The sequence below is a fragment of the Leptodactylus fuscus genome, chromosome 7 (assembly GCF_031893055.1).
Source record: "Leptodactylus fuscus isolate aLepFus1 chromosome 7, aLepFus1.hap2, whole genome shotgun sequence".
In the NCBI taxonomy this organism is placed as follows: domain Eukaryota; kingdom Metazoa; phylum Chordata; class Amphibia; order Anura; family Leptodactylidae; genus Leptodactylus; species Leptodactylus fuscus.
In genome coordinates this window covers 12,660,954-12,733,042 of record NC_134271.1, presented here as the reverse complement: position 1 = coordinate 12,733,042, position 72,089 = coordinate 12,660,954, and the positions used below count along the sequence as shown (strand labels likewise).

Here is a 72,089-nt window from a genome sequence, read left to right as displayed (position 1 = left end):
CATTCCACCACGAAATATATCAAAAGACGAGATTTTCATTATATCACGACGATGAATATTACACTGCCAGTGACGTCACGTGGTTTACAATTTTTTGACTTTGCCTTTACAACGATGGACCAAATATAAGGTTTAAAGGGACCAGAGATTTACATTCCTATAAAAGTCGCCCTCGCCGTGTGCAGTGCAAGCAGATATAGCAGAATATATACAGCACATTTATAGAGAATATTTTTTGTATATCAGTCCTACCTCCATCACGGTGATAAAATATATTTGGATAATATGGTGCCAAATAGTACGAGAAGTTCATCTAGAGTAGAGTGAGTGTGAAAAACTGAAACAGCGCCACTCCTGTCTGTAGGCTTGGTGTGGTATTGCAGCACAGCTCCTTTCACTTGAACTGCAGTACCGCAGACAGCCTATGGAGGAAAGTGGCGCTGTTTCTGGACAAAAAGTTGACCAACATATTTTACTGAGGGTTCCCCAATTGGAAAAAAACACATTCTTACATATCCTAACTCAACCAATCTGTGGTGCTGCTGGGAAAGGCTGGGCCGCATACATATCAGACACCACTACCTCAATCCTCCCGAAACAGTGACCCTAACATTACCCATTTCCTCCAAAAATTTCCATCAAAATTTTTTTGTAAATTTTCTACAAATTTACCCAATCTACGTAGCCCAATTTTCACCCAGATCAATATATTGGCGCACAATACTCAAAAAGAGACTATGATACTAAAAAATTTACAAAAAACAAAAAATTTCAGGGGCAAAGGATGAAAATTGGTCTTTGGAGAGGTGCTCTACTCCAGGTATGGGGTTCAAAAATTGGCACTATCAGGGTCCATTCATTGCTGTCTAATTGGGGTTGAGCGATTGGGATCGGAAAAGACCGGATTCCGATCGGCGATCGAGTAAATTTCACGATTGGAATTCCGATCCCGATCTTTTTAGGCGGGATCGAGGTCTCACGTTAGTTGCTTGGCTACTGGCCAATAGGGTTGAGCGATCGGGTTCGGGAAAGATTGGATCCCCATCGGCGATCAAGTAAATCTCACGATCACGATCGGCTGGAAAATAATCGAAAATCGGATTTCAAAAACGATCCTGAAATCTCCAGATCGGCTCAACCCTAGTGAACACACAGTTGCCGCAAGTTGCGGGCCAATAGGCTGTCCAACGCCCAATGCTTTCTCTGGCCATGATGGATTCTCGGAGACAAATTTGTAGGTTTGAGATTATGGCCAAATTTGGACCCCAAAGGCCTGATCCATGGCCCCATTGGATTCAGGTTTTAGTCAAAAATATCAAGGTCAACAACTAAAACCTAAAGTAGGTTCCAGAGCCGGAACCTAGACGACGTCTCCAGGAAATTTTTGTTTTTTCGCCCATGAAGTTACACGTCTTTCTGATTCATTTTTGAGTGGTTGCCGAATTCCCCAGCAGTTTCATAGATCGATGTAAAGAAAAAATTGTCGTTCCCATCGGTTGCTTTCGTTGAGCATCTCTAGACGTGGCCCCGTGGTCGTCCCACCCCCCCTATTTTTGTGCAGAAGAATAGATCCCTTTCATTAGTAAGACTAGATATGAAACGTTAGCGTGTTCTCACCACGTCTCAGTTTTTGGATTTCCATCGACACTTCCTCTCTTCCAGACAACAGAATTTTTTGGGATTTGCCCCTCGTGTCCCACATACGATACATTGTAACGTGTATATAGCCTATACATATATACAGCCTGAGTGTTGTAAATATATCTGAATGTGTCTCACGGTTCTGTAAGCAGCAACGCTTGTGATGTTCCATAATTGATGGGTGACTGCTCCGGATTGTGATGTACTAATGGCCGTAAAATCGGAATATTTTTTATTATTTTATAATTTTGAGGTTTTTTTTTTTTCGGATCAGTGGCTTAGTGATTTAGATGTGTGATGTAGCCAAGAGATTAGGTACCGTGGCATGTTCCAACAGTAGAGACTGATAGGGTTAGTAAAAAAAAAAATTAGCACAGTCGTCGGTAATTTACAAAGTCGATATGGTAATTGTCGTTAACTTTTTTTTCCTTCAAGGAGAGTGTCCCTTTACACTGGCCAGGAAAGTGTCTTATGGTCAGGCTGTCCAACATGGACTCTCATAGGTTGTCTGACGCTGGATTGGGAAATTTCGACTCGCCTTAAGGCCACTAATTAGCCCCTTTAATAGTGTCCAACTGGGACACTACCGATAGAAAATTTATAGTAATGGCCCGTAATTTCCTTTTTTTCTGTCTGGAGGGTCTGAAAGAATATCTAGAACCTCCTCAGTCTATCTAGTGTAAAACTGTAAATAGTGGAGAGGGAGGAGGGAGATGGAGCTGCAGCTGTAGCTGTGAGAGGGGAGCAGAAGTCAAGTTTTTCCTAGTGGTTACACCTTAAATTCTACCTCACTATCTCATACCTTGGTAGTCTCTTTGCCCAGCCACTAATACATCGAAAAACAGCAGCTGGTGGTTATCTCTATGCACAGAAAACAGAGCCAGTCTCCGCCCCCTTTAAGTTCAGTTGAGTCATGTGACAACAAAGCTCCTCCCAGGAAGTAAGATATAAAATTGTGCTTGAAGATGATGTAATAAAAGATAAAACAACAACGTATAAAAGATAATGGGACGTTGTTATTGTAGAATTTTTAGGCCCTTTCCTCACCGGTCTCCTACAGGATATCATCAGTATAACATTTGCAAATAACTGAAGATTTCCTTTAAAAGGAAGGTAAGTGGTCAATTTTAACTTGTACCTTCAGGACTTGACCAAGTCTAAGTTAAACCTACTTATAAGAGTATCTAAGAGACATCCCCATGTAAATAAGCTGTGTAGGATTAGAAAACATGACCCAAAAGGGCGCCACTCTTGTCTACAGGCCATATCTGGTATTGCATCTCTGTCTAATTCAAGCGATTGGGACCAAACTACCCTGTCAAACACACTTTGGCTTCTTTCTGTCTGAACAGCGCCACTCTTGTCCACAGGCCATGTTTGCTATTGCAGCAGCTCTGTCCCATTCAAGTAAATGGCATAGAGCTATCATACCAGACATACAGTGGTTACTTTCTGCCCAAAACAGCGCCACTACTGTCCACAGTCTGTTTTTGGTATTTCAGCTTAGCCCCATTCAAGTGAATTCAACTGAGCTACCATACCAGACATACAGTGGTGACTGTATGCCAGAGCAGCACCACTCTCATCCACAGTCTTTTTATGGTATTGCAGCTCAGCCCCATTCAAGTGAATTCACCTGGACTGCAAAACCAGACACACAGTCATTACTTTCGGCTTGAAACAGCGCCACTCATGTCCGCAGGCTGTGTATGGTATTGCAGTCCAGCTCCATTCAAATGAATAGGGCTGAGCTGCAATACCGGACCCAACCTGTGGATAAGAATGGCGCTGTTTCCCTAGTAGAGGCCATGTTTTTCTAATCTTATGCAGCATTTTTAACCCATTCAGTGTACTAGTATTATCCCCTATAGAGATGACATATAGATGGCGAATTCCCCACCCATAAGGGAGTTATACTCGTGTAAATGGATCGACAACGTCCGTCCTGTGTTATATTTTAATTTTTATCCTTTTTAGCTAAAATTTGCTTCCTTGCGTAGATTGTTAATTGGATGGCTAATACGTGGGCTCGCCCTAGCCTCCCCGTGTTTGTCATGTTGACATGTAGGACCTCTCCTTTGTGCCGTGTGCTGTTAACGTGTAAAACTTCTGCCTTTGAGATTTGTAGAAAGTCGCTCTGATGCTCTCAAACCGTGTCACATGTAACTTCTGTATAAATCTGGAAATTCTTTATACATGACGATATGAATATAATATAATTTGCTAAGTGTCGTACCTCGGATGTACATATTAATAAATGTTGGTATATAAAGCCTCGCGGCCCCGGCTGTCTTCATTCCGTCATATGGGCAAGGCTGGGAGGGGAAGGCATGGTATACGCTATGGTATGTGTTGGAATCACAGGTGGCGGTATAAACCATCGCGATGGAATTCATGTTTCCAGATCTCTACTCGCTGAAGGATGTCACAGACCTAATACTTCTCACAGCTGAGGGTTTGTTACGGTCTGGACTTCAGGTTACCACATTTGACTGCACTAATACATTGTAACAAACAAGTGCTTGGAAATAGCATGCCGTGGCAAATTTAGCCCCGTCCACTTTTGTATTGACTCCGCCCATTCTCATTAATTTTTCATGTGCCCGCACACAGTATAATCCTCCTACAGTCACCCGTAAATTATATGTCCCCCCTCTATCTCTCCCCCAGTTTCATATACACCCTTCCTCTGCCCCCAGTTTCATGTCCCCTCCATCTCTGCCCCCAGATTCATGTCCCCCATCTCTGCCCCCAGATTCATGTCCCCTCCATCTCTGCCCCCAGATTTATGTCCCCTCCATCTCTGCCCCCAGATTCATGTCCCCCATCTCTGCCCCCAGATTCATGTCCCCCCATCTCTGCCCCCAGATTCATGTCCCCTCCATCTCTGCCCCCAGATTTATGTCCCCTCCATCTCTGCCCCCAGATTCATGTCCCCCATCTCTGCCCCCAGATTCATGTCCCCCCATCTCTGCCCCCAGATTCATGTCCCCTCCATCTCTGCCCCCAGATTCATGTCCCCACATCTCTGCCCCGATTCATGTCCCCTCCATCTCTACCCCAGATTCATGTCCCCCCATCTCTGCCCCCAGATTCATGTCCCCCCATCTCTGCCCCCAGATTCATGTCCCCCCCATCTCTGCCCCCAGATTCATGTCCCCCCATCTCTGCCCCCCAGATTCATGTCCCCCCCATCTCTGCCCCCAGATTCATGTACCCTATCTCTGCCCTCAGATTCATGTCCCCCCATCTCTGCCCCCAGATTCATGTCCCCCCCATCTCTGCCCCCAGATTCATGTCCCCCCATCTCTGCCCCCCAGATTCATGTCCCCCCCATCTCTGCCCCCCAGATTCATGTCCCTCCATCTCTGCCCCCAGATTCATGTCCCCCCCCATCTCTGCCCCCAGATTCATGTCCCCCCCATCTCTGCCCCCAGATTCATGTCCCCCCATCTCTGCCCCCAGATTCATGTCCCCCCCATCTCTGCCCCCCAGATTCATGTCCCCCCCATCTCTGCCCCCAGATTCATGTCCTCTCCATCTCTGCCCCCAGATTCATGTCCCCTCCATCTCTGCCCCCAGATTCATGTCCCCTCCATCTCTGCCCCCAGTGTCATGCCATCCTCTCTTTCATCTGCCCCCAGTTTCATGTTCCACCTCCACATTACACTTACCTTCTCCTTGTTGCTCTCTGCGTGTCGCTCACTCTCACACTGACGCACAGTTGTAGACGTGATGTGACGTCATCACATCGTGTCTACAAGCCAGTAGGCGGCGTTCAGCGGCGAAGCAAGGAGCTGACCTGTGTCAGCTCCTTGCTTCAGCCGCGTATGTGTTCAACTCAGATCTGCGTCCTCTGGATGCAGATCTGAGTTGAAATCAGGACATACCTCCCTCCAACCAGGACCACGGGACATGTCACCCAAATCGTGAATGTCCCGCGGAAATCAGGACGGTTGGGAGGTATGGGCCAGAAGATGACCGAAAAGGTGATGGAGGGTGAGTATGAGGCCTGGTTCACATCTGGATTTGGTATTCCATTTGTGGAGTCCGCCTGAACGCATTAAAAAGTGGTGAGCAATGAAACCACACGGACCCTATAGATTGTGTGTTTTCCGTGCGGTGTCCGCACAAATCACGTGGAGAGAAAAGTACTTCTCTCTCCTCATTTTTTGGGCCGGACCCCATTACAGTTGGGTTTCTGCGAGTAGGCGCTCTTTTAAGTGTATTAAGTTTCCATTCATGAGGTCACCAAGCAGACGCCACAAACAGAAACTCGAACATAGGTGTGAACCTAGACTGGATACAACTATAGTAAGCTCCCAGCTGTGACATATGTTAGATTTATATGGTTTGCAGTCTCATGATATACTGTAAATGAGTTGACTGCTGCGAACAAAAAACCCCTACCGTATTGGTAAGTGTCAGTCATTTCAAACGTTATTAGGTTTAGTGGCCAGAGTGCAAATTGCAGGATTTTAAAATTTTATAAATAAAACGATCAAAAACCAGGTTTAGAAAATAGGCCATTTTCTAATAGCACATCCCCTTTAACTAAGTACATGGCTAGAAGGGAACGCGTCTTTACTAACTCAATCGTTATAATTCACTGTAACCTCCAGAAACCCCCATTCCGCACCCCTCGTCTGCTCCAATCATCAGACGCCTCTGTTTTTGTACTCGAATAACCTGTAGAACGAGTAAACATCTCCAGTAGCTCTGTATAAAGCTGGGGTGCTGCCATACTCCCACCGCCATGTACCCAGGTTCAGTTAAGCCCTACTCCTAGCACCCTGAATCCATGCCACCATTATACCATTAGAAGCCATGGAAAGTCATGACAGTCGTAGAAGAGTTAAGACGATGGCTCCGTAGACTGCCAGTCGTTCTGGTGTTTTTTTCCATAATGTTCTTCTGTACACTTCCAAAACCTCATTCTTCAGCGAGAGGCTTTATTGTCCAGCTGGCTTTGGGCCTGGGAAGCTGAGGTCTATTAGTGTGTTTGCAATGAAAAGAAGAACCAATGTTGGTGGCCGGCGATGCTCTACAGCAATGGTCTCCAACCTGCGGTTCTCCATCTGTTGTACAACTACTATCCCCAATGTCAGTCTATGAATGGCCACTGACCAAGGAACAAATGGAGGGCCACAAGTTGAAGACCATGGTGATACAGGTGAAGAATCTGGACATCTATTGGACAAACCAATTTAGATATCACCCTATAGCAGTGGTCTTCAATCTTCTACTATCCAGCTATTGGCCAACTACAACTTCTGAAAGGTTTCAACATCTTCTGGCCGATCCAACACATTTGTAAGCCCCACTCTGATGTAAGAGAACCAATAAAATATCCAGAAACAGAAATATTTGAGATATTAAGGATTTCATCCCCTGCACCGAGGAGACTTGGTTGACATCCAGTGAGCACCCTCTTATACTAAGGGAATTAAGTTGAGATTATTCTTGTAAGAAAATGGGTCACAATTTGTATGACATCTTCAACCTTTGAAGTCCAACTCACAAAACACTTGCCTTCACGGGCCTTCCACTTCCATATAGTTACATCATTTTTCCCATTAGGCCTCCATTTTTAGAGAAAAGGTTTTGCGGGATAGAAGTTTGTCTTGCATCAATGGTAGGATGAGAGGTGCAGAGTTGATGTAGACAAGGTTGGGACAAGCTCTCTTGGTGCCCAGGCCAAGGGTTTCAGAAGGCATGCCCTTTCCCTTGGTCCCGAAAGTTTATTATAGAGGATGGGGACTGATTCACCCATGTGCATACCTCCCAACTTTTGAAAAGTAGAAAGAGGGACAAAATGTGTGGCGCGCTGCGGCAAATTTGCCTCCGCCCACTTTTATGTTGACTCCGCCCATTCTCATTCAATTTTCACGTGCTCCCACACAGTATACTCCTCCAAAAGTCACCCGTAAATGATGTCCCCCCTCTATCTCTCCCCCAGTTTCATATACACCCTTCATCTGCCCCCAGTTTCATGTCCCCCTCCATCTCTGCCCCCAGATTCATGTCCCCTCCATCTCTGTCCCCAGATTCATGTCCTCCATCTCTGCCCCCAGATAATTGTCCCCTCCATCTCTGCCCCCAGAATCATGTTCCCTCCATCTCTGCCCCCAGATTCATGTTCCCTCCATCTCTGCCCCCAGATTCATGTCCCCCCATCTCTGCCCCCAGAATCATGTCCCCTCCTCTCTGCCCCCAGATTCATGTCCCCTCCATCTCTGCCCCCAGATTCATGTCCCCTCCATCTCTGCCCCCAGATTCATGTCCCCTCCATCTCTGCCCCCAGATTCATGTCCCCTCCATCTCTGCCCCCAGATTCATGTCCCCTCCATCTCTGCCCCCAGATTCATGTCCCTCCATCTCTGCCCCAGATTCATGTCCCCTCCATCTCTGCCCCCAGATTCATGTCCCCTCCATCTCTGCCCCCAGATTCATGTCCCCTCCATCTCTGCCCCCAGATTCATGTCCTCTCCATCTCTGCCCCCAGATTCATGTCCTCTCCATCTCTGCCCCCAGATTCATGTCCCTCCATCTCTGCCCCCAGATTCATGTCCCACATCTCTTCCCCCAGATTCATGTCCCCTCCATCTCTGCCCCCAGATTCATGTCCTCTCCATCTCTGCCCCCAGATTCATGTCCTCTCCATCTCTGCCCCCAGATTCATGTCCCTCCATCTCTGCCCCCAGATTCATGTCCCCTCCATCTCTGCCCAGTTTCATGTCCTCTGCATCTCTGCCCCCAGATTCATGTCCCTCCATCTCTGCCCCCAGATTCATGTCCCTCCATCTCTGCCCCCAGATTCATGTCCCTCCATCTCTGCCCCCAGTGTCATGCCGTCCCCCCCTTCATCTGCCCCCAGTTTTATGTTCCACCTCACTGTGTACACACATTAAAATCACCATTTCTTCGCTCCCCCACCGCTCTCTCCGCAGTCTCGCTAATACTGTTGTAGGCACGATGTGACGTCATCACATCGCGCCTACACAGCCACTAGCCGGAGCGACGTGGCAAAGCAAGGAGCCGAGCTCTGACAGCTCCTTGCTTTAGTCGCGTATGTATTCAACTCTGGATGCAGATCTGAGTTGAAATCGGGACATACCTCCCTCCAAACGGGACCGTGGGACACATCACCGAAATCGTGAATGTCCCATGGAAATCGGGACGGTTGGGAGGTATGCATGTGCCCTCCATCCCGTCTCTATAAATTTCTAACACTTTGTTCATCCCATGATTCCCTTGGCAGTCACCTACTCCGCCTACTCATCTTGACTGACCCAGCGGTAGACGTCTTGAGAATTTTTTTATTTTTTTTTACAAGTTGGAAACTATGAAAAATTCAGATACAAAAATAAACTAAATATCTGGAAACAAAATAAGGTGATTTTTTTTCTTCAGAATCAAAAACAGCTGTTTCAAAAAGTTGCAAAATTTCAAAAGAAGGTTGGTGATGTGAGCAAGATGATTCGAGCTGATTCATAGGTGTTAGGAAAAAGTGTGTATTCATGTTGCTGCCCCACCACACACACAAAACCACATTGTATCCTGTTCAGTTATCACAACGACAACTGAGTAACAGCGGGCTTCCCCACAACATTGAGAAATGGGCATGTGGGCGGTTACAGAAGTCCCCGACCTAACCAAAACTGAACTTTTTCCCTTCTGAACTTTTAAGTTAAAAGGAAAAAAAAAATAAATTTTGACCTTTTGCACTTTCTACAGTCATCCGTCCGTACTCCTACCCGAGATATCTAGAAGGACTTCTGCTGAGCCAGTAGCTTCTTCTCTCTCGACCACAAAGCAAAAAATTACAAAAACAATCCGAAAGCTGATGCATCGAATTGCATCGAATTTACAGACGTGAGAAAGTATGAGAACAGGGGCCAGAATATCATATGTGTAACCTGTGCATCTGCACATGGACCCAAAGGGTTAGGAAGGCAATCGCCACCTTAAAAATGGCTTCCTACTCTCAAATTTCATGTTTAAGAGGCCACTATACAGTGACAACCCGTGGCCTCCAAGAGATTTTCCAACCAATTTATGAATCCTTTTTATCTAGGAGCCTTCTGACTATTTCGAGAAAGTTGGCAAGTATGACTAGGACCATCTGTCGGACACTCACAAGACCCAGAACCCTCAAGGTCCTACTGAACTGAACACATGTTGGCTCAGGAATGGGACTTCGAGTAACCAGAAAATACAACTGTTTCCCATGGTGGAAGTGGCCATCACACCCCAAAAGTCTTACTTTTGTGAGACCAACACCAATTGTTTATGGTCAGCCACCCAGGAACCTGTTTAGATATTGACTTCCTGGGATCCTGGGTGGGTCATCATAAGCATTACACCTACTGATAGGTTCCAGGAGTGGCCCACCACCCAAGGCTCTCCAGATTGGCAGAGACCATGTAAAGATCAGCTGAGATTGGCTTTGTACAGTATGTTCTACATTGTCTCCAAGGTTCTACAAGAAGCAATATTGTATGTTCAGTAGTAATATTCCTCCTAAGGGTGCGTGGGAATTCACAACTTTCAGTAAATGACTAATTTCTGAGAAATAATAGACAAGTTCTTTCCTCTCCCCAGCAATTGTTTCAACAGATAGACCTGGAGGAGCAGAGATCTGGTTGCCAAAAGTAAAATTAGACAACAGTATCTCCATCCGCCCAGTTCAGGAGCTATAGTATATGCAAGGGTTCTTTGCACCCTATAACCAGACTAGATTTTGGCCCCCTGCCCTCTTACCCCTCCCCACCTTGGAGTCTGGAGCCCATTGTTTTTGCAAATCCTTCAATTCCAAAAGATCAAAATTGGAAAGATGATCCATAGTTACCTATATTGGAAGCAGACTTCAGATTTGCAGAACAAGGCCAGTATCGAGGGTAATATAGCACATGCACGCACCGTAATGCATGACCCCCTGCACATCAGATATGAGGCAACCGGGCACCTCACTGGTTTTAAATGTTATAAAATGGAGACTACGACCATATTCAGACAGCTGCAAACCATATGGATAATGAAAAACACATGTGGCTGATCTGCGCTCCGCATACCACAGCCAGGGGACGTCTGCTCTGCTGAAAGCATGGAAAAGATTTTGGGTGATGGATAGGATGTTGACATAAAAAACATAGAAGTACATGAATTCTGAAGTCAGCCATATGTGTTATAAATGGTTGTAGCATATACGTTCCATCTGAGTGTCCTGGTGGTATAGCAGATGATAGTTCGGTTGTCTTACCCTACTAGTGTCTTGGGGTCAAGCCTGAATCGTCAAAAAATAAACTTTTGTTGGTTGACCTGATGTGAATTAATCTTAGCCCATGTAGGCAGTTGTCTAGGGCACCATCAAGGGGGGCTGCCAATGGATGACTTGCCATCTGACAGCTATCATAGGGTTCGGGGTGGTGGACACATTGTCTAACCATGCCTTGGGCACCAAGGGTTTCTCCTTCCCCTAAGAAAGACAAATAACCCCGTGAACCCATACAAATAGGCGATAATTGGAGTCCATGTCACACAGATCCCAAATATGCCACTAGTATAATGCTATGTGTCTTGATTGCGCCACCGTGTACCCAATGTTACATGAGAAGATCAGCCTTGTGTTCCGTGCTATCAAAAATTCTCTCTTATATGGTGTCTCACATAAAATGGCACAATCCAGACTTGGACCCCACCATTCAATCCCTGTACACAATATGAGACCTACAGGTGGTCATAGGTGGGTAACCGTCCAGGCAACATCTAGCCAACAAACCAGTATGGCCGACATCTACCCTTCTCAGAGCTTCTCCAGAAGACCATCGTTCAGAGCTGGTGAAGACCATTCAGTACAAGAACCAACATGGAGGTGAAGGTATTGTAGATATTGTATTGACCTCCTATAAAAAGTACTTGACCTCTAAAAATTGTCAGATCCTGGAGAGCAGTAGGATAAAGGTCCAGTAATGGCTTCCACTATGTCCCTGACCTGTTTATGCCAAGTATAGTATGGCAGTAGACCCAAACATTGGCTTGGAGAAGACTTCATTGTGTGTCACAAGACCAGAAGAATCTTGTTGGGTGGAGATCAACCACAACTTTATTAATTATTCAGAACCCGGCCAGATGATAATTAAGTACATTATGCATTTCGTGGTCATATGTTCAGAAGATAAGTTCATGCTCAAGGAAAGGGTTGGGCATGATCTGGGCCCTTGGACATTTAAGGCCATGGGCCCTTTAGCTTTGACTAAAGCCATGATACCCCAATACAATGTGTTTGAGGAGCACAGAGCCCTTATTATGGTCTTTTTGCTGTAATGAGAGCTCAATCTGGCCATGGGTCTACAGCTTGAATGGCCAAATGGCCAGTTTGTCTCTAAGTATGGCTGGCCAAAGACCTATAAAGACTTCCCTAGTGTCCCATTTACAGTACACATATACACATCACATTGACAGTACATGTACAGACCACATTGATTCAAGAGACTGCCAAAGGCCATAATCAAATTTCTAATATTTTTTTTAACATTTTTGGCACAATTTTTGAAAGTCAAATGAAATTTAACCAGAGGAAATTTATATAATAGAGGCTAATCAGAAATTGGCAGGGTAAGCGGAGACTTGGAGCCCCATGGGCCTCCGAGAGCCACAGGTCTGGAAATTGTACAATATATTCTATTGATGAGCATCTCACGAGTACATAAGACGAGAACTTCGGGATGGTTCGTCAGTAGGATGGTCATGATGTACAACATTCAGAAATAGAAACGCGTGAGGTATCATTATGGTTTCTTAGAAATGTCCTGGAGTATTTATGGAAACCGATTGTCAGTCTTGAAGGGAAATCATTTCCGTTATTTAGACCCAACTGTCTCGAAATATTTTTACATTTTCTACACCCAACATTCTCCAGAAAAATACTACAGTAGTGGTTGGAGATTTGGCACTGTAGTGGATACAGCTACTTTTTTTGCTGATTTTGGCTATATTGTAGGAACGGCGGCAAAATAGGCAATTGGCCAATGGTTCTCCCAGGTCTCCATCTCTCAGTTCTTTCCATTGTGTAAGGAATCTACCAAACAGCACCACGTTTGTCCACAGGTTGTGTGTGGAATTGCAGGTCAGGATTTAAATCTACTTGATAGCTGTCTAGGAGGATCCTGCAGAAAGGACCGACTCCCCGGAGTCCCGGAAGAGTGGACAAATCTTCCGAATCAGGCAGTTGAAGTCGTTGGCATAACCCTTAAGATGAGCGACGACCAAGGACAATTCTACGCAATCGCTGACTAGTAAACTTTTTGTCTCTAGCTACAGAGCAGAGTAATGAAGAACAGCTCTGAAGCACAAACTGCTGCTCTAACAAGTCTATAGAGTAAGAGAGCAGCAGAGTCCATGGAGATTTCCATTACCAGAAGTGAATTCATAGGGGGTCATAAAAATTAGGTAAAATGTCAATGACCAATATGGAACTTTTTGCACTGCGCTAAACTGAAATATTACTTCTCAGTCCTTTATTTGGTGACCCCATGGATCAAAGTCTCCGCTCCCACATCCCATAGATTGTGCTGACCCAAAAAGTCAAGAACTAATTGGTGTTATCATCACCCAGAAGCTACAGAAGAGCAGGGTGGAGCTGGAACAATCTATCCCCGAGGTTCCTCACTTGTTAGGCTTTGATGTTGTGCCCTTTGTTCTTTCTTATAAGACTTGTAGAACTGATGTTTTTGACTTACACATGTCTCTTTTATTCTTTGAAGTCTTGGATACAATGGGCATCTTGTGTCTGATGAGTTTTTAGGTCCTGGTGATAGATGTGGTGTCATCTGATCATCGTCATGATGATTTTGTTGCTGCATAGTTGGTCTAGTATTCCAACCACTGTCCAAATGAAAGTAGAACACCATGGGGCTAGTTTCAGAAACCAAGGACTAGTCGATATAAGTAGTTGGGTAAGTGGCGACTTGGCACAATCATGGCTGACCTGGTAATACAGATCAAGGTCCATCAGGGCTAGGGACATTCTTTGCCCAGGAAAGAGTCTTCTTCCATAAAGAGTACCATAACTGTCCGCGGGATGCATTTGGTATTGTATTCAACTTTTTTAGAGTTGAGCTGCAATACCAGAACCAACCCATGGACAGGTGTGGCGCTCTTTCTTCAAGAAAGCAACCTTGTTACTCTAATCATGGTCATTGTGGGTAGATCCACCTGGTTGTCTTCTAAGATTCCATTGGAACCAGGAATTATTACTTTGGGTTTTTTGTACTCCATATGAAGTCCAACATAAACACTTTAATAATGTTTTTGCCTCAACGAAAAATTCCTCCTAATATCATGACAATTATTGAGCCATGTTTACGATGGTATGTACAACACGTCTTAGCATGCCGGAAAGAACTGGAATGCCAGGGCGATGCCAAGACAAAGCCTAAACACCAAGAAAAGATACTCAGCACAACTTTACATTGCAGAATTTCTCCTTTATTAGGATCTTTTTGTAAGGTTTATTTTTGGAAATTTGGTCCACGACAAACATTTCATAGAAGGTAGGCGACCAAGGGCTGGATGATTCCCAGCATGCCCTGCCATCAAATTTTGTGAAACATTTAGTTTGTGGGAACGAAAACCAAAAAGTTGGAGCAAAAATTGGATGAATACTGGTGGCTGAGGGTTCTGGAGTGTAAACCTTTTTTGGCAAGGAACCTTACAACCACCCATTTAGATAGCGCAATGTCTCAAAATGCTCTTGGACTTTGGCAACCAGAGGTGTAACTCCAAATTTTTGGAAAATGTGCAACAGGGTCCACCACCTTCCAAGTGCTGATGGTGGAATCTTATCTGGTGAGGAGACTCATTCAGTAGAGAAGTTCAGGCGATGGTGATCACCACCGATGTCGAGAAGAATCAAAGACCATTGCTGGTTCAATAGACGGCCAACTAGATGTGCCCACCACCCTACCAATATCAATAGAAGTAGTGGAAACCTAGAGCAGAACTCGAAGTTCTTTCGATAACCCCTATTGATGTCAATGGAGACAAAACCTTAATACCATGACCAGCTTCTGACATTTGCTGGACCCCATGGATGTAACTTGTGAAAGTTCAATGTATTACCCCACTCCAAATAGGTCTCCAAACGTGAAAGGAGTGTTCCAGGATTCAAGAACATACAAAATATGGCTTTATACCAAAAATAGGGCCACTCTTGTCTATGGGTTGCATGTGATATTGACCCTTAAAGGGGTCCAAGCTAAACATACATAATCAATATTAGGTAAGTGGGGGTCTGATCCAAGACACCCCCACTGGTCAGTTGTTCTCTGCAGCTGATACACAGAGAATGGAGCAGGAAGTAGATGTGTAACGTATTATACTGATCTGCAGTACCACCTCTGGCCACTACACAGGAAAGGGCGCTGTCTGCTTCCTGCTCCATTCTCTGTACAGCAAGTCAATGGAGGTTCCAGATGTTGGACCCTCATCAATCTGATATTGATATATTTAGCCTGGAAACCCCCTTTAATGGAGTAGATCTATAATGCCAGGCATAATACATGGACAGGTGCGGTGCTGTGGCTACAACTCTCACCATAACCTTACAATATGGACATGCTGGGAGTTGTAGGTTCATCTCCCATCATCTCCACCTGCTTCATACGTGTGAGCATTAAATAGAGTACAGTCTATGTCAAGTAACATGTAAAAATATTGCTTTATTGTCAATGCTTTCACCTGAAATTGCAGAAACTAAGCTACCCAGTGACATGACAGAAAACCAGCCGTACAAAGCTGATTTGCATATCGCACACATATACCCGTCATCTTCCCGGCCCTGTAGAGATGTGCAAATCTGAGGAATTATTGTTAATAATACCTGTAGGCGTCCACAGAAGTGTTACATAGCAAGAAGGTAAATCGACACGCGGCATTAACATATACAACATGCAGCAAATGCTCAATAGTAGGCAAGGACTACAACTCCCAGCATCACCATGGTGGAATCTGGCTGCTGCCACAACAGCCGGAGAGTCAGTGGTTACCCTATGACGCCTACAGAGATATGTAATGTGCTATAGTGTTTAGTGTATCTGTATTATGTACAACAGGTTAATAAATAAAATTTAAAGGGGGTGTCCACTTTGTCCACTCCCAATACGTAGGCAGAGTCTGAAAACTGGTAACACCCACGTTGTATAGGTCCGAAAACCAAACCACAGAACTTTGGGACCATGACCTAGTAGCGGAAGGGTGGCATAGTGGACAGAAGGACAACTTCTTAAATCAAGATGTCTTCCTAGGGTAAGGCTATGATTGATCATGTGAATTACAACCTTGCCCTTGTTGTGGGTTTCGGAAATCTTGATGCCATCGTTGACCATTGTCCATTGACTTCAACACGTTCTCTCGAGCCCTAAGATATTTAGGAAGACCAAGTCTACCCGTCATAGTGACAAACCTCCATGAACAGTCTACTCTATCAGTGACGTGCACCCCCATATCACGTGTTGGACTAAACCTGTGATCTCCTTCATCGTAACCACAATTTGGCAAAAATTTATTAACGACATTCGAAAAGGTTTTTTTTCAGACTTGTATTTTCTGAAGATCTTCATAGGCCACTGTCGGAAAAATTTATTCAATAAGATTTAGAGCATATATATACAGAATATAACGGATTATTCCAGATAACACTTCCTTGGAAGTAGGTCAGGCTACATCTGAGGATGGACCATTGGTGTGACCCTTAGACCAATCCAGAGGATGAAGCATTGGTGTGACCCTTAGACCAATCCAGAGGATGAAGTATTGGTGTGACCCTTAGACCAATCCAGAGGATGGAGCATTGGCATAACACTCAGATCACAACAGAGGATGGACCTCTGGCGTAATCATGGGTTTACTCCAGTGGATGGACCATTGACGTGAACCTCAGATCACTCTAGTGGATGGACCCCTGGCGCCATTGCAATGGATGAACCATCGGTGTTACCCTCAGACTACTGAAGAGGACAATTGTAGTTACTTTCTAGTGTGAACCATTGGCTTCACCCTCAGAGCAGTCCAGAGGATGGACCATTGGTGAGATCCTTAGACCACTCCAGTGGATGGATCATTATTGATTTGGTCCTCAGGCTACTCCAGATGGTAGACCAATGGTGTGATCCTCAGATCACTTCAGTATATGCGCCACTAGCATGACAACTTTAGAGGATCAACCATTGGTGTTATCCTTGGACCAGTTCAGTGGATGGACCATTGGCATGATCCTTAGATCACTTCACAGGAAGAACCATTGGCATAGCCCTCAGAGCTCTTCAGAGGATGAACCATTGGTATGATCCTCAGGCCACTCCAGTGGTGTCATCTGTCATCCCCTACATTCAATCCAACAATTTGCTTGGGTAAAGCCTACTGCATATACAAATCTTTCTTCTATAAATATGGGATACTCTGTCTTATTTACAATGTACCTTGGAGCTAAATATGTTGTGGAGCTAAATCATGATTCTTGGAAGCCTATAGACTACCTAACCTAAATCCAGTGACCAAATCAGTTTCACGTGTTTGCTATCTACGACCCAAGCTTTTAGTTGCATATTTTTGTGTCCCAATTTTTTGCACATCTCAGGCCTTCATTTACCCACCCCTCACTCCCTTGTCATCACTGCATTTTGTGAATCCCATCAATACGGGCCATGAGCAGTGGAAGGGGGTCTGTCTTCATATAAACACTAGGGAGCCAACTATTTTTGGCTTGATTTGCAAATTGGCAAAATAGCAACATAGGTTCCTATCAGTGGCTCTTTATATTTTATACGTTCAGTCCCAGTTCATTTCACTTGCAAAGTTCCCCCACATGATACATTCTGAGGGCCTAATAGTTGACTAGACTCCAATTCTCATGTCCACGTCCTTTGAGTTCCTTATGTCGTCTTGCGTCGGGCCATCACCTTCTCCGAGGTCACTGGTCTGGTCTCGAGACACCAGCTGGACCATCTCCTGAGACTTTATGGTGTCTCCGTTCTGTTCCATGATGACGCCGTCTTCTGGAGAAGCTTTGTTGTTACCGTTAATCACCAACTTCTTCTTTTGGCCACATCTATGAAGAAGATGGATGTGGTCATATACTATGAGCATGATGGGACATGGACGTTCATGAGATGATTAGCTTCATAATTTATAAACTAGGGACATTTCTGTCATGAAGCCTGAAATCCTTCAGGCCCCTAAGGAAGTTCCTTGAGATAGTTGCCAGAAACAAATACAACTTTTTGATATTTTCATATTTATGTTAACCCTTGTTAGAAATGCTCTTCACCTATCTTGCAGATGGGTCATAATTGGCTTGGCGATGTGTGCATGGAAGAAGAATGGAGAGTGGATTTTCACTGGTGGTCATGGTAAAATCCAACATGCCCAATTTTTTGATGTTGGGGGAGTCAGAAGGCTTCCATGCACAATAGATTGTCACCAGATGACATCAAAATTGGAAGGTCTGCCCAAGTTTAGTCTAATGTGATGGACATCTGATAAATTTCTACCTCCTCATCTGGTGGACACATTACTATTGCTTGATGCCTAATCCAGTCCATACGTGTCCTGGTGGCCATAATATCTTCCCTTTAACCAAGGGAGTTGGTAATGGGAATATATTAGCATGGATGAGGGATTGTAGATCCTGAATGAGCTGCTCGTTCATGGGCTTAGGGTTAACAGACCTTGTACGACAAGACAGAGAATATTTAGGTCAAAATTTTAGACCAGACTAGAGTTTCTCGAGCTAACCAGAGGAGATCCTGAGGGCCCATATATACAAAGGGCCCCGATTTACAAGGGGATTCAGGTGGCCCTAACCTATCTATGGGGCTGGGTTGATATGCTGGGTCTGACAACAGATTCCCTATAAGGTGTATGGTCCCCTAAGCAATGTCTCCAGATATTTGATCTACAGAACGCTATATTAGATGACATTTGCGGGTACATTCCAGGGTCCCTGCAGACCAGTGTCCTCACCACATGAGTAGAACAGCCCTGAATTCTGAATATTGGAAGTGGGATCATAAAGACATGTAATATGAAGTGTCGCTTTTCTCGCAGTCGAAAAATGCTGAAAAATACCAATTAAAACATTCCAAGGATTGTAATGTGGCAGCGAGAGAATCCATGCGGTTTTCTGTTTAATATCTCCAAAGCTTTTCTCAGGGATTCGTCTCATGTAAAGCGAAATGAAAGACATGTGTGGAGTCTAATGGGAAACACCGGGCCCGGCATACCAGAGAGCGCTGCGCTGCCCAAATTATATGGCGTAGACTAACCTGAGGGCCGAGTGTGGAGCGGTGTGCAGATGGAGGGGCACTGCCTAAAAGGAGAGCTGCATGCTCTATGAATATCCATACTGTATGTATTTGCTCCATAGGGTGGGCGTATGTACAGTAATGTGCAAATGTTTTAGGCAGGTGCGGGGAAAAATGCTGCACAGTCAGCATGCTTCCAGAAATAGAAGGGTTAATAGTTGATTTTTGTCAATGAACACAATGAGGTCAATGGAGAAATGTTATCCCATCCGTATTTGGTGTCACCTTTGCCCTGTGCCCTCCATCAGTTCTTCTCGGTACTTACAGTTTTTGGCAGAACTCGGCAGGGAGATTGTTCCCACCGCCATCTTGGACAACTACCTATCTTCAGATAGATAGATAGATAGATAGATAGATAGATAGATAGATAGATAGGAGATAGATAGATAGATAGATAGATAGATAGATAGGAGATAGATAGATAGATAGATAGATAGATAGATAGATAGGAGATAGATAGATAGATAGATAGATAGATAGATAGATAGATAGATAGATAGGAGATAGATAGATAGATAGATAGATAGATAGATAGATAGATAGGAGATAGATAGGCGATAGATAGATAGATAGATAGATAGATGATAGATAGATAGGAGATAGATAGATAGATAGATAGATAGATAGATAGATAGATAGATAGGAGATAGATAGGCGATAGATAGATAGATAGATAGATAGATAGATAGATAGATAGATAGATAGGAGATAGATAGATAGATAGATAGATAGATAGGAGATAGATAGATAGATAGATAGATAGATAGATAGGAGATAGATAGATAGATAGATAGATAGATAGATAGATAGGAGATAGATAGATAGATAGATAGATAGATAGATAGATAGATAGGAGATAGATAGATAGATAGATAGATAGATAGATAGATGATAGATAGATAGATAGATAGATAGATAGATAGATAGATAGGAGATAGATAGGCGATAGATAGATAGATAGATAGATAGATAGATAGGAGATAGATAGGCGATAGATAGATAGATAGATAGATAGATAGGAGATAGATAGGCGATAGATAGATAGATAGATAGATAGATAGGAGATAGATAGATAGATAGATAGATAGGAGATAGATAGATAGATAGATAGATAGGAGATAGATAGATAGATAGATAGATAGATAGATAGATAGATAGATAGATAGGAGATAGATAGATAGATAGATAGATAGATAGGAGATAGATAGATAGATGATAGATAGATAGATAGATAGATAGATAGATAGATAGATAGATAGGAGATAGATAGGCGATAGATAGATAGATAGATAGATAGATAGATAGATAGATAGATAGGAGATAGATAGGCGATAGATAGATAGATAGATAGATAGATAGATAGATAGGAGATAGATAGATAGATAGATAGATAGATAGATAGATAGATAGATAGGAGATAGATAGATAGGAGATAGATAGATAGATAGATAGATAGGAGATAGATAGATAGATAGATAGATAGATAGATAGATAGGAGATAGATAGATAGATAGATAGATAGATAGATAGGAGATAGATAGGCGATAGATAGATAGATAGATAGATAGATAGATAGATGATAGATAGATAGATAGATAGATAGATAGATAGATAGATAGATAGGAGATAGATAGGCGATAGATAGATAGATAGATAGATAGATAGATAGATAGATAGATAGGAGATAGATAGATAGATAGATAGATAGATAGATAGGAGATAGATAGATAGATAGATAGATAGATAGATAGATAGATAGGAGATAGATAGATAGATAGATAGATAGATAGGAGATAGATAGATAGATAGATAGATGATAGATAGATAGATAGATAGATAGATAGATAGATAGATAGATAGGAGATAGATAGATAGATAGATAGATAGGAGATAGATAGGCGATAGATAGATAGATAGATAGATAGATAGATAGATAGATAGATAGGAGATAGATAGGCGATAGATAGATAGATAGATAGATAGGAGATAGATAGATAGATAGATAGATAGATAGATAGATAGGAGATAGATAGATAGATAGATAGATAGGAGATAGATAGATAGATAGATAGATAGGAGATAGATAGATAGATAGATAGATAGATAGATAGATAGATAGGAGATAGATAGATAGATGATAGATAGATAGATAGATAGATAGATAGATAGGAGATAGATAGGCGATAGATAGATAGATAGATAGATAGATAGATAGATAGATAGGAGATAGATAGGCGATAGATAGATAGATAGATAGATAGATAGATAGATAGGAGATAGATAGATAGATAGATAGATAGATAGATAGATAGGAGATAGATAGATAGGAGATAGATAGATAGATAGATAGATAGATAGATAGGAGATAGATAGATAGATAGATAGATAGATAGGAGATAGATAGGCGATAGATAGATAGATAGATAGATAGATAGATAGATAGGATATAGATAGGCGATAGATAGATAGATAGATAGATAGTTAGATAGGAGATAGATAAATAGATAGATAGATAGATAGGAGATAGATAGATAGATAGATAGATAGATAGATAGATAGGAGATAGATAGATAGATGATAGATAGATAGATAGATAGATAGATAGATAGGAGATAGATAGGCGATAGATAGATAGATAGATAGATAGATAGATAGGAGATAGATAGGCGATAGATAGATAGATAGATAGATAGATAGATAGGAGATAGATAGATAGATAGATAGATAGATAGATAGATAGATAGGAGATAGATAGATAGGAGATAGATAGATAGATAGATAGATAGATAGATAGATAGATAGGAGATAGATAGATAGATAGATAGATAGATAGATAGATAGATAGGAGATAGATAGGCGATAGATAGATAGATAGATAGATAGATAGATAGATAGGATATAGATAGGCGATAGATAGATAGATAGATAGATAGATAGATAGATAGTTAGATAGGAGATAGATAGATAGATAGATAGATAGATAGATAGGAGATAGATAGATAGATAGTTAGATAGATAGGAGATAGATAGATAGATAGATAGATAGATAGAAGATAGATAGATAGATAGATAGATAGGAGATAGATAGATAGATAGATAGGAGATAGATAGATAGATAGATAGATAGATAGAAGATAGATAGATAGATAGGAGATAGATAGATAGATAGATAGATAGATAGATAGGAGATAGATAGATAGATAGATAGATAGATAGATAGATAGGAGATAGATAGATAGATAGATAGATGATAGATAGATAGATAGATAGATAGATAGGAGATAGATAGATAGATAGATAGATAGATAGATAGATAGATAGGAGATAGATAGATAGATAGATAGATAGATAGATAGATAGTTAGATAGGAGATAGATAGATAGATAGATAGATAGATAGATAGGAGATAGATAGATAGATAGATAGATAGATAGATAGATAGAAGATAGATAGATAGATAGATAGATAGGAGATAGATAGATAGATAGATAGATAGATAGAAGATAGATAGATAGATAGATAGATAGATAGATAGATAGATAGAAGATAGATAGATAGATAGATAGATAGATAGATAGATAGGAGATAGATAGATAGATAGGAGATAGATAGATAGATAGATAGATAGATAGATAGATAGAAGATAGATAGATAGATAGATAGATAGATAGATAGATAGAAGATAGATAGATAGATAGATAGATAGAAGATAGATAGATAGATAGATAGATAGATAGATAGATAGGAGATAGATAGATAGATAGGAGATAGATAGATAGATAGATAGATAGATAGATAGATAGGAGATAGATAGATAGATAGATAGATAGATAGATAGATAGATAGGAGATAGATAGATAGATAGATAGATAGATAGATAGATAGATAGATAGATCTTCTGTAGATGTAGGCTTTCTCCAATCCGTCTATCTCTTCATGTCATCCCAGACAGACTGGATGATCTTGAGATCTTAAGGGCTATATTTGAGGGGGCCATATCATCACTTCCAGGACTCCTTCTCCAAAGGGCAAAGGTCACACCAAATATTGATGGGATTTTCATTTTTCGTTTCTTCATTCGCTTCATGTTGCTCATTGCCAACAGTAAACTATTAACCCTTCCATTTCTGAAAGCATTCTAAACTTAGCAGAATTTTTTTTCCCCATGCCTGCTTAAAACTTTTGCACAATACTGTATATTATGTATTTACCCCACAGGGTGTACATATCGTTACATAAGCCAGTGATATCATGTAATGGCTTCCCCAGATGTTTCCGAATCTCAGACAATTCAGGAGCAAATCTGGCCGCTCCTCCTGCAAACTCTGAAAGGAAAAGCTTTCTCATTCTCACCAGCCTCGTAAACTTCCTGCAATTCTACTTCGAGGGAATGTTTTTAATCAGGAACGAAACGCGCGGTATACAGATGCCAGATATCGGGGGGCTGAGCATGTTCTGTCCGCAGAAGCTGTATACACAGAAATCTATAGGGAGCGGACCGGCGGCTCGTGTGGAATCTGGCTTCTTACTAGTGACTAGGGTTGAGCGATCGGGATCGGGAAAGATCGGATCCTGATCGTCGATCGCGATTGGGATCGGCTGGAAAATGATCGGAAATCGGATTTTAAAATCGATCCTGAAATCTCAAGATCGGCTCAACTCTACTAGTGACTATGAGCAATGCAGATTATGGAGTTTAATAGGAAATCTGTCCCATCAAGCAAAGGGCATTAGTGCAAAATCGGGACAGGCCCCCACCTAACATGTGACATTGTTAATACTGGTTACAGGGCTATGCTCTTCTATATATTTTACATTAAGCTGCGCTACCAGGCAGAACCTATGGACGGGAGGGGCGCTGTTGCGGTTAATTTGCTAAAGGACACATTACTTACATTCTGCGGGCGTTGAGGGCAATGCAGACTGAGAAGATGAGACCCAGACACACCAGGGAGACGCAGACAATCAGCCATTCTGTAAAATGATAGAAATAATATGTTTAAGGTCTTTCATTTCATCTGGACTCGGTTTTTGATGATAGATTTTGACATCCTCGATCGAATACTACTCGCTACTCGAATGGAAAAATTTGATGCAGAACCAGCGTTGATTGGCCGAATGCTATACAGTCGGCCAATCAACGCTGGTTCTTCTCCTACCTTTAGAAGTCTTCTCCGTGCAGCGTCCCCGCGGCGTCTTCCGGCTCTGAATTCACTCTGCCAGGCACCGGACCTGGGCAGAGCCGACTGCGCATGCCCACGCTACAAGAAAATGGCCGCTTTGACTGTAAGCGGCCATTTTCTTGTAGTGCGGACATGCGCAATCGGCTCTGCCCAAGCCCGGTGCCTGGCAGAGTGAATTCAGAGCCGGAAGACGCCGCGGGGACGCTGTGCGGAGAAGACTTCTCGGAGGATCCAGCCCGACTCTCACTCGTGGACTTGGTAAGTATAATTTGATCGAACGTTGCCTACCCCTGAAACGAGCATTTTCCCCCCATAGACTATAATAGGATTCGATATTCGATTCGAGTAGTCGAATATTGCGGGGCTACTCGAAACGAATATCAAATATCGAACATTTTACTGTTCGCTCATCTCTACTACGCAGGACAAACACTAGGCGCCATCGTATTCACATGGCCGAGTTTCTCAGTCCCGTGGTGTCTATGCTCAAACCAAACCAAGTCTCCCATACAGGTGAATGGTTTCGTGATAAAAACAAAAAAATCCCACATGACTGAGAATCAGCTTGACTGTGTGAACAGAACCTAAAACAGAGGAGCTTCTGGGCTCCCCTCAGGCACTAGGGCCCGGGTGTGACGGCTACGTCTTCTGTCTCGTATGGTTATGTCCCCCTCCCACTTTACCCCTGTAGTGAAGGAGAACTACTTGTTGCTTCTTTCTATATCATTGGAACGTAATATTCATGTCTGGCAGCCGACGTGTCCTGGCGGCCATATTATCTTTGCAAATCTGCCCTTTAACGGAGGGAACGTATTAGTATGGATGAGGGATTGTAGATCCTGCATGAGCCGCCGGATGTGGTAAATGTCGCACATTACTACATGACCCTATAGCCATCTTCTTTTCTGGGCTTTTGTGCCCCCTCAGGCTCCAGGGCCTGGTTCTAGCAGCTTCCTCGGCGCCCCCTATAGCTACGGCCCTTGTTGCTGGGGTCTAGTTTCTCAAAATGAGGCACAACATGGCGGCTACCATTGAGGCTAAGGAGAACTTGTCATGTCTGAGGTTCTTCAATGCAAGACAGACTCTTCTAATGTAGATGGATCTTGAACGAAGGACGTACTTCCCCCATTAGTTTAGCATGTAGGCCCAAAAGGGTTGCAGAGACCTCCTTTATAGGGTTTTTATAAAATCAGACACAGTGCCCCCCTTGTGTATGGGCTGTATCTGGTACTGCAACTCAACCTCATAGACTTGAATATCCTTTAGGAAAACCCCTGTAATGCTCTCCATACAAATAAGAGCAAAGTCAGCCAAATCCACCAATTTCGACCATCTTATGGTGATGGAGGCCTCCGAAATCTTCCAGATGTGAATAAAAGATAGCCATGTTGTGAGCCACATTACTAGACACTGCCTAGAGCGCCTCCACCTGGCCATTCCGAAATCTGAAAAAATTGGGGGACATTTCTTGTTGGGACTATAATGGGGGTTATATCGGTTGGCATGTCTTACCTGGCACTGCTGCCCGTCTTCGACTCTTATTCTTAATGGAGTCTGAAGATTCTTCTGCTGTTCCGCCTTTGACGTCATCAGTAGAGTCCTGGTTTGTATCGATCAGATCCTCATCATGGTCCCCATAATGGATCTCTTCTGCGGAGTAAAGACACAGACTATGAGCATGTGATCCAGACCCCATCAATGCGCCCCCTACTGGAAGGAAAATCATCAAATGCCACCAATGGGGGTGACATGGTGCCACCACATTCATAGGCTAGCCTCGACCTAGCAGGTTCAGACTCTGGGGTCTATATGAGAATATGTGGATGGTATAGTGGGCAAATCCGCAAAGAAAACCCACAAAATTTCCAACGTACTGCAAAAGCCAAAGTGCTATGAACTACTAAGATCTACTCCATCACAGACGTATCTAGGGTTGGGCTCGTTCCCCGAAGTATCAGAGAAACCTTCCAGAGACGTAATTTGGCCCCGTGCAATATCTGTAACCAACCCCTCCACCTACCATGTACAATTTACTGGTATCTTCCCACGTGCCAGATCAGCTTGGAAGGGAATGTGTCCCCGAAAATGACTTATTTTTGAACCAAATTTTTATGTTAAACATATTTTTAACAATTTTTGCCATATCGCTATTTATATCTAAAAATAAAGAAATCCTGCAATTTTCACTCTAACTACTAAGCCTAATAATAGACTGATATTTGACAATTCTCTAGGGTTTTTCTTTGCAGTAGTTGCCTACTTTACATCATGGACAGGATTACAATAGAAGATACCACCTCTATAAATAACACCGTCATTACATTATTATTGACATTATTATTAACTCCCTGCACAGAGCATGTGTTGATAACTCTTCCACAGACCGCATAGACCAGACTATTGCCATGAGACTGCTGTAAAGTGTATCACTAAATGCTGTTAACAGAGCAGAGAAGAAGTTCAGGCAAAGATGGCCGCTCCATAATCATATATAGGAAATAGAATTTTAAAAATTTACATTCGGGAAATAAAAACAGATTAGAAAAAGTGATTGATTCAATTAATTGATGATAAATTTCCGTAGATACCAGGACCTGCCCTCCAAATAGCTGTGTCTCCAAGATGGTCCACACACTACCTAAGGTCTCCTCCTCTGAGGTTTCCTCCAAGTGGGGTTGTCTTCAGCTGGGCCTCATGGGTATATGAGGACCAGCTGAAGACAACCCCACTTGGAGGAGACCTCGGAGACAATCACTTTACACAAAGATCTACTGCTTAGGGGTTAAGTCATAAAAAAACATATTCAATCTTGTTTTTTAAAAAGTCTTGGCATGGGAAATGCCCTCGTAGTTCTACAAAATTCCCAAATTTTTCTAAATTTCTTAAAAAATTTCGCATTCGTTTTGGAGGCCGATACAAAAATCTGGTAGCTAGGTAATCATCAAGTCTTGGATTAGGAGCAAAATATTAGAGCACATACATAGGGCAAGAAAACAAGGCACCGTAGATCCAGTGGCTTGTGTAAGAAGCAGAGCCCAATTGGCCGGCTAGAGGACAAAGCTACACTTTGCGTGCCACGAGTGATGGCCAAGCTCACAAAGCAAACCTTGACACGGTGACAAGTGTGCAAAGCAGATCGGAGCCGGGTGTAAGTACTTACTCCACGGATGAGTCTCCTCCAGAGGATACTAAGCTAAGACAGGACAACACACCGTGAAGGAAACCTTGAGGAGGCCACCACTGCTTTTCCATTGCAATCCATAACCGAGACCAGACCTACTCTATACCGTACTCGGTTTTGGAATCTTTTACCCAAAAATGACCGTCAAATGTACCAATACTTACCTTTAAGGTTAACTCATCCTGTATAAAGAACAAAGAGAGATACTAAGATTTGCCCACCACCAATAAGACAGAAGGTCATCACCAGCAGAAGGTCACCACCACCACTAGATCTACAAACTACGGCTACTACAAATCAAGTTAATAATGCAAAGTGTTCGCCCTTTGCATTGTGTTTGATTCACACACTATATTAAACTATGGCCCATGAAGGGCGTCTTCCTACCATTCTTAGATCTTGTCGCCTGCTCAACAGATGGTTCTGCAGTCGTTCCCCTGTCTTCATCGGCTTCATTGGGGTCCGGTACTTCAATGAAACCTTCACTTTCAGTAGTGTTATCACTTCCGCTGTCTCCTAAATTGGGACTCATAGTGTCTGTCACATCTTCTGCTGGTTCAAGTTGACCATGATCGCCTGAATGTTCTGGTTGCTCGGTAGTCATCAGAGGGTCCGTCGTACTGTCCTCAACAACATCTCCTTGCTCAGATACTGGTGAACTTAAGTTTTGTCCAGGGTGAGTAGGACTCACTTTACCGGACAAGGTGTTGTCTCCTAACGTGTGGGAAGAGAGCAAGGAGATACTTACAAAGGAACAGTATTCCCTTGGGGCATTTAGGGTTTACTTTTCCTTAATGGTCAATTGTCATCTACACACATTGGGCAAAGCCGCCATATGGGCAGAATCACTTCTCACCATTACGTCTAATGGAACTATATAACGGCGGACTCTATTTATAGGTCATCTCCTTTAACATAGAATTAAGGTTCATGTCACGAGTGGCGGTACATCTAGGGGGCACTACTATCCTTGTGGAGACCACCAATTGGGACTCTTCTAGGCTGGGCAATGCTCTATGGGGCAAACAGAGATAGATGTATACAATGGCTATGTCATCCCATTTTATCTATGAGGAAGTCCCCTCTTCACTATGTTGACAGTCAAATGGTGGCCTTGTACATATGGAATGAGTAGTAGCGTGGCTAACACCACCCATGTGACTATGGAGGACGCTCGCGGTTCTATAATTGAATATTACTTGAGTTATGGTAGAATTGGTAGAAAAGCAAATACATTTGCAACATATTTTATCGAAGTTCAGTTTTTCTGATACAAAGCTCCAAACCACCAGCATTGACATGGACTTAAAGGGAGTCTGTCATCAGAACCCAGCATATAATCCTAGCCATGCAGATAGATAGGTTAGGTTCTCCTGAATCAAACACTGTTTTCCCCGTGTGATTCGATGCCTCTGTGACTGAGCTATCCCTGTTATTGTCAAGATGCAAATGAAAGCTTTGCAGCAATGGCGGCGCCCTGGGATGTTGACAAAAATGGCAATATCTTTGCAAAAGAGGCAGCGATTCACAAGGGAGCAACACCATTTGATTCAGGTGACCCTAAGCTATCTATTTGTAGGAACGGTTGATAGGCTGGGTTCTGGTGATAGACTCCCTTTAAAGGGGCATTAAAGTTTAATATCTAAGGGAACACTAGAAATAGTGTCTTCAATAGACCAATGCAATGGGACCCTGTTCTTATGATCAGGGGGGGGGGGTGTCCCAGTGATCATACAGTTATCCACAAGCTAGAAGATAACTGGTATACCCCTTTAAAGGGAAAAAAATACTGCCTGCCACTAGGGGGAGCTTTACTGTAAACAGATTTAATGTTTAGCTCAATGTGTAATATGTATACAGTAAGCTCCCCCTGGTGGTGGCTGGTGGCAGCATAAATTGTATCATTTAATGGGAGGCTGTCACCATAACAGTTCCTATTGAGCTATAAGCGCATTCAGATAGCCGGGTTCACATGTATAATACGCTTCTTCTCTGCTTCCCGATCGGATTTTCCGTTGCTGAGATGTTGGCTTTTTCCCGATATGATAATGAGCTGGTGCAATGAAGGTGCACCAAAGAGCTACCACCCTGATATGTTTGTCTAGGCCAGGCAGGTCACATGTGAATCATAGCAGGGGAGGAGTGATGGATGGAGGGACTTGGTACTGGAAAGCATAGCTCTTCGTTGCAAAGAGAACAATGGTGACACCCTTGGTGCACCAAACAGTTCATTAGCATATCAGGGAAAAGTTAATATCTCAGCAACATAAGCACTGATGAGGAAACATAAAAAGAAAGTTGTATTCACATGAAGCACCAGCTATCTGACTGCGCTTATAGTTCAACAGAGACTGTTCAGATATCAGACTCCCTTTAAAGGGAGTTTGTCAAGTGCAAAATGTCTTCCAAACCAACAAGAGAGCCACGTACGGGCCTTTACTAGGAGCAGAAAGATACCTTTGTCGCCATAACCCAATGTAGCAATACAGAGATATACATCTCTTTATGGATGTGCACATCAGATGGCTAGTGCACTGGGGGAGGAGCCTAATTGACCAAATTTGCCTACAGACAGCTGTGATTCAAGGAGTATCTGAAAATGTCAAAGGGGCGACCATGGGCACTAATTCCTGGGGAGAGCTGGAGAATTTGCAACTGTCTGTAGGTAAATCCTGTAAATCAAGCCCCGCCCCCTGTGCACTTGCAGGTTGATTTCTATACCAACAATAAGATGATTATCTCTGCATTGCTCCATCGGTTGTAGTCACGAAGGTATGCTTTTGCTCCTATTAAATGGTTCTATTATTGGTCCAGGAGGCATTTAGGACCTGACGGACTCCCTTTAACTCGATGTCCGGGCCGAATATTTGGAGCTCTGAGACACAATTTTAGACTTATGTTGAGTAAATTGTCAAACGATTGACTGACCTTCTTCGGTCGGGTCGTAGGAGGGCACGCTCTTGTTCTTGTAGTCGTACTGTTCACAGTTCTTCTCACTTGTTTCTATGGAGAGGTAAAAGAAAGAACATTAACCCCTTTAAGTAGCAATAACCGTATTCACATTGATATAAGAACCCTCCATAAGGGCCATAAGATCTGTCTAGTCCATCTGCCTCCAATACGCCAGGGGGCAACTTTCCCTTTTGATATGACTTATTGGTTGCAGACACTAGATGTAATCGTACATTCACCTGCAGCTTTATCAGCATACACTTCATGACTTAAAGGGAATGTTCATCCTAAGTTTTTGGAACCGAAATTCTGCATTTTTACTGATAGAGAGCTCCAAACGCCCTGCCCAGGCATGAAATGCAAAAACTCTGGATGCCTGCAGCTACCAATAGGGGGAGCTTTTATAGAATACTCTTTATACAGTATAATGCAAACTTATAAGCTCACCCCTAGAGGAGGCAGCAAGAATTGCAGGACCTAGTGTACATCTATGCAGGGGGATTTGGAGCTCTGTACCAGAAAAACTGAGCTCTGACCAACGTAAATGTATCAAAAAGTAAGCAACACAGAATGAAAAATAATGGAGTCTCAATTTACAGTTAGCATCCTACACTTGCATTCATGCATTTAAAGGGAAACTTGTACCACTTTCCCCAACTCTAACACTTTCCACCCTTCAGTAATCGCCCTTCCGCTGATGCCGGCACAATTGGAATTTTTTCTCTAGCCCCCACCCTTCCCGAGCAATCATTGCTGTTAGTTTCAGCACAGTTAAGCTCTCTGCTGTCTGGTGGGCGGTCCTTGACTATCTGCTCCAGCTCAGGACCGCCCACCTAGCAGTAGAGAGCATAATTGTACTGAAACTAAAGCAATGATTGCTCAGGAAGGGAGTGGGCTAGAGAAAAAATTCCAACTATTGAAGGATGCAAAGAGTTGGAGTTGGTGGAGATGGTGAAAGGCCCAATCACATTGTCAGTGTCTTCAATGTCTTCAATATTTAGCGCCATCATCATGAATCAATGGAATAAAAACTGATCCTGTCTAGCAATGTGACATCATGGAGATCATCACTGACCTGAGGCATTGTAGCAGTACACGTCATAGGGTGTGGTCAGATTACTTTGAAGAACATAGACCCCAATGTATCCGGCAGCACATATAGGATTACTATTGAGACGAGGGATGATAACTGTGCTGTTCTCTACCCAGCCATACCTACAAAGGAAACCAATAAACTCAGACTCTGATATTTTAGAAGAAAACAAGAACATTATTATTTATAATTAAAGGACATGTCCATTAGGTATGACATTACATCACTTATCCTGTATTGATTCTGTATTATACTCCAGAGCTGCACTCACTATTCTGCTGGTACAGTCACTGTGTACATACATTACATTACTTATCCTGTATTATACTGCAGAGCTGCGCTCACTATTCTGCTGGTGCAGTCACTGTGTACATACATTACATTACTTATCCTGTACTATACTCCAGAGCTGCGCTCACTATTCTGCTAGTGCAGTCACTGTGTACATACATTACATTACTTATCCTGTATTATACTCCAGAGCTGCGCTCACTATTCTGCTGGTACAGTCACTGTGTACATACATTACATTACTTATCCTGTATTATACTCCAGAGCTGCGCTCACTATTCTGCTGGTACAGTCACTGTGTACATACATTACATTACTTATCCTGTATTATACTCCAGAGCTGCGTTCACTATTCTGCTGGTGCAGTCACTGTGTACATACATTACATTACTTATCCTGTATTATACTCCAGAGCTGCGCTCACTATTCTGCTGGTGCAGTCACTGTGTACATAAATTACATTACTTATCCTGTATTATACTCCAGAGCTGCGCTCACTATTCTGCTGGTACAGTCACTGTGTACATACATTACATTACTTATCCTGTATTATACTCCAGAGCTGCGCTCACTATTCTGCTAATACAGTCACTGTGTACATAAATTACATTACTTATCCTGTACTATACTCCAGAGCTGCGCTCACTATTCTGCTAGTGCAGTCACTGTGTACATACATTACATTACTTATCCTGTATTATACTCCAGAGCTGCGCTCACTATTCTGCTGGTACAGTCACTGTGTACATACATTACATTACTTATCCTGTATTATACTCCAGAGCTGCGCTCACTATTCTGCTGGTGCAGTCACTGTGTACATACATTACATTACTTATCCTGTATTATACTCCAGAGCTGCACTCGTTATTCTGCTGGTACAGTCACTGTGTACATACATTACATTACTCATCCTGTATTATACTCCAGAGCTGCGCTCACTATTCTGCTGGTACAGTCACTGTGTACATACATTACATTACTTATCCTGTATTATAATCCAGAGCTGCGCTCACTATTCTGCTGGTTCAGTCACTGTGTACATACATTACATTACTTATCCTGTATTATACTCCAGAGCTGCGCTCACTATTCTGCTTATGGTTAGGCCTGAGTCTGACTCTACCTGCAGGTCTCAAAGCCAGCTTGATGTGCTGTTTCCACTTGTTCCTTGGTTGCGGTGAGGGCATCGAGCTCAGTACACGTCTTCTTGGCTTCGTCATACGTAAGATGGTACCTGGCAATCTTCTCCACATGGAACACGCCCTTGAATCGGCAGCTGATAACTGAAATCAGGGACAAAGATAAAGGTTTCGGTTAGTACAATGAGTCACTTGGGATGAACAGATTCATGTCGGCGGATTACTCCCCATTTATTGACAGGCTATTCTTCCCACTGGGGATACATAGTAACTGGTGTAGAATTGCAGTAACATTATAGGCCTGAGACCTTGCCACATTGTTGCAAATGTTTGCTCTTATGACTATATGCACGGTATCTACTACATCACAGAGCATGCCCACTACACTTCCCCGTAGAAATCGATAGATTGTATTGTGTACTGCAACTTTTTGACACTGCTGTTGCAGAAAGATGGCCGCCCTATGATCTCTTTTGTATGCAAACTGCACCATAAATTTCTACTGTACAAGTCATAGCAGCAGCTGCTTACTGCAAAGATCATGTTCCATATGAGTCAGTGCCGGCGCGGCAAGGAGGGGTAACCTACTGCAAACAGTCACTTCCACTACAAAAATCCTAGTGACTATGGATATCCTGATAACAGACGACAGCTACCCTGGTGAAGCCATAAATCGAGCTGTAGGTTGACCATGTTGGCTGATAGCCTAGACATATGCACTTGCTATCGAATTATGTTAGCACAAAATCCAGGCAGGAACCTCGGTATCTACCAAATGCAAACAGGCCGCGGTCACAACTGATATGGACATCAGCGTTTCCCGTAACTGAGCTTGTTACTGATAAGATTCAATACTTTTTGTATTGGGAAGGATTTTCATGGTGAGTGATGACCTATCAGTAATAACAAGGGGTAGCGCGGTGGTTCCTGAAGGTTTCCCTTTGCCATTCTCTTTAAAGCAAACCTTTCACTACCTTCAACTTTTTGCATTTTTCGTCAGACTCCGACGCAGTTGGAATTTTCTCTCTATCCCTCACCATTCCTGAGCAATCAGGGTTGTTAGTTTCAGCACCCAATAACCTAATTAGGTTGCCTACTGGCAAGTAGGCAGTTCTTGGCTGGAACAGACCACCCAACTGACAGTAGTGAGAATGATTAGCATATTTGGTATTGAAAATAAAAGCAATGATTGCTCAGGAACGGAGGGGACTAGAGAAAAAATTGGAATCAGTGGAATGGCACCAATCAAAGGATGGAAAAAGTTGGAGTGGGTGGAGGTGAACCAAGAGGAACAGCAAAGGGAAACCTTCAGGAACCACCATACTACCCCTTAACATTACTGATAGGTCATCACGTACCATGAGAACCCCCCTTGAGTCAAAAACATACAGAAACTTTTTGAATTGGAGTTGGTGGAGGTGGTAAAAGGTCCTCTTCAACATCCACAATGGCCTACAAAAGTGGTGCCCAATCTGCGTCTTACTAGACTGAGATTTTGGAAGCAGAGAGTTTGGATTGACTGGTTTTGACCCAAAGTTTCCAAAAGTTTCTGGCTCAACCCAAACCCAAAACTTTGGATATGTGTTTCTTGTATCTGCGCAGCATCCGGTGCTCCCTCGGTTCCTTCTTCTAGCCTCTGGGGATGCGTTAAAACATCATGATGACCCCATCTGCCACTTGAGATCTGAATGGTCTCCCTGGGGCATGTGAACTCATCCAGGAGGCCCAAAGAGACCCCAAAAGGATGACAGATGCCACTAGGATAGAAACTTTTGGATGGTACTCATTCTCCTTGAGGCGATCTAACTAGTAGGAAGTCTGAAGGACAAGGCTCTCTGGGAAAAAGTATGCAAATTAGCTTCTAGAACTTGTCTTTCAAGCACCACCTATAGGTGACTACCCTGTATGGCACTGTCCGTCCAGTTATTGAAGATGCCCTGTCCCCACGACTCAGGTTACAAAGCCTTTCTTACAACAGAGTCCCATGGAAAAAAAAAAGTCACAGATGGCGCAAGGACAAGAATTGTCTCCTCCGAACCCATAAAACTCCGACTTACAAAGAATCCCTGTTCTGTATATTTACAAAGACTCCGTGTCTCTAAACTTCGGATAAATCCGGATCATATAAAAGCCAAAAAGACCGAAACGAGAAGGTTTAACAAGTGTCACCGTGAAGAGTACCTACGTCAAATATTCACAATATTAATACAAGTTCTAGTGCGGGTTGTTGCGCTTCTACTTAAAGGGAAACTTCACAGAAAACAGAGCACTATGTTTAATGATGGTGACAAACGGTTTGACCACTTAGGACCATCCATTTTTGTTAAAAGGGCGACCATAAGTTAAAACCAGCGTAGGCCAATGCAGAAACAGCTGTAATCTGTGCAGGAGCCTGGAAGAAACTGTTCTGGTTCTCTGCAGCACCTCCGCAGGGCAAAAAGAGTATTACACAATTTACATGTAAGTCATGTAAGTGGCAGACCTCCAAGTAACTTCTAAACTCCTATACCAAAAGAACCTGAGCAGGACCCCCTCCCCCGAGAAGCCGCATCAATAACACCAAGGGTGCGAGGAATCAGATATTGGACTTCTGTATTTCCAGGCACAAAGCTTCCTATGTTCTTCCATCCACCGGCTCCTCGCTCCTCCAGACTTTTGCTTCTCTTGCTTTGCTCCTTCTGTCTCTACAAGGTATAATAAGGGCTTCAGTCCAGGGCAGATGCTTTGACCGCTCTTGAGTCAGACCCTGGTTACACTTGTCCTCACATCACCCAACCTGACTACGACTTCCAAGGTCCTTACATCTATATTCTTAGAGAAAAGAAATGGCTAATGCAGTCTGGTGTGTTGTCCTCTTTCAGCTTGGTTTAATTTGTTTGGCTTCTTCCTTCCCTCCCTCCTGTTTTTTTCTTTCTTCCTTCTTTACTTCCCTTCTTTCTTCCTCCCTTTCCTCTATTTCTTCCTCTTTTCTCTCTCACTCCCTTCCTTGCTATCTTCCTCCCTCCATTTTTTTCTTTCTTCCTCTCTTCCCTGTATTCCTTCCTTTTCTCTCACTCACTCTCTTCCTTCCTTTCTACATTCCTCCGTCCTCCCCTCCCTTTCTTCCTTCCTTCTTCTCACTCTCTCTACCTTCCTCCCTTGTTGCCTTCCTTCCCTCCCTCCTCTTTCTCAACTTTTCTTACTTCCTTTCTCTGTTTCTTACACCTCTCTCACCCTCAGTCCCTTCATCACTTTTCTTCCCTCACACTCGCGCCTTCTTTCCTTCCCTAGATCTTTTCCTTCTTCCTTCCTTCCTTCCTTCCTTCCTTCCTTCCTTCCTCTTTCTTTCTTTCTTTCTTTCTTTCTTTCCTTCCTCTCTTACCTCTATTCCTTCCTTCCCTCCTTCCTTCTTTCTTCCTCTCTTACCTCTATTCCTTCCTTCCTTCCTTTCTTTCTTTCTTTCTTTCTTTCTTTCTTTCTTTCTTTCTTTCTTTCTTTCTTTCTTTCTTTCTTCCTTCCTTCCTTCCTTCTTCCTCTCTTACCTCTATTCCTTCCTTCCTTCCTTCCTTCCTTCCTTCCTTCCCTCCTTCCTTCCTTCCTTCTTTCTTCCTCTCTTACCTCTATTCCTTCCTTCCTTCCTTCCTTCCTTCCTTCCCTCCCTCCTTCCTTCCTTCCTTCCTTCTTTCTTCCTCTCTTACCTCTATTCCTTCCTTCCTTCCTTTTTTCCTCTCCATTGAGTTTTGATCCTTTTTACATCTCAGTGGCCTCCTGCTCAGTACACTGCCTCTATAAACTGACTACATTGGACCACAATTGGCCAAAATTTTCACCCCCTTTCTACGAGACTCTCCATAAACATGCCATATAAGTGGCTACTAAGAAGAACTGCTGATGACCAAAAGGGCTCATGCTCGATCACGTACCCCTGTGACTTTATGTGACCCTCTCCCCCTTTATGAAAAAAGGGAACCTTAGGATCCCACCAGTGAGCAGCCACCGCCAACCTCAGGGATAACCATTGAGGAACCAGATCCTGCATGGACAACCCCTTTAAGTTTTTGAGGGTGGGTTCCTGGAGCTGATCATAGGTGGTCCGACTGCTGGGTCACATGTTCTCTATGGGGAGAGGGGCATAATCTGCTGCTGGACACCTCTAATAGTCTCTGCTGAGACCAAGAGGATCGGACATGTTGAACTCTAAGGACCAGGTTGTTGGGGAGCCCCCATATCCATGAAGTGGAGGATGAGGTGACTGTGTATGGCAATCCGAGACTAGGATTATATTAATTGGTCTTGACGCCCCCCATTAATAATAGTCCATATGCATTGGGGTTTCTCATAGTGGACGACCCCTTTAACTTGTGCAGACTGAAGCCATCGCCAAATGTGTACATTGCTGATATAATCCTTACACGAGTGCGGTGACTGGATGGGGTGTATTGGCACCTCTCACAAAGATACGGAGCCGCGCCCGCCTCGCCTGGCCTCGCCACATTAATCTCACATTGAAGCTTCTTTGTGCTTTGATGGCTATAAATCCTTTTAGTGAACCATGAAAGCAAAATAAAACTCCTTGTTGATGGTTAGTCGCTGACTAAATCGCATTAACCATGAATTAGCACTCAAGTTGCATTTAGTGCCTGGATCACAGTCGTATGCCAAGCTTTACCCACGGCCACTGACTTTTACGGCCAAATCCTTTTGCCAAACCTTGTAAGAGGAACCCTGCGGGTGAATGGAAGGAGCATTGTAAATAGGTTGAGTCGTATTTAAGGGGGGGGGGGGCTAAAAGAAAGGACAAGTTCAAGTTTGCAAACCCAGTCATCCATTCTGTAGGACCAATAGTCAGCAGCCCTGACTTCTTAGGATGTGGAGCGACTGTTTTTGAAGGGTCATGTGTTACTGATGATGATCTTGATCTTGACCAGGACATGGCTGCATTTCAGGGACTGGGATGGTAGGATGGTTGTAAGGGGGCATCCGGGGCAGCTCACTTTACACCGGTACAGCCAAGTGGCCACCATTTGGTTCATGAACTCCGACTGGTTGCATTTACCAATGTAGCAGTTACAAAAATATTGGGTCAAAATGGGTGGCAGAAGTTCCTTAGAACCTCACCCAGATTTTAAAGGGGTTTGCTCTCAGCTGCAAAGGGTCCACCTTCTAAGGCACCAGCTAAGGTTTGCTATGTTTGAGTGTTGCTCTCCCGTGGTGCGACCTTCTTGTGGTTAGGCATCACCCCACTCCCAGGAGGTCACTGCCTATTTAAGGGCTGGAGAGGGAGGAGACAGCAGAGGTCACCTTGTTGTCGGAGGGCAACATGGAGGAGACAACAACTAGCAAGACCAGGTGAGCTGAAAGAGCCGTGCGATCTGCTCAGAACAAGAAGCTCAACGATGTTTAAGATGTCAATCAAATGGGACATCTTCATAATCACCTTGACCTATGGTGTTGGGCAGTGGGTCCATCTCAACAGCCCCAAGCCCTACACAAGTTACTTACACATAATAACTGGTGTACCGTCCCATCTACAGGAAAGAGGAACCATCAGTGCAAACCCAGGGGCCCGGGGTGTCCATTCTTTGATGGTGACCCACAAGGGCGATGAAGGAGTAGAAGGAAGGAGCGTGGCCAGCCGCATGGTCACCATATTGCCATTCTGTGCCAGAAACTGGCGGCTGCACAAGGCAGAACCCCAGATTACAGGTGCACAGTCAATGGGGCAACTGGATTTAGCCCATTGCGGTGACTCATCAGAAAAAGCCATGTCGAACAAGGCGCGATGACTCAGCAGCCAATACTCAAAATGGCCATAACATAAAACATAGCGCAACACTGAGTCATCGAAAACAAGCCAAGTACACCGCGTCACACTACACACGTACAGTGCACAACAAAATGGACCATCGTAGGTGAGGACCCCGCATACCTCGCCCACCTAGGACCATATTTATGGGATGGGACGGATTCCAACCTTACAAGGCTATGGGAAAATCTTAGATTACGGGCCTTGTGCCCAAATATAGAGAATCTGCCGGGGCTATAACTCGGCGTTTTTCTCCCCCGCCTTTGCTTTCTTGTGACCGTTTGTCTTCCTCGCTTACACATCTGCTAGGAGACTGTTGCTACGCTGCGGATCCCGAGACGGAACACGCTGTCAGCTCATTAATTGTGGGTTACTTCAGCCTTTGTAAATGAAACGTTATTTTTATCCTCGCGAGTCTCCGAGGAATACAACAAACTCCTAAAATCTTCTGGTCAGCAGAGAGATGTCATCCACAATGGCGGAGGCGAAGAGACGGCCAGAAGACTTAACCCCGTCATGGTGCAGTATATAGCTGACCGCGGACAGTCCGGTGTTTGGACCAGTCATCGCTCCCGACATGTCTGTTTTTGTAAATTTTCCATAACGATTCTTTTTTCGACTCTGTCTTATGCTGTTCCTCTGTTATTCCTCCTGGAAATTCCTGAATACATTGACAGCTGGGTGTTACCAGTTGGGGGTGTGTCCTCCTGTATAGTTTGACACTGTCCAATCAGAAGCAGCAATGATAGAACTGTGCAGGGACACGCCCCTTTAACAAATAAAATGTTAACACCCAGTTGTTAATTTATTCATAATTTTTAGGAGGCCTAAAAGTATTGGCACCCCTGCAATTCTGTCAGATAATACTCGGTTTCTTCCAGAAAATGATTACAATCACAGATTCTTTGGTATTATTATCTTCATTTAATTTGTCTTCAATGGAAAACCACAAAAAGAATTGTCAAGAAGCCAAATGGATATAATTCCGCAGCAAACATAAAAAAGGGGGTGGACAAAAGTATTGACACTGTTTGAAAAATCATGTGATGCTTCTCTAATTTGTGCAATTAACAGCACCTGTTACTTACCTGAGGCACCTAACAGGTGGTGGCAATAACTAAATCACACTTGCAGCCAGTTGAAATGGATTAAAGTTGACTCCACCTCTGTTCCGTGTCCTTGTGTGCACTACATTGAGCATGGAGAAAAGAAAGAAGACCAAAGAACTGTCTGAGGACTTGAGAAGCAAAATTGTGAGGAAGCCTGAGCAATCTCAAGGCTACAAGTCCATCTCCAAAGACCTGAATGTTCCTGTGTATTCAAGAAGTGTAAAGCCCATGGCACTGTGGCTAACCTCCCTAGATGTGGACGCAAAAGAAACATTGACCAGAGATTTCAAAGCAAGATTGTGCGGATGGTGGATAAAGAACCTCGACTAACATCCAAACAAGTTCAAGCTGCCCTGCATTCTCTTTTGTGTTTTTTCATTGCAAGCTAAATAAATGAAGACAATACCAAAGAGTTTGTGCTTGCAATCATTTTCTGGAAGAACACGAGTATTATCTGACAGAATTCAGCATTCTGTAGGGTCGCAGTATAATCCCAGTGCCAGCAGAGGACAGATCTATGACCGGGATGACTCCGTCCTATAAAGCCGCCAATAACAATATCATTAAATATTAGAGGAATAATAACACTCTGGAGTCACGAGACGTAAAAATAGCGATATCGCTTCATTAGTTTCTTCCTGTTAACCCTTTAGACCCGTCCCTCACCCCCCCCGAGGAATGTTCTGTAAAATTCCACCGCCTGGTTAATGTCATTAAGATTCCAGCGGATGCCCCAGAGGACAATTACATCCATGCAGAAAAACAGGTGTGTAGCGTTTCGCTGGCAGCCGCACAGGGTTTCGCCATACCGTGCCTATAACTTGCAAAATACTGCGGCGTGACACCCTTGTGTGAGAATGGAGTTACTCTTGGCAAAATTCAAGTGGTTTCTCTTACGCAGCCCATAAATGCATCAAGTAGCTAACAGCCCGGGGCGTCCATTACCAAGGACGTGAGCGGTGAGACACAACCTTATTAAGTTATGGCCGCCATGAAGAGACAGTCTGGATTGCCACCTACTCAAAGGAGCCGAAAACAAGGCACATATACGGGAGGTGGTGGTAATTTAATGCTCGTGTGATCTATTTTTGGCCACTAGATGTCAGTATAACTGGAAGACACTTAAACTAGTATGCTTTACAGCCTGCTGAAAAATATATTTGTATAGGATATTATCATAGGAAAGTCAGGTTTATGTAAACCCATAAAGCATCCTCAATATATAGGACAATTCCCCTTCATCTTCACGAGCCTGTGACATCACGTTCGTCAGTCACATGGCCTGTTTAGTCCCATTTAAAAGAACGGGGCTGAGCTGCAATACCAAGACTAACCACAATGTCCGATACTGTGCATGGTAGAACAGCTGATCGGTGGGGTGCTGGGGTGATGGATGCCATCAATCTTATATTGATAACGTAATCTAAGGACAGGTCATCAATATCTTAGTGTTGGAAGCTTATTGTTTGTGTATACAGTTCCTATGCCAATCTATATATCTCCATGGTTACAGACTACAACCAAACTCTCTGTAGTCGGCTCTGTATTCAAGTGCCTATTATCTGGAGGGAGTGAAGTATCATATGATATTACAGGTTCAAGATGGCGTCACCTGCTGGTGCAACAGTTCCCCAGTTGCACTTCCTGTCACAATTAATGTCCAAGTCTCTACTTGATATTGATTTTGACCCAATGACCAGACCAAGGTTCCTGAGCACGTGACAGGAGGGAGTCCGATCACCGGGACCCCCAATGATGACGTGGAGCGGTAGCGCGCATGCGCGACCATGACTCCATTCCTTCCTATGTGACTGACAGAGCGCCGCTCTCCGCCATCTTTACCAGACCCTGAAGATGGTTATTTGAGGACTCCTTGAAGAAAGCAGAAGTGGTGTTTAAAGTGGTCAATGAGGAACGATAAAGAAAAGTGAAGCAAGAGCTTAAAATATAGAAAATTCGCTGAATCACGCATAAATATATACCATGCACTGTAGATATATATACAGTATATACACATATATACACATATATACACAGTGACAGTAGATATATATATACACATATATACACAGTGACAGTAGATATATATACCGTATATACACATATATATATATACAGTGACAGTAGATATATACACATATATATACAGTGACAGCTCAGTTACAGGAAGTGTTACCTGAGACTTTGGTTCGTTTACCCATAAAGCTCTTGGAGACCGGATGCCTCTTTCCTGTGGCAAAATGATTAGTTCTAACCGCACGCCGCCGCTTTAAATTAACCCTACCAGCACTAGCCCACCACTAGCCCACCAGGGGTAACCAGAAACATAAAAGATGTCAATGAGCTTTAATAAAGAAAATCCACTTAGAGATCCACTTTAATGGCCGCCTTTGGTTATAACTTTGCTCTAAAGGTGGAACATGTTAGGCCTGGGCCTAGACTCCATCTTAAGTGCCCCCGAATATCAGAGTCTAAGTAATAGTGCCCACATCCAGGGGCATAAGTTGCATGGGTGCAGAGGATGCACCAGGACCCCATACGATGTCTCTTTCCCCAGTACTGTATAGATGGGGGGCCTGCTACAGAATTTGCATTGGGGTCCACAAGCTTCACGTTAAGCTTTTGCCCCCATAGAGGGGGCAGAGGTAGAAATCACGACCAGGCCCTAGAGCCTCAGAGGGGCCCTTAGTCCTCTCTACAATATAAGAAGCCACCAGTGTTATAGGTAGGACATGGTAAGGGGGACCCTGTTACTATTTGTAATTGGGTACCAGCACCTAATACCATACTTGCCAACTTTCCAAAATCTCTGGGAGCCTGAGCAGGCCCTGCATTATTCTCGATGTCATAGGGGCACAGTATGTGGCGGCCACATTTTTTCATATCCGTGCCCTTTAAAATTGGTGGCAAGGGACTGACTCACTATCCCACCCTGGACAACTGCCATAAAATGTTGCCCAAATAGTACCCCATACACAGCGCCCCACGGGGTCTCTCAGTGTTGCCGCTATACTCCAGCCCCCCGAGATGGTCAAAAATGCAAAAATGTCCCTCCCTAGCAAAAATATACACGACACCCAAATACTTGGCCACACGATCCAGATCCCGCCCGGTCCCATGAATCAGAGGGGGTCAGTGGTAAAGTATCCGCTGGCACATCAGTCAGCACAGTCATCTATGGCTTTATGTCACTCTGTCAGTCCAGCTGGGGGGCAGAGGTTACCCGCTACAAGCACGCCACGGCCTCCGCGTTGAGGGAAGTAATCCTGTTTTTATAGGGCTAGATGTGCGCGGCGCTGGAAAAGCCAATTAAGAAAATAAAAGACAAAGGAAAAATCCACCTACAGCGGACGTGGGATGTGTCAGATCATGTTATTCGGAGTCCTGGCTCACAAATGTCGCTGTCAGGCGCTGGGTGTGGGCAGCCGACAAGAGATGTTCACAGTCAATGGCAGATAATAGACGCGGCGCGCGAAAATCTGTCAATGACGGCGGGGAGGAGGCGGCAGTCGTGAGGGCACACGAGTCTATGGACCAATACTGGCACTTTGTATCAGATGGGAATTACCAAATAGGCAACATTTTATTTTTGGAATTTTTTGTTTTTCATTGGCATCCAATTTTTTTTTTGGGGGGACAGGTCGGTCAAATCTTTCCCATTCCTAAAGCTGACTGACCCTACATTAGCTGTGAGCAGGGCGCTGCTTGAGTAGGGAGGCAAACTCCAAAAAAGCCCACCCAAAAATAGTGTACCCTGGCAGGGATAGACGCAGCAGTCGGCCATGGGTTTAGGGCTTTCATGTTGCCCAATGCCCCTCTGCCGCCATAATTCACCAGTGGCACGTGGTAGGTTGTGGGGGCACCAGCTTAAGGCTATAGTCACACAAAGGTCAAAAATGGCCGCAAAAAAACCAAAAAGTTGCATTTTTTTGTGCAAAAATCTGATTTGCCACCAAAAATTGCAACTTGTTCACCAGAAAATTAGCCCATGAGGTCTAATAAACTTGACCCAATGTGTCATACCATCACTTCTTCACCCCTTGTGTCAGATACTACAACACAACCCTATGCAGGGAAAAGGACAAAGGGGCCCCTTATGGTTCCCTCAAGTGGTCAGCAGGGGTCTCAGATGTCATATACTAGTTTAGGAGTAACCTTGAACGCTTTGTACATCGCCTGCCAATGGCAGAGAAAGCAGTTGTTGGGTCTGCTTAATTACAACAGCTCACCCGCAGGTGACAGAAGGTATTACAAGATTATTATTGAGATCTATAGCCTGCCTATGGAATACACAGATGAGTCGGGTCCTCCAGAGGGAAAGATTCTCTAGGTAGACTCTCTATGCTGAGGCTAATTCAGGACTCCCAAACAGGGGACTCCCCTCCATTCCATCCATTAAGCAGATAATCCCTTTAATTGCGACCATCACATGTAAGACCACGTTTACAAAGGAAATCTTCAATATCAACACGGAGGGTGTCCCAGATCGACTGCAAACTAGAAACAACTGGTAATATTACGTAAGGGCTTATATTTAATGGACGTTATCCTGTAATCTGTTTGTGCATGTATATAGCTATCCATGGCTTCCCGTATTACTCATCTCTTGTATAACACATGAATATTCATGAGGATTATGGGGTATGTGACTTACAGTAAATGATCTTTGGTACTTGCATGACAGCACAGATCATCCTAATGAGTTGTGTACATGAATAGAATGACAGAACTACAGTGTGGACTGACACACTTACACTGGCAGAGCTATAGGAAAGATTTATATCCTATCCAGAGGCTATGATCAGCTGTTTGACCTCCCCTACAGGTTCAGCGATGGCCGCCATCATTGTCTTATATACGGTATCTTATAACTTTATGGCGCTCTCAGCCCTTATTTGCATATAACAGGAATGGTTACTATGTAGGTGACTCATTATATAATATAATTGACCGTCTCAGTTTCAGGATCATATTTTGGGTTTTATGAATAATGGATCAGATGACGATGTTAATCATAAGAGATCCATTAATCATAATAAATATGGCGGTATTCAGCAATCCTTCGCCGGCACTTACTGAAACCACCGCCGTCATCTCTGCATGTGGTAAACCCCAGAACAGGCCACAGATACCAGTATGGTGTGCTAAAAGGTAAAAGCCATAAATAAGGGGCGAGTGACGGGTCCAAGAGGTGAAAACTACAACAGCGAAAATAACAAAGAGCGGTGTTAAATAATACTGTCAATATATTATATCAATATAACCAGCATACAGCCGTATACAGTATATAGAAATCCTAATACTACCATATAGTGCAGCGGTCTATCTAGAGTCTAGAAATATTACTGCCATATAGTGTGTCAATATATAGTCTAGAAATAATACTGCCATATATTATATCAATATAACCACCCCACAGCCTACAAATAATACTGCCATATATTATATCAATATATCCAGCATACAGTCTACATACTGTATACAGCCCTATATATACTGTACAAATCCTAATACTACCATATAGCGCAGAGGTCTATCTAGAGTCTAGAAATATTACTGCCATATAGTGTGCCAATATATATAGTCTAGAAATAATACTGCCATATAATGAATCAATATAACCAACATACAGTCTACATACTGTATATTGCCATATAATCCACAAACATATACAAATCATAATACTGCCATATAGTGCACCAATACAAAATCACAACAGAGTCTAGAAATAATACGGCCATATAATGCATCAATATGACCACCACACAGTCTACAAATAATACGGCCATATGAATCAATATAACCAACATACTGTCTAGATATAATACTGACATATAAAGCACAACTATATCTAGAACCTAGAAATAATACTGCCATTCAGTGCACCAGTATAACCACCTTGAAGTCTAGAAATAATATTGCCAAATAGTTCAACAACAGGTTCACTCTAGAGTCTATACATAATACAGACATTAGTGTCCCAATAAAACACCACACCGTCTAGCAGTAATACTGCCATATAGTGCAGCAATATTACCATTATAGAGTCTGGAAATAATAAAGCCACATAGTGTACCACTATAACACTATGCAGTATAGCAGTAATATTGCCATATAGTACACAAACATTACCATTATAGAGTCCAGAAATAATACTGCCATACAGTGCACCAATACAAGAACTCTTGGGTCAAGAAGTAATACCGCTATATCTATTAAAATGCCATCACCATACAAATAATACTGCTACATAGTTTCCAGTTACTACTAGATGGGGCAGTTAATGCTGCTAAACACTGCCCAAATAATAGAGTTAAAGGAATAGATAAGTCACAAACTCAGCTCTGCTACATCAGTTCCATGAACACCCCAGGTACAGGACTCCATTACCCCACAGATCAGCTATTATTCTCCTTCCAGACTCCTTTTATGCCTCTATAGACCTCAGTAAACACACCGCCAAGTTCTAGACCTGTCTTGGCCATGTGCTTCATCTCTGAGGGGCTGACTAGGGGGTGAGGGCCGAGTAATTGATTCCTGAAATATACCCCGGCACATTACAATAGAAGTCTGTTCCAGCCAAGCAGCCCCAAACCCTGGCCCCTAAGCTGCACCGCACTACACGCGCGCCCAGGCAGCCAACACTACACCACTGCTACATCTGAGAACACTACACCAATGGTGTATATGAGACCACTACAACACTGCTACATCTGAGAACACTACACCAATGGTGTATATGGGGATACAGGGATCCCCCCAGTGTTATCTTCTATTGTTATCCTGTCTGTGATGTAAATGGCGCAACTGCTACAAAGATAACCCCTATAGAATTGGCAAGTGTCTGGTGATTATTAGGCTTAGTGGCCAGAGTGAAAATTGACATATTCCGTTTAAGTGACTTATTAGCGTGCTGCGCCCTTCCTTGATCACAGAGCGGGCACCAGGAAGCGGAGATGTGGAGGAGATGACAGATAGGACCCAAATGGGCGACCCTAATGCCCCCCACCCTTCCCCTTTGATACTTGATCTTGGATTCATTACAAGCCCCTGAATTAGACCTTCATTCCTGACATTCCTGCCGGGACCGGTTTAGTACAACAGAAAGGGGCAGTTTCTTGGGTCTCCAGATCTTTGGGGTGACCTGGGCCCGCGGGTCCTAATGTATAATCGGTAACGGGGACCCCAACTATCCAGCGGAGCCGCAATACATGGAATATGTTCTATCAAGTGCAACAATGTAGCAGGGCTGAGTTTGTTATTTCCCCTGTTTGTGCGCTTTATTAAAGGGGTTTCCCACAGTATCAAGTTATGGGTCCGCAGGGCTAGTAAAGTGCAGCGGCACCAATATTCCTATGGTAGTGCCACGCCCAGCCCAGTACAGGGGGTTGTCATCACGCAGAAGATGGAGACCCCTGCCCTATGTTAATCCCAAGAATTGGTGACCAGTACCAAATTAGAATATACCTATATCCATAGCAATAATTGCAAAGATGTAGCAGAGCTGAGCTGTCATGTGTAGTAGGGATGAGTTTGTTTCATATAGTAGAGGTGAATTTGTCGCATGAAGTAGGGCTGAGTTTGTCGCATGCAGTAGGGCTGAGTTTGTCCTGTGTAGTAGGGCTGAGTTTGTCCTGTGTAGTAGGGCTGAGTTTGTCCTGTGTAGTAGGGCTGAGTTTGTCCTGTGTAGTAGGGCTGAGTTTGTCGCATGCAGTAGGGCTGAGTTTGTCGCATGTAGTAGGGCTGAGTTTGTCCTGTATAGTAGGGCTGAGTTTGTCCTGTGTAGTAGGGCTGAGTTTGTCGCGTGTAGTAGGGCTGAGTTTGTCGCGTGTAGTAGGGCTGAGTTTGTCGCATGTAGTAGGGCTGAGTTTGTCGCGTGTAGTAGGGCTGAGTTTGTCGCATGTATTAGATCTGAGTTTGTCGCATGTATTAGATCTGAGTTTGTCGCATGTATTAGATCTGAGTCTGTCGCATGTAGCAGAGCTGAGTTTGTCGCATGTAGTAGATCTGAGTTTGTCGCATGTATTAGATCTGAGTCTGTCGCATGTAGCAGAGCTGAGTTTGTCGCATGTATTAGATCTGAGTCTGTCGCATGTATTAGAGCTGAGTCTGTCGCATGTATTAGAGCTGAGTTTGTCGCATGTATTAGACCTGAGTTTGTCGCATTTTGTAGAACTCATCCCGATGCTTTATTGTAAATCACAATGGACAACCACTACTAGTTACCTTTAGCTCTGCTACATCTGTAACACCCACCCTGGCTGCAGATCCTCTGCACTGCTGTGAGTCTACAGCTCTGCAGCGTACAGATGTTCGGAGCACGTGCTGCGATGGCGCTGGATACACCCACTTCTAGAGAGAAAAGTTGTTCCTCTAAGTCACTGACAATGGCTGCAAGTCCCAGGCTGATAGAGTGTCAGCTCCTAGGGCAAGAGTCTCAGTCATATAGAAGACATACTGTATGGGATGTTGTAGCTAGAAGATGTCTTGACCTGCTTGGACTTGTGGTTCTACCCCAAGCATTACTCAAACACGCCTGCGCCAAATCCAGAATCCACAAGAGACTCTGCCAAGAAAATCCCAAAAAGGCGAAGGAATGAAACGGCGCGTCGTGTCCATCTCTGATCTGGACGCTGGACAGAATGGACGCTGCCTGACATGTGACTCTCGTGTCCATCACTGCGGCCACAGATAACATAGACATAAAGAGGCCATTGTCCCCACCCCGCCGGTGACATGCTTATTCTGTCAGGGAAATCCTAAACCAAGATGCATCACATACAAAAGAGCCTTTCTCCTGCGGGATGTCAAGGATCCATGGAAAGGCATAGGTAAATACAGATGTAGCAGAGCTGAATTTGTCAACTATCTTTGTATCATTTGTACACTATGCCATGTGATCGGTTTACTTGCAGTCCTATGTAAAACTTAATGGCTTGTTCAGCACTGCTACATCTCACAACCTCACTCCTGTCCCATCCAACAAATCCAGCACTGTACGTATTACAAACTCAGCTCAGAAACCAGGTTATTCTACATGCAACACATTCAGTTCTGCTACATCTAGGAGACCCAGGCCAACTATAAGATGCTAACTCAACCCTGCTACATCTTATAAAACCAATCTAATAGATTCAGCTCTGCTACACTAGAAAGCTAGCTGTAATATTGTCTATAAATACCAACACTGCTACATCTATCTAATATGTCTAACAAACTAAGCTCTGCTACATCTAACCCGATTCTGCAAAGTCAACTTGGCCAGATGTAATAAAATCAGATCTGCTGCATCTAAAAAAGTCAGATCTGTGAGTGACAAACTCAGATCTGTTGCACAGAATAAATCCAGATACATATACAAAGTCAGAGGTGACAAGTTAAGCTCTGCTACCACATCTAACAAAGGGAGGTCTAATATGTCTAACAAACTAAGCTCTGCTACATCCAATAAAGCCGGGTCTATTATGTCTAACAAACTAAACTCTGCTACATCTAATGAAGCAAGGTCTAATATGTCTAACATACTAAGCTCTGCTACATCCAATAAACCCGGGTCTATTATGTTTAACAAACTAAGCTCTGCTACATCTAAATATATCTAACTCGGCTCCACTACATCTAACAAACCCAGCTTTTCCAAATCAGATAAGCTCAGCTCTGCTACTACGTCTACTACTAAAACAAAGGAAGGTCTAAGTTATTTATAACAAACTCAGCTCGGCTATATCTAACAAAATCAGCTCTGCTACATCAGTCAGAGCCAACCCTGCTCCATCCCGCAGAGCCAGCTCAGTTACATCGCTCACACCCAATTCCTTCACATCCAGTAAATTAAATTTTCCCAAACTCAATGCAACTCTACCCAACAAACTCAGCTCAACTACATCTGACCGATCCAGCCCTGCTACATCTGCTTAGCTTTTACTCAGTGCAACGTGTTGCATTAGGCGGCGGAAACTTGGAAACCAGTGATAAAGTCACTATACGCTTACCTATCTGCGCCTGGGAAAGACTGATCCAGGAGAATAATCCGAAACAGAAAATCCAGAGCGGCTTGGTCATTTTTTTCTTCTTTTTTTTTTTTTTTTTTTGGATTCCGAAAAATCTAAAGAGTTCCCACAAGGAGCACAAAAAATTCTGCCACTGTGCAGTAAAGGACTCGTAACTTTGAAGGGCTTATTATTCTGAGTCAAAGGAACTCAAGTTGTGTCATAACTGGGAGGGAATCAAAGTCACACCCATAAAGGAGAAGAAGAAAAAAAAAAGAAGAAGTCGCCCCAGACGTCTCAGCAGCCAGGAAAACCCAAGCAAGGAGCACGAGGCTTCTGGGGAAGGGGTGTCCCTCCCTGGGATCTTGTAGGAGTTGGGAGAAGTAATCTGACACAGGAAGCCGCTGCCTATAGGCCGCCAAACCTTTAACCCCGGGAAGGGTTAATAGCAGGCATTCCTTGTTTAGTGCCCAGGACAAAGCAGAACCAGATGGCAGTGGACCAGGAAGAACTCCGCGTCTGGATCCCTCATTATTTTGAAAACTTTTCCGCACTTTTCCCTCCAAAATCTCCTCGGTAGTGAAGGCCCAGGGGTGCAGCATCCATAAAATGAGAACTAGTAGTTTCCAAACAAATCCAAACCTCTACTTTTCCACCTTAAAAAGGATCGTTCATCACCTCCACCTCTTAACATCCTTGAATAGCCCCCCCTTCACTGAATCTGGCGCAGTTGGAATTTTTTCTGTAGCCCCCACCATTCCCGAGCAATTGGTGCTGTTACTTTTAGCGCCTATGGTGCTAATGAGGCATTCTACTATCAGGTGGGCGGGCCTGAGCTGGAGCAGGTAGTCTAGGACCGCCCACCTGTTAGTAGGGTGGATGTTGCATCTAACAACAATGATTGCTCGGGAATGGTGGGAGCTAGAGAAAAAAATTCCAACTGCGCCAGAATCAGTGGGGCGGCGCTGAGAGTTGGAGTTGGTGAAGATGGTGATAAGATTTCCTTAAAATTATTTTTTTCAACTCCAAAGAATAATAGGCCCCAGTGATGCCACCATGGAAAGCAGGGGGTAGTGTTTGTATGATCGGTATACACATTTCTGGATTATTCTCTTGTTTCCTCCAAAAAGGGACGTTCCAAAGAGTTCCAGGAGGAGGCTGGGCCCCTATTTACAAGGGCCCTATGGCAGCATCATTGTCTACCTGTAGGGTACAAGTCCATGTCTCAGCGCTAGAGGTTTCACAACACACCTGTAGTTGGATAACAGAGCCCCATATAAGTGACGGGTCTGGACGGGAGTTGCGAAGGTAATGGTGAGGAAAACCCGCCTTCTTACCCCAATGGGCAATACCATTGATGCAAGCCCCACCTATATTCTACCCAAGAATGCCATTTTGGGGTCTGGTCAGTTGATAGATTATTAGCATTAATTTGTCATCAAGTTTTTAGTGTGAAAAATTCCTTAAAGTTTTTGTTTTTTTTTTACCTTTTACATGTTACTATCTATACTGTAATAAAGTACATCCTGCAATTTTCATCCTGGCCACTAAGCCTAATAATAGATTGGCAATGCTCTAGGAATTTTCTTTCATTATGAATGATTTTTTTTTTTTTTTTTAAAAAAAAAAAATCTACAATTAGAAAATAAAAACAGATTACAAAAAAATAATTTCGATCTGGTTTTAATAAAAAATAAATAAATAAATGGTGACGCATTTATTTTAAGGCCTCCTTCGTTCGGGGATATCGTGCCATGATCTTGTGATGTTTCTACTAACCTGGACTTCCTGCAGCATAGGAGATAAGAAGCGTATATCAGTCAAAGATGTCCTCAGGGTCTAATTTGCATATTGTGTAGCTGATTTGCATAAATTATGAAGAGCTAATCCATTCTCCGAGGAGGGGGGGGGGTTCATTCAGATGGATGTCACATGTGTTTATACGGGCTCGTGTACCCTGACATACATGATGAGTAGGCCTCAGACCACACGCAGGATATGGCGGCATCTGCGCTGCACTTGTCTTCCGCCTGCTGTGAGATATATCAAACATGGATCTGTAGTCTGAGCAGATACAACCCGTACGTCTCTGTTCACACCTCTGTCGTCAACTTCGCTTCTATTTGCAATTTTCCGACCCCTTTATAAATTTGACTGCAGAAAAATGTAAATCTTGACGGAGGTGTGAACAGAGCCTTACACAGTCGCAGAATCTTCTTAGATGTCAGTAATCTGTCAGAAAGCTGAAGTGTTCACAGGAGCAGAGTTTGTTACAATGTGTCAGTGCTATGCCAGTGTCATATGGATGTGATCAGGACGTGTTGTCAGCTTCTGCTGTAAACAGGGGCGGGTCCATTTACTGACAGCAAGTAAACATTTGGAAGATGGCACGAAACGGAGACGGAGAGTATAGAAGAAAACCGTAACTGCAGTGCGAAGATATTACTCTGATACAGAGCTCCAAATCCCCTGAACAGCTATATAGTAATATTATCTGTCTACCGCCCAACCCGTGTTCTCCGCTCACTCAATGACCTAACACTTCCATCCTCTATTATCAGAACCTCCCCCGCTCGTATACAAGACTTTTCCCGAGCTGCACCACTTCTCTGGAATGATCTACCCCGGACAATCAGATTAACTCCCAACTTCTACAGTTTCAAACGCAAACTAAAGACGCATCTTTTCAGACAAGCCTATCACAATTCCTAATGCACAAAATTGTCTGAACACTGTATAAGCAATGCCGCCCCTGCTACCTCTTGTGTCACCCCCTCTACCTCATACATTGTAAGCTCTTTTGAGCAGGGCCCTCAGTCCCATTGTGTGAAATGACGTTCTTTGTTATGTATGTCTGTATCTGAACCCTATAAATTGTACAGCGCTGAGGAATATGTTGGCGCTATATAAATAAAATGTATTATTATTATTATTATGGTTGTCTGGAGTCACCACTAGAGGGAGCTAAGTAGTTTACTGCATGCTATGTTATCACTGAGTTATCTGCATAATACCGCCATAGAGTGATCTAATAAAACTGCTATACAGTGTCTGAATAATATTGCCATACAGTGAGCAAATAACAGCTCAGTACATAAAGTAACCAAATAAAACTGCTATACAGTGTCTAAGTAGTACCGCCATACAGTGACCACATAACAGCTTTATATGTAAAGTAGCCTAATAACAGTGCTGTATAGTATCTAAGCAGTAATAACAGATCCATACATAAAGTAACCTAATAACAGTGCTATACAGTGTCTAAATAGTACCGCCATACAGTTACCAAATAACAGCCTCATGCATAAAGTAGCTTTAATGAAACCGCTATATAGTGTCTAAGTAGTACCGCCATGCCGTTACCAAATAATAGCTCCATACATAAAGTAACCTAATAAAAGTACTGTACAGCGTCTAAATAAAATCTTTATACAGTGACCAAATAAAAGTTCCATACATAAGGTAACCTAATAACAGTGCTGTACAGTGTCTAAGTATTACTGCCATATAGTTACATAAAGTAACCTAATAACAGTATCTAAATAATACCGCCATACAGTAAGCAGATAACAGTTCGACATATAAAGTAAGCTTATAACAGGGCTATACAGTAACTAAGTAGCACCACCATACAGTTGCCAATAATAGCGCTATATAGTGACCAAATATCAGCTCTATACATAAAGTAACCTAATAACTGTGCTGTACACTATGTAAGTAGTACTGCCATATGGTTACCAAATAACAGCCATATACATAAAGTAACATAATAACAGGGCTGTACAATGTCCACATAATACTGCCATACAGTGAGTAAAAAACTGTTCAATATAAAAAGGTACCTTATAACAGGGGTGTACAATATGTAAGAAGTACCGCCATACAATTGCCAATAATACCGCCATACAGTGAGTAAATAACTGCTCGATATAAAAAGGTACCTTATAACAGGGGTGTACAGTATGTAAGAAGTGCCGCCATACAATAGCCAATAATAGCGCTATACATTGGCCAAATAACAGTTCCATACATGAGGTCACCTAACAGGGCTGTACAGTGTGTAAATAATACCACCATACAGTGACCCAAATATCAGCTCTATACCTAATAACACTGCTGTACAAAATACTAAATAATACCGCCATACAATCAATATAACAGGGTTTTTCGGTTCATAGGCGTTGATGACCTGTCTGTAGATTCATTCATCAGGATCAGATTAGTGGGGTCCGACCCTCAGACCCCCCCACTGACTATCAGAGCTAAGACAGAGGAGCACAGCGCCAATCTCTGTATAGTGGCCAGGCCAGGTTACTGCAGCTCAGATCCCATTCAAGTTATGCTCACAAACCTCGGATTCCAGATCATCGTAAGCCCCCTCCTCTATGAAGATGTTTTGCTTCCCCCTCATTGGCCCGTATTTAGGGTGACAACTTGTTTGCGTTGCGTGACTTGATGAAACAACATTGTGCCGCACTTCAAAGCCTGTAGTATGTGAGAGATATGGATGGTCCATCGGCGTGACAATGGCGGCAGTGTTGTGAGGGATTGTCGGAGGACACCAGCACATAGACCGCTCTTTGTACTCAGCACCGATGATATGTCCATGTGTGAAGCGATACATGTACCCCACTAATCGATTCATTATTGTTATAGGGTGTGTGGCGGTGTAATGGCGCTGACTGGGCGCTATCATGTGAAAGCGGTTGTAAATATGTGCCATAACCAGGCATGGAAATCAATGTGAACTTTGGAGGAAAGGAATTTCCTACGTTCCCATCTGTCATGTCACTCTTATCCATAACAAATGCTCCTTAAAGGGAATGTCCACACTTAAATACGATGTTTTATTAACGATTCTAAATTATGTTACGTTCATTTCTTAATATATCTTCATAGCGGCTGGAGCTCCGTTTTTCTGTTACAGGGCTCCAAACTCCCTGAAAACCGTAGACATAGGATTAAATTCTAGCTACCTGCAGTCACCACTAGAGGAGCTGTGTTATAATAGAGTTCAATGTATTAACAGTCTACAGTAGGCTCATAGGCTCCCTCTAGTGGTGGCTAAAGGCAGCCAGAAAGTTTGTACAGATTGACCCATGTGGGTGTATGAAGAGCAAAGGAACCGCTTGTTACAGGGTGTGTAAACTTTTGCTCTGGTGCATCTAAAATCCCCCAAAATACGACATTAGACATTGAGTTTACTATGGGAGACTTGTTTGTGTTGCTACTAGAAGGTTCCAGCTGCGGGCATGTGGTATACAGCCTGGTAGCGGATGTTTGGAGGGTCTGATGCCAGGAATATAACCAGCCTTTTGTTTGGGCCGTTGATTACATTTCTTTCGCCGCTCTTCCTCGGGAGATGAAATCTGCTTATGGCATCCATGTCAGCGCGCGCTTTATTTAATGAGAACTTTAGCTATAACAATAATCCATGTTTAGAGTTCAGTGCGGAGAAGGGAGAGCGGGGGAGGGGCGCCCAGAAAAAGGGGGATAATTCCCAGCTGTTGTGGAGGGTGATCTGAGGGCATATGTCCTCCTGCTATTCTGCCTGGAAACTGGGTCTGGATGGAGAAGACCAGACGAGATGGAAGGGGGGGGGGGGGGGGGGTTGCTAGAATAACCCACCTAGAGACAATTTTGTGACGATAATCACTACCGGCCCCCGAGAAGATCAAAGGAACATTCTACAGAGATAGAAGAACATGGAAATATCCCAAGTGTCTATTCTAGGCAGGAACCCTGAATGTAATCCAATACTATCTCTTCTATCTATCTATCTATCTATCTATCTATCTATCTATCTATCTAATATCTATCTATCTATCTATCTATCTATCTATCTAATATCTATCTCTCCACCTCTTTGTCTTTTTTCTCACATCTGTCTTTCTTTCTCTTTCTCCATCTTTCTTCCTTCCTTCCTTCCTTCCTTCCTTCCTTCCTTCCTTTCTTTCTTTCTTTCTTTCTTTCTTTCTTTCTTTCTTCCTTCCTTCCTTCCTTTCTTTCTTCCTTTCCTTCTTTCTTTCTTCCCTTTTTCCTTCCTTCCCTCTTTCCTTCCATCCTTCCTCCCTTTCTTCCTTCCTTCCTTCCTTCCCTCTTTCCTTCCTTCCTCCCTCCCTCTCTTCCTTCCTTCCTTCTTTCTTTCTTTCTTTCTTTCTTTCTTTCTTTCTTTCTTTCTTTCTTTCTTTCTTTCCTTCCTTCCTTCCTTCCTTCCTTCCTTCCTTCTTTCTTTTCTTTCTTTCTTTCTTTCTTTCTTTCTTTCTTTCTTTCTTCCTTCATTCCCTCTTTCCTTCCTTTCTTGCTTCCTTCCTTCCTCCCTCTCTTTCTTCCTTCCTTCCCTCTTTCCTTCCTTCCTTCCTTTCTTCCTTCCTTCCTTCCCTCTTTCCTTCCTTCCTTCCTTTCTTCCTTCCTTCCTTCCCTCTTTCCTTCCTTCCTTCCTTTCTTCCCTCCTTCCTTCCTTCCTTTCTTTCTTTCTTCCTTCCTTCCTTCCTTCCTTCCTTCCTTCCTTCCTTCCTTTCTTTCTTCCTTCCTTTCCTTCTTTCTTTCTTCCCTTTTTCCTTCCTTCCCTCTTTCCTTCCATCCTTCCTCCCTTTCTTCCTTCCTTCCTTCCCTCTTTCCTTCCTTCCTACCTCCCTCTCTTCTTTCTTTCTTTCTTTCTTTCTTTCTTTCTTTCTTTCTTTCTTTCTTTCCTTCCTTCCTTCCTTTCTTTCTTTCTTTCTTTCTTTCTTCCTTCATTCCCTCTTTCCTTCCTTTCTTGCTTCCTTCCTTCCTCCCTCTCTTTCTTCCTTCCTTCCCTCTTTCCTTCCTTCCTTCCTTTCTTCCTTCCTTCCTTCCCTCTTCCCTTCCATCCTTCCTTTCTTCCTTCCTTCCTTTCTTTCTTCCTTCCATCCTCTCTTTCTTCCTTCCTTTCTTCCCTCTTTCCTTCCTTCCTTTCTTCCTTCCTTCCTTCCCTCTTTCCTTCCATCCTTCCTTTCTTCCTTCCTTTCTTTCCTCCTTCCTTCCTTCCTTCCTTCCTTTCTTTCTTCCTTCCTTCCTTCCTTCCTTCCATCCTTCCTTCCTTCCTTCCTTCCTTCCTTCCATCCTTCCTTCCTTCCTTCCTTTCTTCCTTCCTTCCTTCCTTCCTCCCTCCCTCTCTTTCTTCCTTCCTTCCTTTCCTCCTTCCTTCCTCCCTTCCTCCCTCCCTCCCTCCCTCCCTCTCTTTCTTCCTTCCTTTCCTCCTTCCTTCCTCCCTTCCTCCCTCCCTCTCTTTCTTCCTTCCTTCCTTCCTCCCTCTCTTCCTTCCTCCCTCCCTCTCTTCCTTCCTTTCTTCCTTCCTTCCTCCCTCTCTTTCTTCCTTCCTTCCCTCTTTCCTTCCTTCCTTCCCTCTTTCCTTCCTTCCTCCCTCTCTTCCTTCCTTTCTTCCTTTCTTCTTCCTTCGCTCTTTCCTTCCTTCCTTCCCTCTTTCCTTCCTCCTTCCCTCTCTTTCTTTCTTTCTTTCTTTCTTTCTTTCTTTCTTTCTTTCTTTCTTTCTTTCTTTCTTTCTTTCTTTCTTTCTTTCTTTCTTTCTTTCTTTCTCTTTCTTTCTTTCTTTCTTTCCTTCCTTCCTTCCTTCCTTCCTTCCTTCCTTCCTTCCTTCCTTCCTTTCTTTCTCTCAATCTCTCTCTCTCTCTCTCTCTCTCTCTCTCTCTCTTTCTCTCTTTCGCTCTCTCCCCCTCTCCTTACGTATCTATATACATTATTCCTTCCTATCCTCCATTGCTTTAAGTCTTTCCTTATATATAGCGGTGAGACCTTGGGGCCCCTTGGAGCCATCACTGCCGGGTGACTCCCCAACCTCTGCCCCTTGTAGCTACTACATGTGACCTCTATGAAGGTCGCCGTCTCTGGTTATTTTTTCAGCCGTATCTAATGATCCTGTAATGGGGCGATTCTGCTGCTGACTTATTACATGTGACATGACATTGAGCAGATTCTATACGTTACGACACTGGCGGTGACCACATATTGTATATAAGCTGAGGCTGATTGATGGCGGCGGTGAAGAACGGTGTCAGGAATAGTCTTTGTCGTGTGGCCCTAAATGATCGGCGGTGAAGTTTCCATTAGATTTGTTTTACTTGGAATTAAACAACGATTACTAGAACATACAGAAAGTGGTGCAGACACGGCCCGGGGCGAGACACGGCCCATTACATGTATACATGGCTCTAATTACTGCCAGGCCTCATCATGGCCGCCAACTCCTGGGCTTCAGATGCTCAGAAAAAGTTGCCCGTTATTCAGAAAATTCACTAAATTTCTGTAGAATTTTTTTTTTTTACAAAAATTTGGTGGTTGAATTGGGTCTCTAATGAGAAGGTGGACTTAAAGACTTTCTGGAGAAAATATACTTAAAGACTCTCACTAGTTGGTGGACTTATAGACTCCCAGGAGATGGTGGATTTAAAGACTTTCTGAAGATGGTGGACTTCAAGATTCTCAAGAGATGGAGGACTTAGCGACTCTCAAGATATGGTGGACTTAATGACTCTGAGGAGATGGTGGACTTAAAGCCTATCTTGACGCGGTGGACTTTAAGACTCTTAGAAGAAGGTGGACTCAAAAACATTTCAGGAGGACTTGAGGTTTCCAACCCCTGGACAGGGAACCATCTACTCAAGTAGAAGATTGCTTATAAGGAACCACAAAACTTTTAGGGCTTTCTATAAAAACAATCGTACATTATCTCACAACTTAATGGAGTTCAGTGTTTACAACACATCCAACCCCTGGACAGAACAGAGGTACGAAAGGAAAAACAAGAAGTTGCCAAGGACTGGAAACTAAGAATTTCTCAAACTGGTATAACTGGGAAGAAAAAAACGTACTAATGAGAAAAGGGAACATTCTGTCTACTGTGTCTGGAAGGGGATTTTGTTTTTTGGCTGCCACAGAAACCTTTTGTTGTTTGTGGTATAAACAAGACTATTATATGAAGGATCTAACATCATTAGAAGAAGTCCATGTCAAGAGTGAACCCACCACCCAAGGCCCAGACATAACCATACAAAGCATAGGGTGACGTATGTATCACAGTGGTGGGGACTAGTCATCTGTAACCAGTTCTGAAGGTTTCCACCATCACAGGCATCTCATAAGGTGGGATCCTTGAGAATGATGAGGTCCCAGTTGTTATCATCACCGAATTGTACCACTAGGTGTACGTGTCCTGGACCTCCCTTGGTAATCCTTCCTCGATATCTCTGTTTTCAGCTTGGCTGATAGTTCCACTGTAAGTTCCAATTAAATTCCACATCTTCGATGGGCATTTGGTATGTGGTAGGACGCAGTGCACAGTATGTCCCTGAGGTCTCTCCAAAGCAGGGAAAGTCACTGTACATGAGACATCTCTGGAGTCGGTCAGGTTGAATGGGGGAGGAGCTCCCGATGGATGGCTGAAGTATGTCAGGTCTGGTCAAATCCAGTGATTATACCAGAAATGTCTAAGAGTAAGGTTCTAGGTGATGCTACAAGTGTATAGGAGTGAGGGTCTACATGATACTGCAAAAATATAGCAGTAAGGTTCTATGTGATACTTCAAGTGTGTAAGAGTAAGGTTCTAAGTTATAGCAGGAATGTCCAGGAGAAAGGTTCTAGATTATACTAGAAGTGTGTAAAGGTAAGGTTCTAGATGCTACTAGAAGTGTGTAAAGGTAAGGTTCTAGATGCTACTAGAAGTGTGTAAAGGTAAGGTTCTAGATGCTACTAGAAGTGTGTAGGAGTAATGTTCTATATGAGTGAAGTTCTAGATTTTACTAGAATGGTCTAGGAGTAAGATTCTAGATGCTACTAGAAGTGTGTCGGAGTATTTATTTTATTACACTACAAATGTGTAGGAGTAAGGTTATAGATTACACTATAATTAGCTAGGAGTAAGGTTCTAGATGCTACTAAGAAGTATATAGAAGTAATGTTCTATGTGCTACTTCACGTGTGTAAGGGTAAGGTTCTAGGTATAGTAGAAATGTCCAGGAGTAAGGTTCTAGATTATACTAGAAGTGTGTAAGCGTAAGATTCTAGATGATACAAGTGACTATGAGTAAGGTTCTATATGATACTTAAATCATGTAAGAGTAAGGTTCTAGATTATACTAGAATGGTCTAGGAGTAAGGTTCTAGATTATACTAGAAGTGTGTAAGAGTAAGATTCTAGATGCTACTAGAAGTATATAGGAGTAAAGTGCTATATGAGTAAGGTTCTAGATGCTACTAGAAGTTTGTTTGTTTGTAGGAGTAAGATTCTAGATGATACAAGTGACTATGAGTAAGGTTCTATATGATACTTAAACAATGTAAGAGTAAGGTTCTAGATTATACTAGCATGGTCTAGGAGTAAGGTTCTAGATGCTACTAGATGTGTGTAGGCTTGTACAAGTGTGTAGGAGTAAGCTTTTAGAATATAGTACAAATGTGTACAAGTAAGGTTCTAGATTATACTACACGAGTGTAGGTGTAAGGTTCTAGGTTATAGCAAAAGTGTGCAGGAGTAAGATTCTAGATTATACTAGAATGGTCTAGGATTAAAGGGGTTGGCCACTTTCAGACCAATATTGACAAACAAATGTACAATAAAAAGATATACAATTTTCCAATATACTTTCTGTATCAATTCCTCACAGTTTTCTAGATCTCTGCTCACTGTCATTCCTTCTGTTACTTCTAGAGGATAAAGCTCTGACCATGGTCATGTGATTTACGGTCCATGGTCATGGTTATTTGTTTGTCAATATTGGTCTGAAAGTGGCCAACCCCTTTAAGGTCCTAGATGACAGTATAAGTGTGTAGGAGAGAGAGGGGAACACTGAGCAATAGGTTCTATATCACAAGTCATGACACTTCAGCTCAGAGTTATATTTGGATTTCCTTGTAATTGGAATTTCGGTGTAATACAGAATAAGAGGTCGGTGCGGTCTCCCTAGAAGTTGATAGGCCTCAGGGGTGCAGGATGGAGCGACGTTTGCTCTGACTAATGCTCTAGTTTGCGGTCTGATTGCCCCGTAATCCTCCTGGTGAGACCCCAGAGCTGTTACGTTGCGCCTGCGATGTGTAATATGTTGGATCTCACAGCTGTCTGAGACTCAGCTGCAAACACACCCAGGAACCGAATGAGCAAGTCCTGTGCCAGCTGCACTATCACCATTCATTCATGGTGACGCACGGCTTCCATAGGGAACGATGGCATCATCTTCATCATTCTCAGCTCCGTCCTCTTCAGCGATGACAAATGTAATCTCAGCTCTGAGATCTTCCCTATAACATCCATAGACATGGGGCTGATCAGGAGTCCATGGAGAGAGCGCCCGGCAATGGTTGCTCCTATTGCCTTTGCTATTGCTTAGCTGGACGCCCCTCTCCAAAGCAAATGTGGTGTCAGCAAGTACTGGGTGGGAAATGTCCCAAAAATTGGACAATGGGTACAAAAATACTGGGACAAAACCCAACCCTATAATGTTTCCTTGCAGGCCCTAAGCTCTAAATAGTCATCTTTCATATGTCGCTGTATGGTGTACAAGGATGGAGCCGAATCATCTAATAGTCAGGCTGCGCCCTGTCCGGTAACATCCAGCAGTCACCCCAGATCCAAAGGCTAATATTAGTATTTATTGTATGTTTGTACATTATGGACTATATGTATATACTAAGCACTGTATGGACTATATATATATACTAAGCACTGTATGGACTATATGTATATACTCAGCACTGTATGGAATGTATATGGTCATGTTTTAGAATCTTTTTCCATTGCACTCTCCTCCTTCTATATTCTTAATCATTGTCTTTGTATTCCACGTATTTGCTGTGTTCTGTGACATATTTGCAGGTTGGGTAACTCTGGTTTGTTCTCCATCTTGCACTTTACTTCCCAGAATACTCACCCTCTGTTTCCTCTGAACTATTCACATTTGTGCCTCCACCTCCGCCCAGTGCTTCAGAAGAACTGACATGTACTTCATATATATACCACGGACCACTGATCACTGGCTACTGACTGCCAACCACTGGCTAACAACAGTCAGAGCTCTATATCTTCTGCAAATAGATAAAACCTGCATGTTACCATTCTGTCAGTCTGCAGCCACCACTAGGGGGAGCTCAGGAGCTTTTACTGCCCTCTACATATACATGGAAGCCAGTAATACAATAGCACACAATAAGCTCCTGACCTCCCCCTAGTGGTGGCTGCAGACTGTGCAGATTATAAAAGCAGGCACAGACACCTGAGGGAGAATTGGTAATTGGTGGCTGGTCGTTGTGGTTCAGCGCACATTTGGCTCCCCCGCGCCATGTTAGTAAATAAGTCCCATAGCAGTTCTGTTGCCTCCATGACAGTTTCGTTCCAGGATAGAATATAATTTCTCTGCACATAATTAGCGGCGGCCTATAGAGAAGAGCGGTGACTCCTCCGCCGGTAATTACAGGCTGCCACCGCTGTCATGTGTCGGGGTCAGATGAGAATAATCCTCTAAAACAGGAAAGAGCGAGCTTCAGTGTTGACAAATAGGAGTAATTAGCGTCATTGGGTAATTGCAGGAGCGGCTGAGATTAGTATAGAGAGCGGCGCGGCCATAGCCAGGGGTACAGGCCTATCCTATATCTGTATACAATACGGCCAGACCCTCAGAAGTGCATTATAGGAACAACTACAGTCCGATGACTATGCGTCCTTAAAGGGAATGTATTGCCAGAATCCCCCATAGGACCCCTGACCTACACATAGATAGATGAGGCTACATAAAGGATTGAGACCCTCAGGAAATGGTAAGTAAATGAGAATCCATATACTATTGGCTAACGTCAAATGTGCGCATGCGCAGAACAAACATCTGCAGGCTTAGTAAGTGATGTTTTAATCTTTGCGCATGCGGCAATACACATGTTCGCGCATGCGCACAGAGTGTCCAAACAGATATTTGCTGGTGGAAATGCGCATGCAAGATTTGCGCATGTGCATTAGCTATTTCCTGGCACTTGATCCAATCGTAGTGAATACACTTTTACAATGGAGTATACGGCATACACGCAAAGGATCTCACCACCAAATGCAAATGCCTTCATGAGATGTTGGAGATCTGTCTTCTCATGTATTGAATAGGGAAGATATACAGATGATGTCATCACGTTATGGGAGGGGATAAAACAATCTTACAGGATTTTTATCTATATTGAATGACATCGGGATGAAATTCACATCTGATATTCATGAAACAACTAGGACTTTTTGTTTAGAGTTGCGGATAACCCTGGAACCTGGAACCAGGAACCAGAATCTCCACGGATGTTTCCAGAAAGCCTACATCTACCATTGCCCTTCTATACTGAGAAGAGGCAAACACCACTAGGGCAATATCTGGGGTGGGGACCCATCACACCCTAGGCACTGGATCTGTCAGGTATTATTGTGCCCACCTACAAGGTGGCACCCAAGGCACTCGACCTACCAGCTATTACTGCCCCCACCCATAACGTTTTATCCTAGGCACTGGACTTGTGAGCAATTACTGCCCCTACCCTCAAATGGCCAACCTAGGCACCAGACATCCCATCTACTACTGCCCAACCAACAAGATGCTGCCCTAGGCACTGTACCTCCCATCTACTACTACCCCCACCCACAAGGTGCCACCCTAGGCTCTGGAACTCCCAGCTATTATTGCCCCCACCGACAAGGTGCCACCCTAGGCATTGGACCTCCCATCTACTACTACCCCCACCCACAAGGTGCCACCCTAGGCATTGGACCTCCCCCACCCACAAGGTGCCACCCTAGGCATTGGACCTCCCAGTTATTACTGCCCCCGCCCACAAGGTGTCACCCTAGGCTCTGGAACTCCCAGCTATTACTGCCCCCACCCACAAGGGGCCACCCTAGGCTCTGGAACTCCCAGCTATTACTGCCCCCACCCACAAGGTGCCACCCTAGGCACTCGACCCCTCAACTATCTGCCAAGCTGCTGCCCTAAGCGGAGTACATCCAGTGCCTGGTGGGCCTACTTGGCATAAACTTGATGCCGTGACTGCTCTACCCATAAACCACTGTGTTCACTACAGACCTGTTGTATTAGTCCACACTATAGAAGTCTAACTCCCATCATCCTCTCTGTTCTTGGTCTAGAATTCATATATAAATCAAACCCCGGAAATCTCCGTAGCCTAACGCCTATCCGTGTAGAGTATACCGGAAATATCTATATAGATGACGCAGTGCTGTAGCCGGGGCGCAGGTCACTAGAGTTACACCATAAATTATTCAGTATGCGCAGTTCTGGCGCCAAAGACAAGGTCTATAAAGTATCCAAAATTATACGGAACGCGAGGTTAGTATAAAACGGAAGTTGATAATTTCATGTTCCATAATCTCCCGTCTCGGATGACAAGAGCAGTATCTCAATTCTGCATTGTCGTCTTAGGGCGGCCCCTGCTTGACCCCTTTCCAGGTTTTCCAGGAGACGACTGTTACGACCTTGGCAACGATTACAATATTTGCTATTGTCTCGCTGTGACCTCTGACCTGTGGCTCGCCAATCTTTGCGAAGCTACAAATCCCTAAATTTTGGGGTTTTGTTGACAGGAACCGTACAACAGTGACACAAATCGTGTAAACATGTAATTAATTGGAGAGTTCTACAGAGAATGGGGGGGGGGACGTTGCAGCTGCTGCGTCTCGAGCGCTCTGTAATAAAAGCCGAGAGATCAATGGAAATGATTTTGTCCTTTTTTTTTTCCCAGGGAAAACTTGGCAGATTTGAGACATCTCCAGAATCTTGGCAGAAATTCAAGATCTATTATTATATCTCACTTTTTTTTTTAATTCCCTTGGCCTGCCACTTCTGCGGAAGAATCTGGCAAGAAACACGCGTGAACGTTCCAGACCCCCGGAGGAGCGGCCTCTATACTGGCTTCAGAGGCACGAAACGCGGCGGGCCTGGGATCTATTAGTTATTTGCATTGTTGTAGAAGATGAACAGGCGCAGAGGAAAACAAACCTCCACCATCCCAGTTATTACTGCCCCCACCCACAAGGTGCCACCCTAGGCATTGTACCTCCCATCTACCACTACCCCCACCCACAGGGTGCCATCCTAGGCATTGGACCTCCCATCTACCACTACCCCCACCCACAAGGTGCCATCCTAGGCATTGGACCTTCTAGTTATTACTGCCCCCACCTACAAGGTGTCACCCTAGGCATTGTACCTCCCATCTACTACTACTCTCACCCACAAGGTGCCACCCTAGGCATTGTACCTCCCATCTACCACTACCCCCACCCACAAGGTGCCATCCTAGGCATTGGACCTCCTAGTTATTACTGCCCCCACCCACAAGGTGTCACCCTAGGCATTGGACCTTCTAGTTATTACTGCCCCCACCTACAAGGTGTCACCCTGGGCATTGTACCTCCCATCTACTACTACCCTCACCCACAAGGTGCCACCCTAGGCATTGTACCTCCCATCTACCACTACCCCCACCCACAAGGTGCCATCCTAGGCATTGGACCTCCTAGTTATTACTGTCCCCACCCACAAGGTGTCACCCTAGGCATTGGACCTCCCAGTTATTAGTGCCCCCACCCACAAGGGGCCACCCTAGGCATTGGACCTCCCATCTACTACTACCCCCACCCACAAGGTGTCACCCTAGGCATTGGACTTCCCATCTACTACTACCCCCACCCACAAGGTTCCACCCTAGGCATTGGACCTCCCAGTTATTAGTGCCCCCACCCACAAGGTGTCACCCTAGGCATTGGACTTCCCATCTACTACTACCCCCACCCACAAGGTGTCACCCTAGGCATTGGACTTCCCATCTACTACTACCCCCACCCACAAGGTTCCACCCTAGGCATTGGACCTCCCAGTTATTAGTGCCCCCACCCACAAGGGGCCACCCTAGGCTCTGGAACTCCCAGCTATTACTGTCTCCACCCACATGGTGCCACCCTAGACACTGGACCCCTCAACTATCTATTAGTTATTCGCACTTATGTAGAAGATGAACAGGCACAGAGGAAAACAAACCTCCACCATCGTCCCATGGACTGGCTCTCCAGCGACGGATGCATTATGTCGGGATTGGATCGGGTGACATGACGTCACCAGAACATCGCAACGTTACAAGTTTCCTGATGTGACCAATACAAAAACTCAACAAAAATTTCTTTTATTGAGGTTATCAACTTTTTCCAGAAAAACCCCACTGAGAAAAAAAATCACAATCCCGGGATTTTACCATGGACATCATCATGTCTCCATGAGACCCCAACCTAAAAATGTAACGCCATAGATATGGGGTTAACGTTTTATTTTTATCTCTTAGCCAGTCGTGTTAGGATATAGGCCCCCAAACCATTGATCAAAGGTTGTCCTGCTGCTAAGACCTCCAGCGATCTGATTCGGAGTCCAGAATCGAGTGCTCAATTTCCCTGCAATGCCTCCACAGGGCAAATGAAGTAGTACACCATTACCACTAAAATCAATAGGCTGTCTATGTCATGTATGGACATCTTGGGTCCTCCAGGAAGAAAAATGCTCCATCTCTTGGTAGGGTCAAACCGGCACATCCTAGCGCCAAAGACCATGGTCTGACACATTAAGGGACCCCTAAAACAACAGGGCCCCGATGACAGAGCTCACAGTGGAATGGGCATGTGCATGTTATATACAGTTGGAGGGTGGGACAAGGGTACCCCAGTCCAGTGCTGCCCCCGGTGGTAGGAACTCGTGTGTCAATATACTGTAATTATGGCTTATTATATGGAAATAGCCCCACGCCCCTGTAGGGGCCCCAATGCATGGTACCGTGAGCCCCGTGGCAATACCCAGGACAGGACCTATACCTGTAAATAGGGTATAAAATATCACATCCACTTGCATTAGCAAATCCTGATCATGTGAACATGGCCATAGAAGAAAGCAGCGTCGTTTCTTGCAGACATTACATTTTTACAAGGTCACGGCTGCAGATTCTGTCACCATCAGATATTCTTACCCTACTGACGAATATTTCCGAAAAAAAAGACTCAGAAGTTTCTGAAACCACAAATCCAGAGGAAGTTGAGAGCGTTCACCCTGATACGAGACTTCCTCCGCGACAAGCGTACGACACTCGTTGCAATAACAAATATAAAGAGCAAACACTGAACGTTCTTATATGGCGGCGACTTCCCTAGTTACCTCCAGTTTCGATCGCTTCAAGATTTCGCATCAAACTCAAGAAAAATGTGTACGTGACGACCCGAATCACAAAATTCAGTAGCAGAAGTCTCCGTCCTGTCCAATGAGTTTGATACAATGGGGAGAATTTATTATGAGGGGAGAGAAGGGTTAATAAATTCCATAGAATCTGACTACGACTACGACTACAACTGGTTATTGTATAACCCATCAGTGCAAGAAAAATGTATCAATCTGGAGACCCGGATGTTTAAGGCCCTGTCCACATCTGCGTTCGGGCTTCCAGGAAACCTACTGCGGACTCTATGAGAAACGTTGCGATTCGTTGCCATCACAGTTTTTCCCGCAACACTTTTTATCCTGCTGACTTTGCCTTAAAGGGATCCTGATTTTTTCTGCTTATCACCTAGGAATAGCCTTAAGAAAGGCTATTCGTCTCCTACCTTTAGATGTCTTCTCTGCGCCGCCGTTCCGTAGAGATCCCAGTTTTCGTCGGTATGCAAATGAGTTCTCTCGTAGCACTGGGGGCGGTCCCCGGTTCTCAAACAGCACTGGGGGCGTCCCTAATGCTGCGAGAAAACTCTCCAATGCCGTCTCCATCTTCTTCAGGAACGGGTCTTCTTCGCGTCTTCTTCCGGGGGTTGGCTTCAAACTTCTAGGCCTCGAGCAGCCGACTGTGCATGCCTGCCAGCCACAAGAAAATGGCCGCTTACAATACTGTGTAAGTGGCCATTTTCTAGTAGCCGGCGGGCATGCGCACCCGGCTTTTCCCTAGGCCTGAGGTCCAGACGCGAAGAAGACCCATTCCTGAAGAAGATGGAGGCGGCATTGGAGAGTTCTCTCGCAGCATTGGGGATGCCCCCAGTGCTGTTTGAACGCTGGGGCCTGCCCCCAGTGCTGCGAGAGAACTCATTTGCATACCGACGATAACCGGGATTTCTACGGAACGGCGGCGCGGAGAAGACATCTAAAGGTAGGAGAAGAAGAGCTTTTCTTAAGCAGAAAAAAATCAGTTTAAATGATAGGATCCCTTTAAAGAGGACCTGGCACCTTTCCTTGCAGTGTCATACTCTGTAGCGATATATCATCAAGGAAAAAGATAAAACTCAATTGTCAATGTATTTATATTTTTCCAGGAGGAACAACAGAGGAACGTCACGAGAAAGCGTTCTAAGAATTGTGTAAGTGATTCCTTTCTCGCTGCCTTCGGAGGCTTCGCTATATCTCGTAGTCAGACACTTCAGCAGGAGCAGCGCTCTGAATTCTTCCCTCTTTAGGGTAATGAGCTGGAAACACAGAGACGTTGCATAACACAAGCCAATGACTTGTACATTACACTGTGTACTGGGTTGCCAGGGTTCCTCTATATTTGTACAGCGTACGCCGCAGCCATGTGACCCCGGCATTGCTCACCCTAATAAAATGAAGCGACTCGCTTTTTTGTGATGAGCGCCAAATGCAGTAAAACCGCAGAAATCCTATTATTAATACTGACACCGATTCTACCCGGAGTCTGGAATCCGGGATAATAATAAACTCTACAGATTATAGATGTCTCCTGGTGGAAAGTCCTGTAATCTGGTATTGGTGGCCATGTTAGGTGACAGATTATCGGATTATCCGTAGTAATGATGGCGTCTATGAAAGTCGTCGAGAGGATGGAGAACCTATGGGAAGAAAGTCATACAGTCAACTGCAGGATTACAGGGATGGCGCTGCATTATGATCCCCTTATAGGTGTCATGAATGGCGTGAGTGGATTAGCGCAGAATGCACATCCCATCCCCCACACCGAATGTTTACATCCACAATCCTACAGGGAGGCGACTATATCATTATCCAAGAGAGCAAAATAGATTTCATCATCCTAAGGAATATTTATTCCCATACTTATCCCAAAGGAAAACTGGTGAAATAGGATAAATGAGGGATATTAGTATTATAGGTGCAAGTTACAGGCGGGTTCTGTTCTAGATACAATGTTGCAGGCAGGTTCTGTTCTAGATACAATGTTGCAGGTTGATTCTGTTCTAGATACGATGTTGCAGGCAGGTTCTGTTCTAGATGCAATGTTGCAGGCTGATTCTGTTCTAGATACAATGTTGCAGGCGGGTTCTGTTCTAGGTACAATGTTGCAGGCGGGTTCTGTTTTAGATACAATGTTGCAAGCGGGTTCTGTCTAGGTATAATGTTGCAGGCGGGTTCTGTTCTAGATACAATGTTTCAGTCAGGTTCTGTTCTAGGTACAATGTTGTGGGCGGGTTCTGTTCTAGATACAATGTTGCAGGCGGGTTCTGTTCTAGATACAATGTAGCAGGCGGGTTCTGTTCTAGGTACAATGTTGCAGGCAGGTTCTGTTCTAGTGTTCTAGGAACAATGTTACAAGCAGGTTCTGTTCTAGGTACAATGTTGTGGGCAGGTTCTGTTCCTGATACAATGTTGCAGGCGGGTTCTGTTCTAGATACAATGTTGCAGGCAGGTTCTGTTCTAGATACAATGTTGCATGTGGGTTCTTTTCTAGATACAATGTTGCAGGCTGGTTCTGTTCTAGATAAAATGTTCCAGGCAGGTTCTGTTTTAGGTACAATGTTGCAGGCGGGTTCTGTTCTAGATACAATGTTGCAGGCTGGGTTTGTTCTAGATACAATGTTGCAGGCTGGTTCTGTTCTAGATACAATGTTGCAGGCTGGTTCTTTTCTAAATACAATGTTGCAGGCTGGTTCTGTTCTAGATGCAATGCTGCAGGCTGGTTGTGTCAGACATGCAGTGTCATAGGCTGGCACTTTTATAGGTACAATGTTGCGTGTCGACTCTGTTAGGGTACCCATATACCTTGGCTGACACTCTATACCCTTCCAAACATATTCACCCTTAATAGAGAGAGGAGGATAAGTCACTTTGTAATTGTGGTGACTTTTCTCTAGGTCTCTCTACAATTTGTCATGTTGAAATCCAACTTTTGTCTACAGTTTGGGAAAGTTGGGACACCCCAATACATATTGTAGATGCGATAGGTGAAATGTTGTAGGTTGACACTAGAATAGACATCTGTGCTTTCCAATTAGAAGCAATGAAGTCCATGTGCAGCCCCCTACTAGTGGTAAATGTATGCGAGGAGGACAACCGTATGGAAGCACCTTATGGTGGAAACACACCTTTATACAGAATAATATCCTATAGCCGCCCCTGTACACAGTATTATGCCCCATAGTGGCCCCTGCACACAGTATTATGCCCCATAGTGGCCCCTGCACACAGTATTATCCCCCATAGTGGCCCCTGCACACAGTATTATGCCCCATAGTGGCCCCTGCACACAGTATTATGCCCCATAGTGGCCCCTGCACACAGTATTATCCCCCATAGTGGCCCCTGCAGACAGTATTATGCCCCATAGTGGCTCCTGCACACAGTATTATCCCCTATAGTGGCCCCTGCACACAGTATTATGCCCCATAGTGGCCCCTGCACACAGTATTATGTCCCATAGTGGCCCCTGCACACAGTATTATCCCCCATAGTGGCCCCTGCACACAGTATTATGTCCCATAGTGGCCCCTGCATACAGTATTATCCCCCATAGTGGCCCCTGCACACAGTATTATGTCCCATAGTGGCCACTGCACACAGTATTATGCCCCATAGTGGCCCCTGCACACAGTATTATGCCCCATAGTGTTCTCTGCACTCAGTATTATCCCCCATAGTGGCCCCTGCACACAGTATTATCCCCCATAGTGGCCCCTGCACACAGTATTATGTCCCATAGTGGCCCCTGCACACAGTATAATGTCCCATAGTGGCCCCTGCACACAGTATTATGTCCCATAGTGGCACCTGCACACAGTATTATGTCCCATAGTGGCCCCTGCACACAGTATTATGTCCCATAGTGGCCCCTGCACACAGTATTATGTCCCATAGTGACCCCTGCACACAGTATTATGTCCCATAGTGGCCCCTGCACACAGTATTATCCCCCATAGTGGCCCCTGCACACAGTATTATCCCCCATAGTGGCCCCTGCACACAGTATTATGTCCCATAGTGGCCCCTGCACACAGTATTATCCCCCATAGTGACCCCTGCACACAGCATTATGTCCCATAGTGGCCCCTGCACACAGTATTATCCCCCATAGTGGCCCCTGCACACAGTATTATGTCCCATAGTGGCCCCTTCACACAATATTATCCCCCATAGTGGCCCCTGCACACAGTATTATGTCCCATAGTGGCCCCTGCACACAGTATTATCCCCCATAGTGGCCCTTGCACACAGTATTATGTCCCATAGTGACCCCTGCACACAGTATTATGTCCCAAAGTGGTCCCTGCACACAGTATTATCCCCCATAGTGGCCCCTGCACACAGTATTATCCCCCATAGTGGCCCCTGCACACAGTATAATGTCCCATAGCGGCCCCTGCACACAGTATTATGTCCCATAGTGGCACCTGCACACAGTATTATGTCCCATAGTGGCCCCTGCACACAGTATTATGTCCCATAGTGGCCCCTGCACACAGTATTATGTCCCATAGTGGCCCCTGCACACAGTATTATGTCCCATAGTGACCCCTGCACACAGTATTATGTCCCATAGTGGTCCCTGCACACAGTATTATCCCCCATAGTGGCCCCTGCACACAGTATTATGCCCCATAGTGGCCCCTGCGCACAGTATTATGTCCCATAGTGGCCCCTGCACACAGTATTATCCCCCATAGTGGCCCCTGCACACAGTATTATCCCCCATAGTGGCCCCTGCACACAGTATTATCCCCCATAGTGACCCCTACACACAGTATTATGTCCCATAGTGGCCCCTGCACACAGTATTATCCCCCATAGTGACCCCTGCACACAGTATTATGTCCCATAGTGGCCCCTGCACACAGTATTATCCCCCATAGTGGCCCCTGCACACAGTATTATCCCCCATAGTGGCCCCTGCACACAGTATTATGTCCCATAGTGGCCCCTGCACACAGTATTATCTCCAATAGTGACCCCTGCACACAGTATTATGTCCCATAGTGGCCCCTGCACACAGTATTATGTCCCATAGTGGCCCCTGCACACAGTATTATGTCCCATAGTGGTCCCTGCACACAGTATTATCCCCCATAGTGGCCCCTGCACACAGTATTATC

General features: G+C 44.0%; 1 protein-coding gene across 2 annotated transcripts; it reads right to left on the bottom strand.

Annotated features, from left to right (window-relative positions):
• Positions 1-14,117: 14,117 nt before the first annotated feature.
• On the bottom strand, positions 14,118-49,934 carry LOC142212930 (CD44 antigen-like). 2 transcript variants are annotated; one of them, XM_075281061.1, is made up of 8 exons: positions 49,733-49,934; positions 32,831-32,990; positions 31,396-31,535; positions 30,297-30,371; positions 27,756-28,082; positions 25,700-25,837; positions 23,900-23,978; positions 14,118-17,749 (listed from the first exon to the last, which is right to left on the bottom strand). In XM_075281061.1, exons 1-8 carry the CDS (start codon positions 49,800-49,802, stop codon positions 17,536-17,538), a joined length of 1,203 nt encoding a protein of 400 aa, XP_075137162.1. In that variant the 5' UTR covers positions 49,803-49,934; the 3' UTR covers positions 14,118-17,535. The 2 variants fall into 2 exon arrangements, with proteins under 2 accessions (XP_075137162.1, XP_075137163.1); XM_075281062.1 differs by lacking the exon at positions 27,756-28,082.
• Between the last annotated feature and the right edge of the window lie 22,155 nt (positions 49,935-72,089).

Coding starts and splice junctions, on each gene's coding strand:
- LOC142212930 (XM_075281061.1), bottom strand. CDS start 49,802: ATGACCAAGCCGCTCTGGATTTTCTGTTTCGGATTATTCTCCTGGATC. Junction 28,083..30,296: donor CTACGACCCGACCGAAGAAG/GTCAGTCAATCG, acceptor CCCACACGTTAG/GAGACAACACCTTGTCCGGT. Junction 23,979..25,699: donor AAGACGGGCAGCAGTGCCAG/GTAAGACATGCC, acceptor ATCATTTTACAG/AATGGCTGATTGTCTGCGTC.